General features: G+C 37.3%; 4 protein-coding genes across 4 annotated transcripts; all 4 read left to right on the top strand.

The window, feature by feature from the left end:
- Positions 1-18,154: 18,154 nt before the first annotated feature.
- LOC122033578 (probable polygalacturonase) lies at positions 18,155-20,213 on the top strand. Its single transcript, XM_042592637.1, has 6 exons — positions 18,155-18,315; positions 18,392-18,748; positions 18,818-18,938; positions 19,031-19,205; positions 19,285-19,355; positions 19,428-20,213. The coding sequence occupies exons 1-6, from the start codon at positions 18,250-18,252 to the stop codon at positions 20,123-20,125; spliced, it is 1,488 nt and encodes a 495-aa protein (XP_042448571.1). The 5' UTR covers positions 18,155-18,249; the 3' UTR covers positions 20,126-20,213.
- A 2,170-nt stretch (positions 20,214-22,383) lies between these two features.
- Positions 22,384-46,516, top strand: LOC122034071 (myosin-6-like). Its single transcript, XM_042593202.1, has 40 exons — positions 22,384-22,727; positions 22,843-22,911; positions 23,198-23,326; positions 23,580-23,723; positions 23,958-24,103; positions 24,176-24,332; positions 24,463-24,521; positions 24,628-24,787; positions 25,813-25,962; positions 26,053-26,189; positions 26,269-26,415; positions 26,542-26,643; positions 27,651-27,708; positions 27,811-27,912; positions 34,391-34,428; positions 34,522-34,648; positions 34,725-34,895; positions 34,996-35,127; positions 35,197-35,306; positions 35,391-35,451; positions 36,016-36,193; positions 36,291-36,496; positions 36,764-36,883; positions 37,164-37,262; positions 38,444-38,656; positions 38,839-38,978; positions 39,125-39,248; positions 39,336-39,374; positions 39,470-39,586; positions 39,655-39,768; positions 41,214-41,369; positions 41,497-41,685; positions 42,827-42,958; positions 43,035-43,105; positions 43,178-43,277; positions 43,344-43,400; positions 45,178-45,234; positions 45,341-45,421; positions 45,684-45,766; positions 45,854-46,516. Exons 2-40 carry the CDS (start codon positions 22,909-22,911, stop codon positions 45,963-45,965), a joined length of 4,521 nt encoding a protein of 1,506 aa, XP_042449136.1. The 5' UTR covers positions 22,384-22,727; positions 22,843-22,908; the 3' UTR covers positions 45,966-46,516.
- A 1,518-nt stretch (positions 46,517-48,034) lies between these two features.
- Positions 48,035-52,773, top strand: LOC122033597 (probable voltage-gated potassium channel subunit beta). The gene is made up of 4 exons (XM_042592658.1): positions 48,035-48,707; positions 51,023-51,166; positions 51,651-51,815; positions 52,406-52,773. The coding sequence occupies exons 1-4, from the start codon at positions 48,144-48,146 to the stop codon at positions 52,517-52,519; spliced, it is 987 nt and encodes a 328-aa protein (XP_042448592.1). The 5' UTR covers positions 48,035-48,143; the 3' UTR covers positions 52,520-52,773.
- Positions 52,774-66,242: 13,469 nt separating this feature from the next.
- LOC122033594 (serine/arginine-rich splicing factor SR45a-like) lies at positions 66,243-68,904 on the top strand. Its single transcript, XM_042592656.1, has 4 exons — positions 66,243-66,412; positions 67,006-67,069; positions 68,350-68,557; positions 68,649-68,904. Exons 1-3 carry the CDS (start codon positions 66,329-66,331, stop codon positions 68,499-68,501), a joined length of 300 nt encoding a protein of 99 aa, XP_042448590.1. The 5' UTR covers positions 66,243-66,328; the 3' UTR covers positions 68,502-68,557; positions 68,649-68,904.
- Positions 68,905-72,089: the final 3,185 nt, after the last annotated feature.

Below are 72,089 nucleotides of genomic sequence, written 5' to 3'. Positions count from 1 at the left end.
CCGTCGTGCTCGATCAAAAGAATCGTCTTTCTGAGACATGTCAGACCGGAGTCACAAAGCAAAGGACCGTTTCTGGCATCATTGGCGCTGAAGTTATCAGGAGGTTACAGATTCTCAGAACGAAAGGTGAAAGCCTAGGTGGCGTTACCCAAAAGAGCAGGCTGGTCGGGGTCCTAAGCGGCGCCGACCTAGCGCTAGGAATCCATCGGATGGCTTAACAATCGAAGCTAGGAATATAATTCTCCACTGGCGCCTTGGACCTTGTTGGAGGTGCCTTACCCTCGGGAATCGTTATGTTCTCCAAAGTGTAGTGCCTAGGTGTGCTTCCAGATTGCGTTTCGCCTAGAGAGCTTTCCTAGCACTCTAGTTCCTTGTAGGGGCTTCCTGTTCCTAGATGAGTTAAATTCCATTCCTTTAATTACTTCGCTATTTACTAATAATTGCAATCGCGAAAGGAGGAGAGGTATAGTTTATTTTATACAGCACTCCCGAGTAAGGACACCGAAGGAGCATCGTGATCATCCACAATCACACTATCACAAGACTAGATCGCCAGACAACATCGCCGGTCCGAATTCACCCAAGTAAACTCGCCACATAGGGAGGCGAACATATTTCGGCGGAAACGCATAAAATGTTGACATTCTTTTTAATGAATACGGCTCGATTCGGAGATAAGGAGAAACACACATACACAAGGCGAGCCGCGTCGCCGGACACCAGCGCGGGAGAGTTCCACCTACGTAGCCTGCTGAGGTAACTTCCAGAAAGCAAGCTGAAGCCGAAGATCGGAAAAATCCGAAGGTCACCTCCCCAGCGAAGAAAGCGGACGAGGCACATCCCACATCTAGTTTGACCGAACCTCCCACGAACGACGCGACGTTGTGGAGGCCTCCGGACTAGATAGGTAGACGAACTTGAGCGGGGCGATTGGCTGACTCCAGACGTGCGAGGATATAGAGGCGTGACCACGACATCGATCCTAACTTCGACACTTTGCTCGAACTCAGGACTTAAACTTGCAATCTTCACTCCTTAGTAGATGCGCATCAAAGGTAGATGCTTAACAAACTGAAATAAATACTGGAACAATTGTTTTTACTTTTTGAACTTAACGATCTGTTTAGGTTGACAACGAGCCAGTGAGGTGGAGAACGATCGATTCGAATCGATGAGAACACGCCCTTTGGGTCGATCAAGAGTAACTTTTATACGCCAACATTCGTCAACGAGGCAATGTGAGGCGCGAAGAGATCAATAAGTTTACGCAACTATTCGATTCGGTTAGCCACATGCTACCGAGCTAGGAGGGTGAGGAGCACGAGTAGCAAATTGTCGGAGTCCGTGAATCGACCCACACCAAACACAACCCCAAACACAACCTAACCTAGGAGCAAGGGAGGAACATGGAATGTGTATCCTGAATTGATACTCGTGGGCCTAAGCCGTGTTCGGTAACCATTGGCGTTAACCACGTAGCTTAAGGGGATTCTAGACGCCTAGCTCCAGACGAGCTTAAGGAAGCGAACATCGTTATTGAGGAGCGCTCGTAAGTAGATAGAGGTCGCAGTCATTGGCGATCGCCTCTGATTGCGAGTCTCACCGAACACCGGTCTTTTAGTTTCTGTCGAAGAGAAGTATCCGATTGATAGATAATGAGCAGAATTTATGAAAGCTTAATAGTTGATATGGAAGATTGTCATGATCATGAATAGTTGATTGCTGAATATTTCCCCTAAAAGATAAATCCTCCTATGGAATCATTGGTACATTAGATTCAACTTAGAACAGTGCCCAGAAAATGTACCCTACTTTTACCAGAATAGGGGAATTGGGCCCATCTCTATAGTTCCATTTCTACCAACCACGCACCCAGCTGACGAGGAGTTTCACGCTAGCTAATTTTTAAGCTTTAAAAGTGTTTATCTAAAAGTGGTTGTTGTTTCAATAACCAAGAAGGCGCATCAACCAAGTGCTCGAAGCACAAATTAATTAAATAAATGTTTTAAGGTCATGAACGAGACTAGAATTAAATAATGTTTTTAAAAATTATAAAATAAAAAAAATTACTTTTACTTAGAATTTAAAACTTTTAGAAATTTGAAATTTTCTGAAAATTCCAAAAACGAAATTTTTCTGAAAAAAATTAATTCTTTAGAAACTTCAATTCTTTTGCTCAGTGAAATTACTTAAATTCTTTCTTAGAATTTTTCTAAAAAGAATTGTGATCAAAGGCGGAGAGAAAAGTACAAGTTTATGGGGAGTTAGGAAAATTAAAATTTTAACTATTTTTTTTTAAAATGTGTTAATTTTACTAATTGCAAAAATTATTCTTAACTTATTAGTTTAGTAATTTTCTTAAAATTACTTTTGTATTTTTAACACTAACTTGAACTTGGGTTGATTGGCACACAAGCAAAGAGGGAGTTATTGTTGAGAACACGTGTGGTAGTTTGATGTAATCAACCCCAAGTCGGTGTATTGGTTCTCTATGTGGGGCTCTTGTCTATGTCTACAAAGAAATGCTAGAGCTAGAGCCGACGAGTGGAGCGCGTGGGAGCGGGAAAGAACAAGCGCTGGACTCGAATGAGCCAAAGAGGACTAGAGAGTTGCTTGCGATAAGAGTACTCTAAGAGTAGTGAGGTAAGAAGGCAAGTGGAGGATCTTGAGACGTTAAGACGTGACGGACCACTGGACATTTGCGCTAGATGGCGGTTGGTCGAATTTCCGGGGGTAGCCTATTTCAATCGCCGCAACACCCATAATAGCGAAGCGATGTGCAAGGAAGAAGGTGGTTGGTTGGAGTCACTATGGACAAGAAGGGATCATAGTACTTGAGACTGCGATGATATAGTGTCTGGCACTTCTCGCTCGAATGCCGCCGCGAGCGATTCGTCGACAGACTTCTATCCACTCGATGGCGCCTCGACCTTGTAGGCACCTCGGACCCGGATAGAATTTTACTCACCGAGGCTATTTAAAACCAGCTACCCTGAAGAATTAAACAAACACTCAGCTAGTCAATCATTGGTAGTATCATTCTATAGTTCTAGCAAGTTTTGAAGTATAGTAAAAACTTGATCAGAAAGTCTTGGATAAAGATTTTTTTGGGCATTGCGCCCTAGATTAACACCTCCCTGGCAGATCCAAAGTAGCTTGCTCTTCTTCCGCTTATCGCTTTACAATTTCTTCTTTAATGCTTCTTAATGTTTACTATCTGCATTGCACTAATTGCACTAATTGGAGTTGCACTATCGGGTTGAGCGCGAGGGTATAGTTTATTTTATTTTCGAGCCATTCAAGATTATTCTATTTTTATTGCGCTGGCGTCTCAGCAGGGAGCACCGATCTCTACAAAGATCCGGTATGCCTGCTAGCCGGGTCAGCTACCGTACAAGGCGTGACCTAAGCCCTCACCGGTTTCCTGCACACTTAGACACAAGGGTTAAAAACTAACATGACCTAACCTAATTTGGTTGATCACATCAATACTACCTTGGAGTACTAGCACAATCAACCTCTAGGATTTCAATGTTTGAAAATATATCAATGTCAGGTTAGGTTGACTAAGGGTTAATCTAAACAATACTTGATATATGGAAGAGAGAAGTCTAGTTAGGACTAGATAATTAGCAAGGGTAAGTTCTAACCGAAAGGTTAGGTAGGTGAGAAATCTAATAAGTGACTAGTCCTAACTAGGGGTTGTTAGGGTTGCAAACATAGTCCCATATTGAAAACACATGGAAAAGATCATGGATTTATAAGAGAAAGATATCTCTATTGGCATGAGGCCTTTTGGGGAGAGCCCAAGAGCAAAACCATGAGGGCTTAGGCCCAAAGTGGACAATATCATGTCATTGTAGAGATATCTAAATTCTTTTCGAACCAACAAATTAGCAGGGTCAGAGGCCTCGGACCGCTGTAAGGTTTAACCGATCACAGACAAGAGCTATGGTTCATCAACCACGTGAATACAATATCGACTGAACAAAGAAAGTGGGGTCCTGTTCTGATCGGGTGAGTGACTGTGACACCATGAAGTCCCAGCTTGTGGCTAGGCAAGGTCCTAGTATATCGGTAGACCGAAAGGTAGAAGTCCGTGGTACCTGTAGACCAGGGTGTGAAGACCGGTGGGTCAAGGATCTAATGGGAAGCCTCCATGCTATCTTTGTCTAGGGGATTGTTAGTCGCAAGGTTGCAAATAGAACCCATATCAAAACATGGAAAAGATCAGCGAGTTTATAAGAGAAAGATATCTCCATTGGAATGAGGCCTGGAGAGCCCATGCAAGAGCAAACCACGAAAGTATTTAGCCCAAAGTGACAATATCATGCGTCATCGCGGATATTCAAATTCTTTCGCGATCCAACAAAGTTAGCGGGCACAATCTCAATTGTAAAGGTTGATAAGGAGAATTAATATGACTAGTCCAACTGAGGAGCGTATACTGTGAGCTGTCACTGAGAGTGAAGTCAGGTGAAAGTCACTGTGAGCAAAATGCACCCGAAGCAGTGAAAGTGGTGGTGAAAGTCCCAGCGGAGTGAAGCTAGGCAGGGAAGTCCTCACTGAAAGACGCATGACAACCAAGTCCCTAAAGGAGTGAAGCCAAGAAACGGAAGTCCCAGATGGGTTAATAAACCTTTGGGAGGTACTGTTTGCAATTTATACTAATGGATCTAAGTTTTGATACACAAGTAGATTAAAGGAGTGTTTGTGGTTTAATTACTTACTAAGTGTGTAGAGCTATAGGGTCCCGAGGAATCATGACTTAGGACGCTGAAATCTAGCTAGATCCGGTGGACCTGAGTGTTGGTGTGGACATTCAGATAGGTCAACGGGACCCGGTTATTCAGCGGAAAGTCTAATTGATCCGCAGATTTATCAATCGTCAAGTCCGCTGTACGCGGACCTAACAATCGAGAGAGGCAGATCCTGCTGATCAAATGTTATGGATCAGAATGTAATTACAGTGCAAGCAAATCGAGGAGATCCAAAGGAGGACAAATTCTCTGGGCTGAGGAAGGAAAGGTGTCACTAGCTGTATTTATTTGAACGTGTTACAGACCTCGACCTTGGGCCTCGTAGATAGACCCACCACTTTGTTTATCTGACGTATCGCGGCTAACTTCGCTTTACGTGATAATTTTATGTTTGACCAACCATTTTAGGGAAGAGGTTACAGAGTGTCACGCCCGACCAACTTTCTGCCTGCCGGCTCAGCTGTGGGGCACTCCAAAGGCCCCAGCCACCAGAGGTTGGTTCAGCTCCGTGACTAGAAAACCACACCCAAAAGCTGAGTTAGAGCACAATGATTGGTTGAACCCATGCTAACGGTCCAAGCGTCGAGAGGGGTTCCACCCGAAGGTGGATAAACTTGACGGATCAAATTTCAACGAGAGGTCGCCACGCCAGCAACAGTCCAGGCACCCGGAGGGGTTTTAGGAGCTCAGAATGGGCACATATAAAGGCTTTCAACCAACAACTTTAGACAATCATCTGCTACAATTTTCATATTCACATGCTGCTCTTAAAAGGCTCTGACGATACCGAAAGGTTGCTCCGAAGTTCGAAGAATGAAGACTTCTTCAAATTTCCTTTCTGTTTATTAGTAACATTTTCATTTCAGTTCTTGTACTCAAAATTTTGTAACTCATTTTCGAATTGATAGTGATCACCCAATGAAAGCACTCAACGAGTGCAGGGCTTGGAGTAGAAGTCGTCGAAGGCTCCGAACCAAGTAAAAAATTACTTGTATTAGCATGTGAACTTTTGTGATTCTTTTCTATTGCATATTCTTGATTTTCTAAAAAGAGAAAATTGCTATTTACCCCCCGCCCCTCCTCCTCCTCCTAGTGTCTTTCTGATCCAACAAGTGGTATCAGAGCCAAGTTAGCTTTGAATTGGTGAAACCACCAATCAGGCAAGGAGGTGACTTTCAAAATCTTCTTTTAATTTTTTATTTCAGTTTTGAGCTTTTCAATACAATCCAAATTGGTGCAATTGCCTCTTTGGAAAAATCTTCTCTTCTCTTTCTGCAATAACTTAAATTGGTACAACACCAATAAGGTCTTTCTTTTCTCTCATACTATTTACCCCTAGACCAAGTCTTGGCAATATTTTTAAGTTTTTCGTTCAAAAACTAATGGTCCAAAACGAGGGATACAACACCATTCGCCCCTCCCCCCTTCAATGGGGACGACTTCCTATATTGGAAAGCGTATGGAGGTGTACCTAAAGATAGACTTCGACCAATTGTTTTCCATCCGCAAAGAATATAAGCCTTCAATCGACAACAACACTGGAATTCCTATGGACCCAGAAAACTGAAATTCAGAGATGAAAAAGAAGGCACAAACTGACTTTAAGGCATTGAACACAATCTAGTGTGGACTCATGAAGGAGGAATTGAACTGTGTTGACCCATACAAAATGTAAAGGAACTTTGGGATAAACTCATCGAGTTGCACGAAGGAACAAATGAGGCAAAGCTAATTGAAGAGGATTCATCTCTTAATAAATTACTTAACATCAAAATGCAGGAAGAAGAAAAGGTGACTTGGGATGAGGCGTCTTTCGAAGAATTGGATGTTAAAGATCAGGAGCATCATAACTACATCTCACTGATAGCATCCGGACCCGAATCAAAAAGTGAGACGGATCAAGATGACAAGTTTGAAGACGAATCAATCCATGAGTCCGCACTCGTTTCCGAAGGTTCGAATGAGATATCGTTTATCTTAACTACTAAATTTTTTAAAATAATTACATGTCTGAATAAAAAAATAATAATATTTGAAAAACAAACTGAAACACTTTTTGAGGAAAATCAATACCTTAAGGAACAAAGTGAAAATAAAAATCCAAATGAAACTGTAAATCTTGAGGAGGAAACTACAATTTTAAAAGGTGAAATTAATAAACTCAAAGAATTATTAGAAACTTTCATCACAAGATAAAAATTTTTTTGACCTAATTCTTAAAACACAAAAAGGTGTATACAACAAGTCTAGACTCAGATATAAGCTCTACAAATAAAACTTTTATATCACTTATAAACCAAAACCAGAAACAAACTAAAGCTTGGGTCCCAAAAGCTTGTTTAACCAAGCAAGTAGGACTTAATCAATTTTATGTACTCAAAAATGAAGTTCACTATCTAAAAACAAATCAAAATAAAGTAACTAATTCAAACCTAAACCTAAAATGTAAAATGAAAACAAACAAATCAAATTCAAATTAGAAAACTAAATTTAAATTAAATAACTACAAATTCAAACTAAACTCAAGTTATAATCAAGTTTATTATAACTATTAAAATAATCGACATAAATCTAAAACTTAAACTCAAATTCAATAGTTCAGGGGGAGGCACTAAATTAGTTGGCACCTCTAAAAATAATAGTTTATCCGGCTAGGTAATTAGGACTAGCTTAATTAGGGACAAAAGTTTAACCTGGCAAATAGCACTGGAGAAGTTTTGGATGATAATAGGTTAGAGAAACTCTATCTATGTATGTGTAGGATTGAAAGAGTGTGATAGAGGGGGGGGCTGAATATCGCGCTTTTAAAAATAATTCTTTTACTTGTTAAAATCAAATATGTGCAGCGGAAAATAGAAACACAATTCGATTACTTGGATCGAAGCCTAGGTAGACTCCTACTCCAAGGCCCGTGATCCTTGATCGCACTGATGGACAATCTACTAAAACTCTTCTTTTTTAAAATCTCGGAAAGAAGCAATGCGTACAAATGAGTAAGATAGCAATAGCCTACTATCTTACTAATAAATGAGTACAATTACAAGCTAGTAAAATTATACCAACTTAAGAATGAGTATGCAGCTTGTCGATACTTCTTGGAGTAGTAGCTTGTGTGTGAAGAGTAGCTGTAGCACGGACAATAGCTTGCGCAAAGATGAACTTCGAACCAATCAGATTTTGTTACCCAACCTCGGACCTCGAGCTCACTTTTATAAGAGTCCTTGATGTTCGGTCGACCGATCCTTAGGTTCAGTCGATCGAGCCAGCTCCCTTCTATCTTCACTGAGATCTGATGTTGATTCAATCTTCGACATTTAATGACAATTAAGTGTTCGATCGACCGATCCCCTTGTTGGGTCAACCAAACAGAGATCCTTCCCTGTTCACCGAGATCTGGAATTAATGCACCATTAAGTGATGATTGTTTGGTCTACCGATCACCTTGCTCAGTCGATCGATCACCTTGTTTAGTCGACTGATCAATCGCTCTTCTTTGCTTCTGCTCGATTTGAACAACGCTGAGTCATCAGGGTTCGGTCGACCGATCAAGCTTTGATCGAACCTTGCTCTATTTTGGTCTGAACTGATATCTGCTTTGAGTTGGCCTTGTTCGGTCGACCGATCATCAGGTTCAGTCGATACTAGCACAGTAATAAGATATCTAATGCATGAGTAATAATAATGGACAGTTCAACTGTCTTGATCTCAACTTGGAAATCTTCTCGGTTTCTTCAATTGGATCAACGGCCTTAAGTTGTTCCTTTCAGGAACACGACCTCACTATCGCTCCTCTAGTTGCTTACCTCAACCTACTTGCCAAACATTGATCCTCCAGATCTGTTAGGACTTTACCTGCTCAGTGTCTGATTGCCTGATTCAATAAGACTTTTCCTACAATACTACATTAGCCAATAGTAATAATAGTAATACAGAATACTATAGTAAACCCAAACTTAGATTTACCGAGATCCGCTAGTCTGGTCGACCGCGCGTGATCAACCTTGCTTGGAGTTCACTCCTCCAAGACTTCTCGCTACTTAAGGTTATCTCCCCCTAGGGTTTTCATCATCTAGCTTCACTCACCAGAACCTACGGTTATCACCCCTAGGCTTTTCTCCATCTTGCTTCACTCACCAAAACTCAGTATTCGGCTACCCAGAGATCAGATCCTCCAGGCCTATCAAATACACCTGGCTTCTATAATCTACCGAGATTTCCCTTACGTAAACATATTTGTCGGACATTAAAACCTTAGAGATCGATTGCACCAACAGTATATCTAGGAAGATATAGCTTCCACTTAATGCATTTAGTTTAGTGGAACTAACTGAAGCTATCCCTTACTAATCTTAGCTGGCTAAACTAAAATTTTGTACTAAGTTCAATGAGCAGGACTATTTAAAATTTTTTTGAAGACGTGGTTACTCTAATGATGTCCAGGTGACTCACCACAGCTTAGAAATTTATTCAAAAAATGTCTGTTTATTGAATCCAAAACTAAACTTAAATCTAACACATGTTAAACCAAAACCTACAATTTTAACTTAACTCATCTCATAAAATTATAGGATTCCCTGATTGAAAATATAGATCGGGTGAGATAAATAAGGATTAAATAAAAATAGATTAATTAAATTAATTAAATTAAATAAATTAAATTAAAATCAAAATAAATCAAGTTAAACTAACTTCACACTTGAGCTAAAATTTGTTTCTCCTACTTTTGCAGGAATTTAAATGGATATTAGACAGTGGTTGCTCCCGACATATGACCTGAGATCAAACAACGTTTACAAAATTAACCTTCAAAAGACTAGAAACAGTTTCCTTTGAAAACAACGACAAATTGAAGGTAATTAGAATATGCAACATTGAACTAGAATCTAATTTTATTATTAATAAAGTACTCGTTATTGAAAATTTTAAATTTAACTTACTCAATATTAGTCAATTGTGTGATTCAAAATATAAGGTTAGGTTTACATTTACTAAATGCTTAATTAAACATATGAAAGACTCAACGATAAAATTAAAAGGACATTGGAATAATAACATTTATACAATTACCGAACTTAGCTCCTCATAAGTGTCATCTTGGCCAAAAAGAGGAAAATCTGTTGTACAGAGAATGCCCCACACTAACTTTAGAAACCTCACCAAACTAAATGACTTACTTAGAGGACTACCAAAACTACTTAACTTAGACTTAACAATTTGTGATACTTGTCAATAAGAAAATTAGACCAAATTAACTCACAAACTAACTAATCAAATTCAAACCAATTCAACATTTAAATTGTTGCACTTAGATCTATTTGACTCACATGGAATTAAATATATTAATAGAAATTTATACTATTTAGTAATAATTGATGATTACTCGAGATTCACTTGGGTAAAATTCTTAACAAATAAAGATAAAATATTTAGTAATTTTTGTAAATAAACTGGAAATGATAAGGACTCAAAAATTAAAAGAATTAAGAGCGATAATGGTGGAGAATTTAAAAATCATAGTTTTACTAAATTCTGCTTAGAAAATAGGTACCATCAAGAATTTTTATGTCCTAATACATCTCAATAAAATGGAATAGTTGAAAGGAAAAATATAACTCTCTAAGAAGCCACTAGGACAATGCTTAATGAATACCAACTACTAAAATATCTCTCGGCAGAAGTTTGTTGAACCCCGTGGTTATTTTGATCGCGACGAAAGTCAGCCAACGGTGGTATAGGAGCCTTAGGGGGAAGGCGGAAAGTAGGCGAAGCATGTGCACGTGCAGTAGGTGCCACGTCTCTGCTTGCAGCGAAGGCCGAGAAGCGGAAGGATCCGTCAAGGGAGCCTCTCGTGGCTAAGGAAGTCCCCCGGACGGTGTAATGAGCGAAGAACAAAGTTGGACTGGGTTGAGCCCTACCCGGGAGGGCCGGTCGTTTTATTGATCGTGACTGCGATTGGATGTGAATTGGGCCCATGGTAGTCAGGAGGTAGGAATCAGCGATGCAATCACATTGCGCGCTCTGCAGTCCAGCCAGCCAGGAGGCCGAAGCTAGGCCCGTCTGCACGCCTGTGACCATGTTGGGCCTCGGATGCGTGACTATGCTGCGCCTTTTGGATATCTTTTGGACTTCCTATCGGAGATTTCAGCTGCTGACAGCATATCAACTGGGATAACCAGATTAACATGATATAGGCCATGGAAACTCAAGATGTTGTTCCAAGTCAAACGCTTGTAGAATCAACTGAAGTAGAATTTTTCTATTGGCGCTTTGCGGGGAATTTATATTATCGTGTGCCTGATTAACAATCTCTTGGTATGTGAGGTAGTTAACTCGAAGAGTCTCTAGATTTATTGTTTTAGTTAACTTATTATTGCTTATTTCGAGTTAAAATTAGGAGGAGAGGTAAGTTTTTAAATGTGTGTTAAGTAATTCGGCATGATTACACCACCTCCCTCTGTCAGGCTCCAAGCCGTGCCGCATAATGCAATAGACAATGTAATAGAACACATGAGATAGAACAACAATAAGAAAATAAAATAAAGCAGAATAACAAAATTTATGATAATAAATTACCTAATGTTAAATACTTTATGGTATTTGGATATCCTGTTTACATATTAAACACAAGAGAATACTTATGAAAATTTACCTCAAAAGTAGAAAATGAAATCTTTGTAGGATATTCCCTAAACATTTGAGGATATAGTTTACAATAAAACTACTCTAAGAATTGAGGAAACAACTAATGTAAAATTCGATGAAATAACTAACTCAAAAGAATCTAATTCAACTTAACCTCAATACCAACCAATTGATTTCATTAGAGCTAGCACTGATCTAGGGGGAGCAAGTGAAAACCTAATAGATGAATACGAAGATGAAAAAAATTAATCACAATAAAATGAACAAATATAAACTGAGCCTAAAATAATAAGAGTCAGCTCAGATAACCCAATTGAATAAATTTTAGGTGACTCAAACCTAAGAGTTCAAACTAGATCATCTTTCAAAAATTTATGTCAAATATTTTTAATTTCTAAAATCTAACTCAAAATAGTAGAAGAATCCCTACTTGACCTAGACTGGATTATAGCTATGCAGGAAGAACTAGTCTAATTTAAAAGAAATGAAGTCTGGGATTTAGTACCATTATCTAATAATAAAAAGGTAATAGAAACAAAATGGGTATTTAGAAATAAACTAAATGAAAATGGAGAAATTGTTAGAAACAAGGTTAGACTAGTAGCTAAAGAGTTTAGTCAAGTAGAGGGATTTGACTATGATGAAACATATGCTCCAGTAGTTAGACTTAAGTTATTAGAATATTACTAAGCTATGCTAGCTATAAAGGATTTAAGCTTTATCAAATAGATGTTAAATCTGCCTTCTTAAATGGGCTAATAAAAGAAAAAGTTTATGTAGGTCAACCACCTGAGTTTGAAAATATAGATCATCCTAACCATATGTTTAAACTAAAGAAAGTCTTGTATGGTCTTAAACAAACACATAGGGCCTAGTATGAAAGGTTGATCTCCTATCTAATTTCCAAAGGGTTCAACCAAGGTCAAATTAATCCAACTCTATTTGTAAAATCACTCAAACAAGATATTTTCATAGTCCAAGTATATGTAGATGACATAATTTTTTGTTTAACCAACTCAGAATTTTTACAAAAAGTTATAACCTTAATGAAACAAGAATTTGAAATGAGCCTAGTAGGTGAACCGACATATTTTTTAGGATTACAAATTAAACAAACAAATGAAGGAACATGTTTACCAACAAAAATACATAAAAGAATTACTTAAAAAATTTAGAATATAAAATATCAAACAAATAAAAACACCAATGGCGACTAACACAACCTTAGATAGTGATCCAAATAGAAAACCCGTAAATCTAAAATATTATAGGAGTGTCATAGGCAGCCTTTTATACTTAACTACAAGTCGACCTGATATTTTATTTGCAGTTAGTATGTATGCTAGATACCAAACCTGTGCTAAGAAATCCCACTTAACTAATGTAAAAAGAATTTTTAGATATTTAAAAGACACACCAAATATAGGAATTTGGTATCTTAGAACACCTAATTTTAAACTAATATGCTACTCAAACTCTGATTATGCCGGCTATAAACTAGATCATAAAAGTACAAGCGGTGATTGTCAATTACTTGGATCATCACTTGTCAGCTAGTTTAGTAGGAAACAATACTGTGTTGCTTTATCTACTACTGAAGCCGAATACATAGCTATGGGTGAGTGTGTAGCACAACTGTTATGGATGATGCACACATTAAAAAACTTTAACTTAGAATATAAAAATGTAAAAATCCATATTGATAATATCAGTTCAATTAACTTAACCAAAAATCCAGTGCATCATTCAAGAACCAAACATATTGAAATAAAACATCACTTTATTAGAGATCACATCGCTAAAGAAGACATTGAACTTAACTATGTTGAGTCTAAGTCAAATTTGGCTGACATTTTCATCAAACCACTACTAGAATCTTAATTCAATAATCTATGAAGATGACTGGGAATGTGCACTATAGACTAGGACTCTTGTTATCAAACAAAATTTTAAATGTTTTACAAATTCTACAAAAATTAGTTACTTATATTTTCAAAAATTTTCTATTTCTCCAGGATTGCAAAATTATTTTTGCCTTAGTCTAGATCTATCCCATAGAAAGCATGTGTAAAATACTGTAAAATTAAATAATAAATGTTATTGGACGAAAAATCTTATTGGATTTTTCGGAAATTTTTAGAAATTTTTCGGGATTTAAACAGAGTATGTATGACCCGTTTTGAGAGGATGGATTTAGGGTACATTGAAGGCCTATTTGGAATGCCCAAATCAAATGGGAGTTGATTAAAGAAGCAACTTGGGGTTTAATTTGTTTAAACCTAAGTATAAGAGGAAATTAATCTTATTCCTTTAAAATATAATCGATTTTCAGCTTCTTTTCTTCCCCTATCTCGAATGCCCTCTGCCTTTTCCTGATCCTCACCTTCTTCACCTCACCGTCGACTCTCGGGAACTCGATCTATTGTCAGGCAATGACATCGACGAGCGAGGAGCCGCGCTGAACGCTAGTTCCCTCCCCTTTCTCTCTCGCACACGGACGACCCGACGCCAACGGAGAGGCTTCTTCCACTGCGATCTCGGCTTCGTCGCATTATCGGAGGGAAAATGTCGCCGGAGCTCGATCGGTGCCAGCCCTAGCCGCGGACACCAAGAACTCGCCGGGAGTCGAGCGCGTGAGTCGGCGATAAGGGCCATCGAACTTCAATGGTACTAGCATTGTCCAGATCATCTCCGGCTGAGCGATCGACTCTTCGGCCATTTCTTACACAGGGGGATCAACTCTAGGGCACGGTGAGGGCAAACTCTTCAACTCGCTGGCAGATATGAACAGGGCAGTGACGATTCCATCAGGAAGGTTCATCGCCTCCCCTTCATCAGAATTGCAATACCCTTTTCATCTCCGGACAGATCCTATTACCTTCTGTTGTAGCTACCTTGTCTTCTTGGAGGTAAGAAGTTTGATCTAGCTGTGGAATTTGGGCGTTTAATTTATGTAGAATTGATTAGGGCAGTGACATTTCTTGTGCATAATAGGAGTTTGATGAAATGCCTTAAGTTTCTTGTCTCCTCTGTTTGTGCCGGACCAGCGGTGAATTGGTGGGGAAGCTCCATTTTTCTCCACAGCAACTTCGGATTTATTCATCAAAGGGGGTGGCTGCAGTTTTAGATTGAGGTAAGATCTATTCAGCTTCATATTGATACAGATTTGAATTCATTTTTATACTAGCATGATTAATTAGTTGGTGAAATAGATATGTGGCTGGAATAAGAATTTGAGTTGGTTAAGGCATACTCAGTTGATAGTCTTGGATTGTTTTGTTTATGTAGTAGATTTGGAGTTGTAAGTTGTTGCAGTATGGTTGATAAGTTGAGTGGTTTGTTGTAGATGACTACATAATCGTTAATCGAATTTGTTGGATTGATTATGTGGTGGTTGGGCTAGTTGTTGATGATGATGTTAGGTTGATGGGGATTTATGACGGAGATTTGATTTTATGATAGGTTATTGTGGGTTGATATCTTTATGTGGTGGATTAGTAATTAAGAGATGGATTTGTTATTAGATTAAATGATGTGTTGATTTGGAGGAGTTTTAGAGATGATTCATATATAAACTTATTCTAATAAGTTGTATGGTTAAGGATTATTTGGGGGATTAGTCAGAGATTAGATTTGATTTGAGTGATCCTAATTGGGTTAGGGATTTTATTTAGCTATTTAATTCATATGAATTTAGCTAAATAATATATATATATATTGATTGATGCAGGACTTGGATATAGGATGAGCGTCTCGACGCGAAATTACTTGACACAATCTACAAATAAAGGCGGGTATTTCTTCCTTGGCTCTATGTAGATTTTTTTATTGAGCTTAGTGCATGGTTTTATGTGATGGATTAGACTGTTTTACCTTATATCGTGTTCGTTTGTTGCTTTCCTACTTGATACTTATGCTTGATCTTTGAGGTTTTCTAGTTATATTATATCGATTTCTACCTTGATATCTACACTCTGTGTTCCATGTTCTTGTGAATCAATCATCGATCATTTCTCAAGTGTGTTATTATCTTGAGCTGGACAGAGATGATCAGTATTGGTATGTGTTATAAGAGTCATCGTATGATTCATTACTTGACCACGCGTATTTATTAATATGCTTGACTTGAGGTGCCAGGTGTTGCATCAGATCAGATATTTTATTGTATATAAATCCATGTGCGGTTTTGGAGGATACATGTGGAGACATTGGTGGAGACATTGATCTATCATGTGTATGTGTTGGGCAGTGGGATTTGAGATGTTTGGTGATTATGTGGATGCATGTATATGTTGCTCGGTGGATACGTGGAGATATCATGATGATGTTGTGGTGATATCAATGAGAATCAGACTATGGGTTTGTAGAGAGTTTCATGTGTCCGGCTCATGTGTCCAAATCATGATATTATTATTATGATTATGTATATTATCATGTTTATCATGTTTATCATTTACATGCCCTACGGCCGCCCTTGTGTAGGGTTGTTAGTCTTTTATACCTGTTCACATCCACGAGAAGGCTAGCTAGTAGTGCGGAGTCTAGAGTGCAAGGATCACCTTATATTCACCAAGAGTTCCCTCGATCACCAGAGGAGTCGTCTTGGCTATATAGGTGGGGACCCTTGTGAGTAACTACTTGATAGAGATGGCTTGAAAGGCGGTGGTGGACCCCAGCTATGAGGAACTACCCCAGATATTTACCCACGCGCGAGGCCATAGTATGTTGCCAGAGGTGGCATACTGAGGGTTCAGGAAAGCATTCCGGAAAGACACATCATGACGCACTTTCGTCGGTATATTGACATCTTTGACAGGCGGCGGGGCACCACGGGCCTATAACATAGATAGCACGCGCTGCAGATCTCGCGTGCATCTTTGAGATATCAGACATGTTATGCTTGTTGGTCAATAGGTACTAGATGGTTGCACATTGTCTGAGATTTCAACGATATGCGTCAGTCATGTAGTGGGTTTGTTGCGGCATCAGATCAGATGTCACATGTTGCGCCGAGCTACATCATGCACATCCAGGTAAGGTTTCTTGCTAGTCTACCACCGGTTATGACTAGATTCTATTTATTGTAGGTCACGCAGCGATTGTCTTTAGTTCGAGTAGTGCATGAGATCGTGGCTTAGTATGATCTCAGATTCGCGTGCCGAGGTTCGACGGCTGCTATGATGTATCGTTGTATCAGCGTGGTAGGATTTACCCGTGTCTGATGTCTCAGGCCTTCATCGCCTTTATATGTGGCTCGCATTGTTGTACTGATCTCAGTTCTAGATTCTTTAGGTTACATTACTTATCATCAGGGTTTTGTACTGCGGGTGGTGGGTTTTGTAGCTCTGCTAGAGCACGGGTCTCCAATATTCTCATGTATCGATGTTGATAATCCAGAGTAGTGTCCACCGAATCTGGGATCGTTACGATCGATCGATCATTGATCATTTCTTAAACCGTCGTTGGGTGATGCCAGACCAGGGCTGTTCAAAATATAGAAAAAACGCTATTTTAGAGCGTTTCAAGTCGATACGTCACAATTAGTTGTTACATGTAAGTACCATGTCGAGTATATGCGATGATCTGCTGTAGATAAATGGAATTCTTGACGTGTGATGCACGGTGATAGTTAGCCGTGCAGCAATATAGATCTAGCTCAGCACAGATACGATAGATCTAGTAGCAGCTCACACGATCAGTAGAAGCCTACGCGTTGGTATGTGCCTTTTGGAGGAGCATATTTGAGCGAGAGTCTATAGACTTGTAGGTAGACGAGTGTGATGGCGTGATTTCGTCTAGATGCGAGTCGTCTATTTTCCTAGGTCTCTCTTCGTGATGTTGGTCGACTTTTTCTTCGACTCAAACACGGTGAGGGTGGGTTGTTCAAATAATGTTTATGTCCTTGTATATTATTTATTGTGAGCCGAGACTTTGTTTTAAATTAAAAATATAATATTTAAATTTAGTACTATATCGTAAAATAGTTTGATTAGTTCGGAGATAAAGTTATTACGCGTTCATCTAAGGCTCGCTTCCATACTGCTGATTCGACAATAATAACATATTAAAGAATCTATTTTTTAAATTGCTTACTAATAAAATTAAATGTCTTTGGGACATGGTTGATTATTAATATGAGATAGATGTTTATTCAGTGGATTGCAGATATTGAGAATCTGATAAAAGATCAAAAGCTATTCTCATAGCGATGGCAGTATGACAGTGCGTGGGTCGATAGATGTTGAGGTAGGGCCAAATTTCATCTTTTACTATAAATAATAAAATTAAATATTTATAATAATATTTATTTAAAAAATATTATTATTTTTTTCATTTAGGGCTTCAAAAATGGTTGAGATGACATGGGTGGGATTTTTTTAATTTTTTTTTACTAAAAATACTTGTACTCTTAAGCTGTCGGAGCAATATCAATACATCATCTATGATCTATATAAAATAACGTACGGTCATCCAGATTTGAATTACTTAATCATTTTTTAATATAAAATAATGAACTGAAGAGTCAACTGCGGATCGAGTACTGATTGCTTGTGGTGACTGGTAATGAACGAGTCTCTGCTGCTGCGTCTCGGTTATTCCGCCTGCAGTTGTGTTGCTTGTTTCATTCCCGTGACGCCCTTGTCTCCCAGGCCAATTACCGACAGCCCGTGAGCGGCGACGAGGGACACGGGCGCGAATGCAGACGAGACAAGTCTTCACGGGACGATATCATTTTTTTTTTCTTCATTTTATTCCTCATCCATCGTTCTCTGAACAGAGGCCTCTGTAAATGCACTCGCGCTCTGTCTGGGTGCAATCTCAGAACATAGGCTGCGTTTAGTCGCCAATGGCGTCCCCTCAGCAAAAGCAAATGGAGTTGCAGAGAAGAAGCAGAAGCATCTCACTCCCACTGGTACAGTTCTCGAATATCACCCATTTAGAACATAAATCATGGTAACAATTAATGTTTGATTGCTTCTCGCTGCCAGCTGATTCTGTCGATATGGTTGCTTCCGACGGCCACGTTCATCGGACCGGCGGAGTGCACAAGAAGAAAGAGCCAGTTTGCAGGCGCGAGCGCCGGAGATGCACAGACGACGTTCCAGTACTCCGCCACCGCCTGCCGGGCGCACACGGCGTCACTGGCGGACTTCGGCGGGGTGGGCGACGGCGCCACCTCGAACACCGCGGCGTTCCGGGCCGCGGTGTCGCACCTTGGCCAGTTCGCCTCCGACGGCGGAGGGATGCTCTTCGTCCCTGCCGGACGGTGGCTCACCGGGCCATTTAACCTCACCAGCTCCTTCACGCTCTTCCTCCACCGCGACGCCGTGATCCTCGCCACTCAGGTATCAATTCCATCATTCCTGCAAACGATTCCACTGCCTCAGACTGTTTCCTCAATACGCACTCAACAGGAGATGAACGAATGGCCAATCGTCGATCCATTGCCGTCTTACGGTAGAGGCAGGGATGGTCCCGGTGGAAGATACAGCAGTCTCATCGGCGGATCAAATCTCACTGATGTGATCATCACAGGCATGCAATTTTCGCCAACAAATTAAATTAAATTGATTTGCTGGTGTTCATCGATCACACTCAAATATTAATTGTTTGCACATTAATTTCAGGAAACAATGGAACGATCGATGGGCAAGGCGACTTCTGGTGGTCAAAATTTCACAGCAACAGGTTGAAGTACACGAGAGGCTATCTCATCGAACTAATGCACTCCGACCAGATCCTCATATCCAACCTTACGTTGCTCAATTCTCCCGCTTGGAACATCCACCCTGTTTATAGCAGGTTGTTTATTTACTTATTGACGTAATTCATTTGCATTGATTAGTTTTATTTTTGAGTTTTTTTTTATTGATTTTCACAGCAATATTGTGGTTTCGGGGATCACAATCCTTGCACCAGTTCATTCTCCGAACACGGATGGAATCAACCCTGGTATTTAGCAATGTGGATTTGACCTTGAATTAATCCAAATTATAGAATGATGAGCTGCTGATGTTGCTGTAGATTCCTGTTCCAACGTGCGCATCGAGGACTGCTACATCGTCTCCGGCGACGACTGCGTTGCCATCAAAAGCGGGTGGGACGAGTACGGGATTGCCTACGGGATGCCGAGCCAGCACATCGTCGTTCGGCGGCTCACCTGCATCTCGCCCACCAGCGCCGTCATCGCCCTCGGCAGCGAGATGTCGGGAGGGATCCAAGACGTGAGGGCGGAGGACATCACCGCCTTCGGCTCCGAGTCCGGCGTCCGGATCAAGACGGCGGTGGGAAGAGGAGCCTACGTCCGGGACGTGTACGTGCGGAGGATGAACCTGGACGGCATGAAGTGGGTCTTCTGGATGACCGGCAGCTACAAGTCCCACCCGGACGACAAGTACGACCCGAACGCGATCCCGGTCGTCGAGGGCATCAGCTACAGTGAGGTGGTGGCGCGCAACGTGACGACGGCGGCGAGGCTGGAGGGGATCCCGAACGCGCCGTTTAGAGGGATTTGCATCTCCAACGTGACGGTGGCGCTGGCGAAGCCGAGCAAGATGCCGTGGTACTGCGCCGACGTGGAAGGGATTTCCAGCGGCGTGACTCCACCGGCTTGTGCTCCGCTTACGGACGAGGGTGCCGTGGCGGAGCCGTGCCCGTTCCCGGCTGATCCACTCCCCATGGACCAACTCGCATTCCATCAGTGTATATACACAGCCTCGTAACGTTCCATAAGGCTACCGCTTGGTAAACGATGATATCTACAACTACATTCCTGTTGACGTGGAAAGTCAATAATGTTTTTAAGTCAAATAGTGCTGTCAACGCGCATTCTCCACTGGATTCCAGTAGCGGTGGTGCGTCCTGACCGTACGATCCAATCACTCACAGCAATCCCTCCCTCAGCGGTGTTTTTAGTTTAGGACATCCACAATAACCTCTCCATCAGTTTCTTAAAAAGTCCCATATTTTTTCATAAATTATTATTTTTAATATTTTATTGTTTAAAAAAGATAAACTTAAAAAAAGTTAAAAATTAACGTTAAAAAATTAATTTTTTTTTAAAAAAATGAGGAGTCATTTCTTGTAAAAACGGAGCCACATAGATAAGAGTTTCCATTGTAAATACTCTTAGGTTTAGGTTGATAGGAATGATAGGATTAAAATTGGGTTGATTAAAATAAGATTGAGGGTAGAATTAATAATCACTCCTTATGTTTAGGGATTATGAATCCTACTCTTAATCAACATCAACGCTAATTCCATCCCTAATCAATCTTATCAAATGACATATTAATATTTTTTTAAAAATATAATTCTAATCCTATCACCCTTAGTTAAGACTCAAAACGAGAAGAATTGGGTCCCACAAAACTTGGGTTTTTTGAGGATGATTGACTTAGTCCCTGCGATGAATTGAAATCTTCATTTTCAAATAGATTCAGATTGGTTAGTCCTAGGAAAACGTATCGATTTCACTGTACAAATTTTTTTATAAGTGTCGAACCTTTCCTTAAATAATCTATTGTGTTCTTTAGAAGTTAAATTAGGAATCGCAGATGGAGCTTAACATCATTGATTCCAAATTTAACTTATCTATTTTTAATGGTTTAGATTTGCATCGCAAGCGGAACTTAACACTATTGATTCAAATCTACCTAAGTTATTAATTCCATGACGAGGCACATGGTCTTCTTAGATATGGGAACAACCACCACCGCCTAGGCAAAGCCTTTAAGAAAATCTAATATTTATTTTCTTAAATAACTTTAGGTTAACCAAAATGAACAATCAAATCACAAATTCAAAAAAAAAGAAAACACAAATTCGAAAAATAAATTCGATAAACTAGATCTCGAAGTCATTAGCTTACAAAGAGAAGATATAATTAGTAATTTTTTTTCGTATCATATTAATTATTTTCTTAGTAAGAATTCTAAATACAAGACGATCAGCTATAAATTAATTATATAATTTATCTGTATTTATATAGACCATCTTTTTATAGACCATGCATCCCTTTTGATTTTGGTTGGATTTCATCTTTGATCTTCGTTCCTATTTATTACATCTATTCATTGAAAAATTAATTATCTACATTCTCATACTCATCTAAGGATGAATATCCTTATACTAATAATTTAATAAAAATATATTAAGATTAACATCATATAAAAAATATAATTCAACAAAAAAATTAAATATCTATAGGCTACCTCTAATCTATGAGAAGAAAAAATAAAAAACAAGTGGATGAGGGAAAAATAAAAAAAATGAGATTTTTTTAATATATATTATTTAATTAAATATTTAGATATGATATAGATAGAATTCTATCAAATATATCTTCATAATTGAATCTAAAATGTTCATATCGGATTATTCAATTATTTAATTAAAAAAATCTGTTCATATCATTTTCAATTCGGATAGAATACTTTTTTTTTTTTAAGAATTGGGAGGAATTTATCTTCCTTCCCTCGAACTCTCTACGGTTTGGAGTAAAAAAAAAATTCATCGTTTACTCATTTGGTGCCACCTTGCCATCAACCAAATATTAATTATTGCATTCCATGTTTACTTGCAATTGGATTCATATTTGCAGGCAGATAGGTTAGTAAGCATTGACTGTTTACTTGGAAGGCGGGAGTTTCCTTACACGATAGTTAAAATGTCACAATGAGTTTGTCGCCGGCGGTCCATTTCAGAAACGACTTAGATTACGACTCGTTGTCAGTATCTTCTTTTGAGAATAACATAACGTTAAACTAAACCATCTTCGCCACTAATTACACCGACACGGTTTCGGGCACAACGCAATTTTGCATGTTATTTTGGCGGTTTGTTTTTACCAGAAAAAGGCAGGAGTCGGTGCACGATAGTGGGTGGCAAGTTAGTAATTAGCGGGGAGGGACGAGGGCGATTTGGCTCGGCGCAGTAAAGTTTTGTTAATTGAATTACAGTACGGAACGCGTTCGCTGTATCGCTAGTTCATGTGAACGAAGGCAGCCGGAGGGAGTTGAATATAAAAAAGGAAAATAGAAGAAAAGAAAATGGGGGCGGAGGTACGCAGCTAGTCGGCGAGACGCGAAGGTTCTTGGGCGGCGATTAAAGCCAGCGGCAGGAAGAGATTCTATCCTCGTTGCTGCCTCGCCTTCGATCTTCCCCTGCGGAGCGATCTCGGTACATCGACATTACTTCGGGGAAGAGTAAGAGGTGGAGGAGGGCATCGGGAGAAGGCCAGATCTTTCTAGCTCTTAGTGTGTCGTTGGTGGGAGCCGATCTTGGCCGTGAGGGCAAGTTGGAGGTGGATCCTGGTGTCGGTAGGTAAGGGGTGAGAAGGAAATCATTTTTTTTAAAACTAGAGGGGAAGTGGAGCCCGAGGGAACATTGGATTTTGATCCAGAAACTTGGGACCTTTTTCTAATTTGATGTTTGATAGAGTTTGACAGGAACTCTGAGGGAGCATCGGGGAGCAACGCTTGGCTTTCGGTCATAGTAGGGGATAATGGTAACGATCTTTTTGTTTTGTGACTTTGTAATGGTTAGCTCTAGCCCGACTGTTTATGATTTTTCGCATATAGATGGTTTTCGGACAGTAAAAGTGCCTCTAATCTTGTTTTTTTGGTGCACCATATTTTGCTAATAATATGTGTGCAACATATTCATTGGTTCCAAAGCAGCGCTGTAAAAAAAAATTGATCTTTTACTCAATGGTTATCTTTGCTGCTTTCTCTCCACGCATGATTGAAATAAGCTCATTTGCACTACTGTTAACACGGTAATAACCCTGTCAGGCAAGTAAGTTCAGCATAGTAGTAGGATCACAAGTCTGGGTCGAGGATCCTGATGAGGCTTGGATAGATGGAGAAGTTTTGGAGGCCAAGGGAGATGAGATTAAGATCTGTTGTACTTCTGGAAAAATGGTGCGTGCTTTACTCTCTTTGAACTTGCATTGCAGAAGTCTTGCTATATATAATATTTTGGCGTATGTTTTTTTTTATCATATGGAATATGCTTCTGAAACTTTAATAGTTCAGTAGCATATTTTCTTTGTGTTGCTTAATATTTTAAACTTTTTTTTTTCTTTCCTGTATCTGTTTTGGTACAGACCGCTCAAGAGTATTGAATTCTATGATTTAAATTGTGACCTTAATACGATCACATGTTACAATGCAGGTGACAGCCAATATTTCTAGTGTTCACCCTAAGGATCCTGAAGCTTCACCTTGTGGAGTAGACGACATGACAAAACTTGCCTATTTGCACGAACCCGGAGTTTTGCAAAACTTGAGATCTAGATATGACATGAATGAAATTTATGTGAGTGAATATTATAGAAGTTGAAATGGTAGTTATTTACATGTGACTGGTTAAGTGACATTCTCTGTTGAGCAAACTGATGACTTCCTCATAGTGCACAATTTGTACATAATCATCGTCTCCTCATTGTGAAAATTCTCATTTTCATTTCAAAGTTGTTGCACATTGTCGGGTTGTTTTTCCTATTGATCTTGAATTGCTTAGAACAGCTCATTAATAAAATTATGTAAACAGACTTATACTGGCAATATATTGATCGCTGTCAATCCCTTCCGGCGTTTGAATCACCTGTACGACAGCCACATGATGGAACAATATAAAGGAGCAGCTTTCGGTGAATTAAGTCCCCATCCTTTTGCTGTTGCAGATGTTGCTTTTCGGTAATTCCTGTTCTTTATGCTTAGTCGTGAGTGCATGGATTGTGCTTTCATCACGAGTGTCTTCTGATGCAGATTGATGAGAAATGAAGGAGTAAGCCAATCAATTTTAGTAAGCGGGGAAAGTGGTGCTGGTAAAACTGAAAGCACAAAGATGATTATGCGTTACCTTGCTTACATGGGCGGTCGAGCTGCATCAGAAGGGAGGACTGTCGAGCAACAAGTGCTCCAGGTTTATTTTCGTCCCGTTGCTACTTTGGATTAGGAACCTTATGCCATTTGGTGTTACATAGTTTGTTTTTATCAAACTTCTCCTTTTTCATTCTAATTCCTCTAACATTGTTTTTTATCATTTCCTACAGTCAAATCCTGTTCTTGAAGCCTTTGGAAATGCAAAAACAGTAAGAAACAACAACTCAAGGTACAGAAAAGTGAAATTTTTGACAATCATAATATCCTTTTTTTTTCAGCCAAACTTTTCTCATTGATGCTCAAATGTCATTTTTTTATTATTGTTGTATCTGCAGTCGTTTTGGCAAATTTGTTGAGATTCAGTTTGATGAGAGGGGAAGGATTTCTGGGGCTGCCATTAGGACTTACCTTCTTGAAAGATCCCGAGTTTGCCAAATATCTGATCCTGAAAGGAACTATCATTGCTTTTACATGCTTTGTGCAGCACCACCAGAAGTATGCATTTTGGCATTGATTGATTGCTAATATTTTGTACATTCTCAAACCCAAGATGCTAGGATTCCATTTTCTTCTATTCCCTAATAATAGGAACGTTTTTGGAGGACCATGTGATAAACGGGATTAATTTTGTTTGGCATAATCATAGACAATTGTCCAAAGTGCATGAAAAATGGTTCTGCCACCTTTCTTAGGTATCGTTAATCAGAGCACCCGCATGTGTGTATATGATTTTTTGTTCGATAATTTTGGCAGACTGTTTCTAGCTTTATCCTTTTACCATATTTGTAAAAAGGAACAGGATAGTTTGAAACATCTGAGTGATGAATAGAGGGGGATGATCATTTTAGCATGGATAATAATTGACCTCTAATTGGTAACTAATAGGGTAATCATTGATCTCCAATTAGTCTACCTGATACAAAGAGATGCAATAATGATAGATACCCTGCATCTTGAGATTAGTCGTGTTTTTAATCTTTCTAAGTACATGAATGCATAATTATTACATGACCTGGTAACGAGCAGCATTTTACTGAGTTTGGCCACGTGTGATTTCATCATGCAGTTGTTTACCTGCACTCTTTGTTTTGATTGTACCAGTATATAACTTTTACACTTGTTCAACAGAGTGATGCCTTACTCTGGTGGAGATCTTTGATCTGTTACTATGTACTAAACAGTGCAAGGTTTCAATCTCTAGAATAATTCTTTTGATGACCATATTTTTTAAGTCATGGTGGCTCTTGGTTGGGGTTGATTTTTTAAAGATAATGATTGTTTAGCTAGTCTTGTGTGTGTATGTTTTTTTTCTTAAGTTTGCATCTTGAATTATATTTCATTTGATGGGTTAATAAATGCAAAGTGTGTTTTACTGTTCACATAAACATCCTTGACAATGGCTCTCTTGGATACTCATCTATGTTCTTGGTTATCATCTTAACTAAAAACCACAAAACTATTATGCTCGCACAAGCAGTTTGCTTTACTTGCTCTTAAATTTTAAAAATTCTGTTATCAAGGACATTCAAAGATACAAGCTGGAAAATCCAAGGGCGTTTCATTATCTTAACCAATCTAACTGCTTTGAGCTTGATGGGGTGAATGATTCCAAGGAGTATCTAGAAACAAAAAAGGCTATGGATATCATTGGGATCAATTCTGACGAACAGGTTTGTTTTGGCTCACATGAGAGGCAAAAGAAATTCCATATTTCATTTTTTCTGGACTTTATTGTTTACTATGTATACTGATTTATTCAGGATGCTATTTTCCGTGTGGTTGCTGCTATTCTTCATCTAGGAAATATTGAGTTTGTAGATGGAGGGGAAACAGATTCTTCTCAACCTAAAGATGAGAAGTCACTGTTCCATTTGAGAACTGCTGCAGAGCTATTTATGTAAAAATTGTTAAGCATTATGTTTTTTAGCACGAGTTCATATTGGATCTGATTTTTTTAAGGAAATAAAATTTTTTAGGTGTGATGCAACGGCACTTGAAGATTCTTTGTGTAAGCGTATTATTGTTACTCGGGATGAGAATATAATAAAAACCCTGGACCCAGAAGCTGCAGCTTTAAGTAGAGATGCCCTTGCAAAAATTGTTTACTCAAGACTGTTTGATTGGTATATTGCAATGTCACTCTGTGATTAGCTTTGCATGGTTTTTTTTTTTTTTCATTTATTTGATCTGACTTAACAAATATCTAAAACTTGCAGTTAAGTTATTTGAATTGAATATGTTGTATGCAGGCTTGTAAACAAGATCAACAACTCAATTGGTCAAGACCCTAATTCAAAGTCCTTAATTGGGGTGCTGGACATATATGGCTTTGAGAGTTTTAAAACTAACAGGTGCTTGACTTATTTTTTGTTTTGTTTTGTATTTGCAATTAATATTTGAGAAAATTTGCTCTTATTTTATAGTAGGGTAGGCTAAGGTTTGAAATATCATTCCTTGTTGGGGCTTTGGTCACACCTGTAATGGGTGGCTTCTTGTTGTGTTGACTTCCGACATGCTTCAACACATTTAATTGTGCCTAGATGAATTTAGATGTGCTTACATCTTTGACATTCTTTTACTTAGTTTATTTTTATAAATAAGGCTATATCAATTGCATACCAAATAGCATTATTATTATTATTTTTTTGCTATACTGTGTTGCTACATGGCATGCTTTCACATATTGTAAAGGATAACAAAATAAATTCAAATGACTTTTACTCATTTGATGCTCTTCCACTTTGATATTTTCCTTTTAGTAAGAGTATTAGGTATGTGAATTAAAATTGATTTTACACTTTTTTTTTTAACTTTAACATGTGTCAAGAAGAATTTGCATAATTTTTATTCCTACAATCTTCTTGGTGTTTACTTTCTAGAGTAAGATGAGTCATTTCATAATCAATCCAAAATGTAGCAAAGTGTTCTGAGCATTGGCGAGGTACAACATACGGTGGCACAATTGTTGATTGGCATAAGCGCACACGGGATATTACGCTGGCCAGTGTTGGGTTTTGATAATTTTCCAGCGTATGCTTCAATTGCTCTGCCCGATGCAAGACAAGATTTCAGACACTGGGATAAACAATGTGAAACTCCTGGTTCGTTGGATATATTTCCATCAGACCAATTTGTTAGCCAGATCCTTCAGCATTGAACCTTACTAGATCCAGCATTGACATAGTCTTGTGCGTTGGGCCTCCATCTTAAGATTACCCTAGAACTGTGTTCCTTTTTCAGGATTCCTCTTCAAACAAGAACTGTGTTTTTATATGACCTATTTGACTATTTTTTCAGTAGATTTTTTATTAGTTAACATGGATAAATTGCCAGATAGACACTAATATATGTTTCACAGTTTTGAGCAGTTCTGTATCAATCTTACAAATGAAAAATTGCAGCAGCACTTCAATCAGGTATACGTTGTGTTTTGTACTCCAGCATGATTAAAATTTAAACCTAGTTGTCATAGGTTTTGTAGCCATCACGTGTTTTTTTTTTTGTTTCTTTGGTTACAGCATGTCTTTAAGATGGAGCAAGAAGAATATACCAAAGAAGAAATTAGCTGGAGTTATATTGAGTTTGTTGATAACCAGGACATACTCGACCTTATTGAAAAGGTATGCCTTGATCGCTTGTCCATACTAATTTCTATCTACAAATTATAAGTATTTATTTTGGATTTTGTTTTTTCTAACCATGGGTCTCAATTTTATGTTATGGTGATTCTATTAGTACCTTATTTCATGTTTGGGAAACAAAATGACAGGAAAGACACAAATGGATAAGAAACATTAAAAGAGCTACCTGAGTCAATTTGTAATGCGTTAACTAATGTGCCTAGATTTACCTTTATTGTGCACTCCATTTTTTGTTTTATTAGGCTCTTTCTGTTTTTCTCTCAAGTTCCAAAATCATGTTGAGATTTAACAAGTCTCACAAAAATTGGTTATGCAATTAGGGGTTATAATAAAGTCTGAGCTACAGACAGTAAACTAGAGGTGACCAAAACCTTTAAACACTTTAATCATGCCACTTGGACATTCGATACTTGGTCTGATGCTTAACCTCCTCAATAGAAGAAGGCTTCATTTTTAATAGATTCAGAGAGCGTAGTTTAAATTTTTCGTATGGGATTTTCAATTTATGATCGGAATAATATGGTTTTAGAAGCGTATTGTGGCGTGCCGATGTGATTTTGATATTTGTTAAATATAAAAATGTTAATTTATTTTTTTAAAATTAAATATTAAAATAATTAAAAATACAAATAATAAATATATTTTTTCAAAAAAAGGAAAAAAATGCAAGATCGTGATGCCATCCCCCCTTTGTGACTCACGGAGGTCAGGGATTGCGGCGCCTTGGCGACCCTACGACGGCTCGCGATGTCGGACGGGAATAACAAATTTCGTCCGTTTGCCTACTGTATGAAATTTTAAACAATGCCAAATAGTTTATTGATGAAGTTGAGGTCACTCTTTCACCACTTATTGTAATCAATATTATCAAAAGATCATGTGTGATCAACAACACCAGTAAGGTAGATGCCTGAATTTATTGTCTCAAATATCTCTATATAGATTGAGACTAGCCCACCAAATTTTGGTACTGAAAATGAACTGAACGTTCATGAACAAGTTTGATGTTTAGCTTGGTAAGAGCTTGTTTATGTTCATTCAATACACACAAGATCGATTAAATAATAAGTTTGAATAATTCGTTAAACTAGACAAACAAGCTTGAATACATATGTGTTCAACTCATGATTTAAAATTTCGACCCGTGCCAAGGTTTCGGTCTCAGACCGGAACGATACGGTTTCGGTATCATATCGTGCCGTGCCGATACAGTTTCGGTATTTTTTTATTTATCTATATTAATTATAAGATAAATATGTTTATAGTGTATATAAAAATAAGTTGTATATTGATTTATTATAAGTTCTCAATTATTGATTAATTTAATATTGTTAGAAAAAATAATTAAAAATAGTTTTATTTAAATAGAATTGATATATCAATAATTCAAATTAAAATGGTAGTATCTATGATGATGATGATAATAATAATAATAATAATAATTAATACAAGATATTACTTTATATTAATAATAATTATATAAATTAACTATTTATTCATTTAATTAATTATTAATTAAATAATATATATTTTAAATAGTAAATAATATCAAGTTAAAAATTTTAAAAAATAAAAAAATATATCAGAATATAAATATTATTTATTAGAATTTTTTTTAAAAAATTTAAATTAAATTTAAAATAATAAAAAAATATATTAGAATATAAATAAGAATTATTATATTTTTTTAATTTTTAAATGAAATTTAAAACATTATTTTTTTCAGAATATTAATTAATAAAATTTATTAAATTTATTTTAATTTTAAATATATTTTTTATATATTTTATTAGGATAATTAAATTAGGGTTTATAAAAGTCTCTTGAAATATCACACATCTCCTTAGGAATTGTTTAAATTAATTAAATAAAATAAATAATTATTAAAAAAGAAAAAAAAAATTGGGTTCGCGAGATCGCTCGCGATCTCATCGCGGGCGATCTCGCGGGCGGCGTTCGGCTGGGTTGCCGAATGCTTTCGGCGACGCCTTCGGCGCCACAGAACGCGTCGCGCACGACGCCTTCGGTGCCAAAGGCGTCGCGGGACGCCGCCGGAGGCGTCCCGCGTCTCCTCCGGCGCCGCTGAGACGGGGACGCCTCCCGTGCCGGTTTCGGCCGCCCGGCGGAATGGTAAAAACCGTTCGTGCCGGGTGGCGCGGAACGACACTTCATACCATGGTTCAACTCATTAATATTCGTGAACAATATTCGTGAACCATGTTCATTAATAAAACTCTTATCAACATGGTAATGAACAAAAAAAAACTTTTAAAATAAACAAACAAGTTTAAATTATCAAGCTCAATAACCAATCAAACAAACAAAACTTTCAAACAATTAAACAAGTTTGAATTGAGAGTTCGATAATATCAAAACGAACCAAGCTCAAGCCAAGCTCAAGCTCATCAAAAATAAACCAAGTCAAGCTTGAACAATCATTTCAAAGGCTTATTTCATGTTAGGCTCGGCTGAGCTCAGCTGGGCTTGACTTGATTACCTTATCAAACAAGTTTGAATACCCCAAAGCTTGGCTCGACTTGGCTTGTTTATAGCCCTCGACCTAATTTTGGAATCACTTCCAACACAAACATTTATTGATTTTTTTTCAGTTTTTGCGGCAATCAACAGATCAATCATATTGTATGCAATCGAAACAACCTCCTCACAAACGGAAAAACACGATAAAATAGACAAGAACAAGGTAGTACAACTCCACATATAGAACCTTAGTATAGTTTATATGAGAGCAAAAGTATATAAAAAGCACTGACACAATTTGTTGCCCAAACATCATCCATAAAATCTTTCTCATTCTTCCCTAGATGCATCCATCAATACTGAGAGTTAAACTAAGTAAAACCTCACCTCAAGCAGTCATTGGATCATAGCTTCAACATGTTTCTCTAGGTGAATTTCTACAGCCTCTTTCCAATAGCCACCAAAAATCGAGATTAGTTTTGTTTCTTTGTTTTTTAAGCAGTTACACCTTGGCCACAAGACAACATGCACAAACATGTGGTTCAATTTGGCATGCCTTCATTGTGCCATGCCTATAGAGTTCTCTTTCTCCTCTTTCCAACCATGTAATCGCCACAAAAGCATCAAACAAATCAACCAATTAGTAATCAAAGTCCAAACCAAGTCATCATCAAATTTACTTAACCATTATCAGTGGCTAGCTCCTGAACAGGCTCCTAGAGAGGCACCTCAAATCTCCATCTTTCATATGTGCACTTGTACGACCTCCAACATAATTGTGTTAAATGTATCTCTATCATTTTTCTGTGTGGTTTGTTGTCTACCATATTGGCAGTATTATCTTTTAGGCACAACGCTGTTATTGGTGACTCGTCACTAAAATTTTCCATTTGCTCTTGCTCTTTTTCTGATGTGTTATTTTTGTCATATAGAGTAACTGTTGACTCTCTCTTGTTGACAGATCTAATATTCTGAATCATCACAAAGAAACTTAAAACTCTGAATAGAGAATTTTTTGTTGTTTTCTGTAGTATCTCTGATAACAAGTGAATTTTGCACTCACTGTTATACCCACTATTTACATCCTAGATGAACAACATCTTTAATATGGATTATGCAATCTATGCTTTAATCATTTAATGTCACTAGTTGGTATTGAGATTGCTCTAGCCACTTTTTGAAATGCACTTTCTATAAGGCCGCTGGTAGGATCTGGATAGGGTAGATTCTCAAACCTGCCTTCTCAAACCATCCTCTTTATTTCAAAATTAGCATGCCTATATAAGGCTCACAAGCGAGTCAAGTCGAGTGGGTCGGATTCAAGTTGATTTTTTTTAAAACCCAAGTCGAATCTGAATTCAACCTGAAGTCTTTAAACCCGAACCTGACCAACCCAAACCCCACTCGGATAACCCAAAAACTTGATTGAACGACTTTTTTTTTTGGGGCTATTTTCCTTATAATTCTTGAGCTTTTATCGATGCTTATCACTAAAATTTTCAATTTGCTCTTGGTCTCGTTTAGATGTGTTATCAAGCTCTCATATAGCTGTTGATTATCTCTTGTTGACAGATCTAATATTCTGAATCATCACAAAGAAACTTAAAACTCTGAATAGAGAGTTTTTTTTTATTTTATTTAGCATATCTGATAAGAAATGAATTTTGCACTCATTGTTATGAGCGTTATTTACATCCTTGATGAACCACATCGTTAATATGAATTATGCAATCTATGCTTAACATTTCAAGCTTGTTTGTTTAGCTTAACGAGCTGTTCAAGCTTATTTGTTTAATTAATCTTATGTATATTGAACGAACATAAACAAGCTCTTACCAAGCCGAATACCAAGCTTGTTCACAAACGCTTGGTTCATTTACAGCCCTATGCCTATATTGATGACTCATAAGCGTGTCAATTCGGGTGGGTCGGGTTCGGGTCGGGTTGATTTTTTTTAAAACCCAACTTGAACTCGACCCTAATCTGAATTCAACCTGAAATCTTTAAACCTGAACCTGACCAACCCGAACCTGACCCGGATAACCGGAAAACCTGATTCAACGAATTTTTTTTTTTTGACTATTCCTATAATTCTTCACTTTTATCTCAATACTCTATCATTTTCATACTAACATTGATATTAATATACATAAAAATATATTAATTTTTAAAATAAAATTCTATTTAATCCCAAAAGATTCGCTAAACCATGTATTTGGGTCAACCTGAACCCGACCCAACCCAACCCGAAAATGCTCCAACCCGAATCCGACCCGAATCCGAAAATGGTCAACCCGAACTTGATTTTTTTTTCGGGTTGACTCGGGTTGGGTCGTTGGGTCAAGTTCATTTGTGACACCCCTAATGACTCATATCTATACTGAAGTTGCATGATAGTGGAATCCTTGTCTCCTTGGGTAGGTGTAATAAACTAAATACCTTGTGGACAGTTGAGAGCCACCTCCAATACTTATACAATAGCAAACACAAGTTACCACAAAAAAAGAGAGAGCAAAGAACACAGAGAGCTCAAGTCTATATAGTATGAGAGCAAAAGTATAAAGAAGTACAGATAGGTTGTTGCCAATACGAAGTATGAAGAAACACAAACAAGATGCTGCCCACTCATTGTGTACTGAAGCTCTCACTCTCATCCCTAGACTTTTCTCTCAACAATGGTGGAGAAATAAACAAATCTCATCTCAATCTCCACTTCCTATGGCCATCAAAAGCTGTTTCTGAGAAAAAAAAAATCCTCCTCTTCAAGATCTCTGGTCACACACATCCTATATAATTGCCATCTCTTCAACAGACTTACCAAGGTACTCATTGGGCTAGGTGCCCATGTGTGCTGGTAATGGAACTATGCACAATGATGTGGTCTGTGCCAGGAACTGTGATCCCTGTCATCGGACCACACTTACCGCCCAATCTCACTGAATCCAACATTTATTAGGTCACAATCCTAACCCATGGACTTAGCAGAGTTTTCAATTCCATGTATTAAACAATCAAAATGACTTTAATAACTGTGGTGAGTTCCAAATAAAGGTGCTTCAGTCTACAAGCCGTAAGCTTATAGTTCATTTACAAACCAGTTTTATGTTCCCAACTTCTAAAAGCGGACTTCAGTCTGGCCTTGCATACATTTTATTATTCAAACTCAGTATTTTGTATCATTTTAAAAAGCAGAGAACAGGCAAAAAAAAGTTGTTCGAAGAAGAAATGTGAAGCACGGATTAGTCTTCCTTTCTTCCACTTCATAGGTCTATTTACTGGGAGGAGAGGGGGGTGGGGACGAGGAGGGAAAACTGACATTTGGTTGTTAATTTGGGTAGAAGAGGAAATAAAAAAGAAGGACGAGTGCAATTTGGAGCTCTTGTCCCCACTTTTCTTTTAATTCAAAACCTGATGGAAAACAGGAAGAAGCATAAAGGAGTGGAAAGTTCTGAAAAGACTAGTGGAATGTTTAATTATATCATTTTCCCTTATTTCGTCTCGTTTCAAGTAGACAAAATAAAGAAAATCTCTCTCCTTTCCTTCCTGAAAATCTTCCTTGCTTTCTCCTCTTCCCTCTAGTAGACATGTCATGCCCTATGCGTAAAAGGGAGGCTTCAAAATGGCGAAAGAGTATGCTTATTATGCACATAAAATTTACTAAAAAAGGTCACAGAGATTGGTTGTATTTTTTTGGTGTTTATGTATTTATCTCACAAGTAATTTGCAAATATAACAGATGACATTGTACGTTAACACCAATTTATTTGGCCGACTGTACTGTGTCAGAATGTTGGGTAGGTTGTGGACACTACATCTAATGTTACAATATGTGTTAGCAAATATGAATATATAAATTGGTCATTTTCCTAACAACTCGAGCTTTTGGGATAAGTGGTTAGGTAATCAATATCGATGCACATCATCCACGTAATATTTTGTTTAGGTTCTTAATTTTCTTTTTTGGTTTTTTGTCTGTCAGAAACCTGGTGGAATCATTGCTCTCCTAGATGAGGCTTGGTAAATTGCTGGCATCTAACACTAAATGTTTTGGTCTTTTATGAATTGGTTGAAAGGATGTTTAAGTTATTTCTTTTGTTGTTTTTTGTGCAGCATGTTGCCTAGATCAACACATGAAACTTTTGCTCAGAAACTATACCAGGCTTTTAAAAATCACAACCGCTTTAGCAAGCCCAAATTATCTCGGTCTGACTTTACCATTTGTCACTATGCTGGTGAAGTGAGTACCTTTATTCATGTCCAATATTGATTACCTGTAAATCATATTATGATCTAAGTAGGTATCCCTCATATAGGTTACATATCAGACGGAGTTGTTTTTAGACAAGAACAAGGACTATGTGGTTGCTGAGCATCAGGCTCTTTTAAGTGCCTCTAAATGTTCTTTTGCTTCAAGTTTATTTCCACCTCTTTCTGATGATGCATCAAAATCTTCAAAATTTTCATCAATAGGCTCGAGATTTAAGGTAAACTGGTATATATATATATATATATATGGTTCAACAACTGCAATGACTATGCTATCAATTTGTCATTTTATAAATGTGATCGTCAATGACTATGCAGCAACAACTGCAATCTCTCCTAGAAACTCTAAGTTCCACTGAGCCACATTACATTCGCTGCGTTAAACCCAACAATCTCTTGAAACCGGGAATATTTGAGAATCAAAATGTTCTTCAGCAGCTCCGCTGTGGGGTAAGATTTTCAATTAGCTGTTCAAGTAGGAGTCAGTTGTGCTTGATGTTACATCATTTCTTTGTTTAGGGAGTGATGGAGGCTATTAGAATAAGTTGTGCTGGATATCCGACTAGACGGGCATTTTGTGAATTTATTGACCGTTTTGGCATTCTTTCACCAGAGGTTTTGGATGGAAGGTACTGTATTTCTGAGTGCTATTTTATGAGAAGATATTTATATTTGTTTAATGTCACACTCTTCCGTTATTTTTTGCCTAGCAGTTGTGATGAGTTGACTGCCGCAAAGAGGTTGCTAGAGAAGACAGGTCTCAAAGCTTACCAGGTGATATTTACTAAAGAAAATTATCTGCTATACTCAAGTACTTTTCTTTTTTATGTTTGCTGAAGTATCTTATCTAAGTTCCTTTTTGACTGAAAAGTGTTTGTTTATTTTCTTTTATTTTGAACCCATCTGGAGTGGGCTCCTGTGTTGCAAGAACTTTGGATCTTTCCTCCTTATCTGTTGCTTCCTTTTTCATTCTATTGGCCCTGAGTACTTGCATGTCTTATAACAGCTGGATATTCCTCTAAACAACTTTGATTAGAGCTTAATAAGACTGGGGAAAATGTTGTGGTATGCGTAAATTTTTGCCAGTCCTCCAATTACACTAAATTGATCTGATGAGTTATTATGCATATTCTCTTGTTTTTCGATCAGCCTCCATAACTTGAGATTTTATATGGCATTCAGAATAGTTGATCATCAAAATTTGCAAATAAATTCCTCATTTGGGGGATTAAAATTATGATTATGATGAAAAGCTTGGTCCAATCGGGAGTTGATATGTTTAAGCAAGCTAGTTCCATTGCTGATGATTCATCTAACTTCTAAATTTGAACTGTTTAGATTGGAAAATCGAAGGTGTTTCTTCGAGCTGGTCAAATGGCTGAACTGGATGCTCGTAGGAATGAAGTACTGGGAAGATCTGCTGGCACAATCCAAAGAAAAGTCCGGTCATACCTGGCCCGTAAAAATTTCATTGTGCTTAAGAATTCAGTCATACAGATTCAGGCCATATGCAGAGGTATCTACTAAAAATTGGGTCTCACCAATGATCTCTGCTACATAAACTGTCAATCTTTTAGCTGATGTAAGACACTTTGTTCTCATGTTCTTTGAAGGTGAACTTGCAAGACAGATTTATGAAAACATGCGTAGACAAGCTGCTGCACTTAATATTCAGACATTTTTCCGTATGCATCTTGCAAGGATTGCTTACAAAATGTTACTGTCTTCGGTTGTTACCATACAAACTGGCTTAAGGGGAATGGTTGCTCGTGAGGAACTTCATTTCAGGCGGCAGACAAAAGCTGCTATTATCATTCAGGTATGTTAAGGATTGCTTCTTAGGCATGTACATATCACACATCTAGTTTTTGTGCACTGACTATAAAAAAACTTTAAAGAGTTCAAATATATCTTGAAGCTCTCTTGCAATAAATTTGACTTTTGCTGGTTAACTCTCAATACCTAGCTGAATAGTAATGGTCAGGTTAATCTATCTTTTTTCCCTAGCATTTTTGTTAGCTTGACATGCATTGTTAGCTTGAGAATAATAAACTGGTTAATCCTCAAGGCCATCAAATTTTTTCAGTCCCATTGCCGTAAATACTTGGCTTGCTTGGATTACTCAAGGATGAAGAAAGCTGTTATCACTAGTCAATGTGCTTGGAGAGGGAAGGTTGCAAGAAGAGAGTTGCGGAAGCTTAAAATGGTAACTAATTTTATTCCTTTAAACTTTTTTTGCAGATTATTACTGTGAGTTACATGGGTATAAATTGTTGTCAAGGACATGGGCAACACTAAGCTACTTTGCTTTGGAGTTTCAATTATTATGATAGATGACAGTTTATAATTTTTTAATTGATACCCTTTTTGAGTCATTATATTTTAAAAAATTAAATTTTAAACTGCTGAACAATCTTATGGATCTGTTGTTTATGCCATATGTCTTAGTATCAAATGCAACACTATATCCGTTCTCTCCTTTCCAGGCAGCTAGAGAAACTGGTGCCCTTCAAGCTGCCAAGAATAAATTGGAAAAGCAAGTTGAAGAACTTACATGGCGCCTGCAATTGGAAAAGCGCATGAGAGTAAAGATCATCACTGCTCCCTGTTACTTAACTTTATTAGAAACAATATTTTCTATATGGTTGTCCAAACAAAAATGATCCTTTTTTTGATATTTCTTTGCTATTTAAAATGGCCTAATTGGCCTTTTGGTGTTTTGGGTAAAAACTACCCAAAAAGTATCTCAATTTCCACCAGAAATAAAAGAAAGTATGCTTGATAATGTTTTATAGCATTCAAACAGTTTGGGGGTAAATATATTTCTTAAATGCATGTTTGAAGCCCCTTTTCTCAAAGCAGTGACGTATATTGAAAATCATTTCGTGTGCAACTAGAAGTCTTCACATAAATAGTCCATTATGACCAACTTTTTGGGTACTGGTTAGCTGTTCCAATATGATTTTTGGGGGTCAAAAAAGAGAAACCCAAGCAATTTCTTGGAAAAATTGACCCAATGAGGTTAAACTTGTTGTTTGGTGCAATTGAAACTAAATAGTTTTAAAATCACATATCGCATTTCTAAGCTTGTTGCTCAGTGCAATTGAAGCTAAATTGATCTTATTGGTACATTTAGAGGACTAAATTTCTCCCTGAAAATTAAATAAGAACTTCTGAGCATTGTTTTACATGGAAAATTAATTACTATTTTCTTAGAAAAATTCAAGCATAGCATGGATCAGGTGGAGTTTTGTATTCTACCTGAATAAATCATCTTTTGTCTAATAAAATTTTGGTATCGTTTTGTTTAAATGTAAAATTTATTTTTATTTTAGATTTTTAAATTAGAGGTTTTAATTGGCAGATATAATTAAACTCATGTAAATTTCTAAATTAGACTTGAGTCTGTTTTGTTGGGTGGTCATGTCAAACTCATGTGCAACCATAGTATTGTGTGATCCTATGATCTAAATTGACTTGTACAAGTCAACTTGTGTTTTGACTCAGTTTTGGGTAAGACTCATATGTCACAGAAGATATGGTCCTGTCTGTCTCAAGCTGATTTTACTGAATCTCTGAACAAGGGGAAAGGAAAACCACAAAAATTCCCCCATATCTAAGTTCGTTCAGTCTCTTACTATTTGCACATTTCTTTTAGTGCTGTGGGTTATCAATTTTTAATATGGATAGTTGTTGAATCCCTGTACTTCTCTTGCATTAGCTTTATCTCACACGTGTGAAATAGTTAACAATTTATTTTTTGTAGGCCGATCTTGAGGAAGCTAAGACCCAGGAGAATGCAAAATTGCAAGCTGCTTTGCAAGATATGCAACAACAATGCAAGGAGACTAAGTCTATGTTGATTAAGGAACGTGAGGCTGCCAAAAAAGCTGCTGAAGTAGCTCCTATTATTAAAGAGGTTCCTGTTGTCGACACAGTTCAAATGGATAAGCTTAGAGATGAGAATAAGAAGCTTAAGGTGAGATTGACACTAATGGTATTTTGCTTCTCTACTATCCCTATTAACTACCTAGATCTGTTTCTTCAATGCAATTGTCTTCTCAATTTTATTTTTTTTCAAATTCACTTCCCTTTCTTCTTTCATATTTAGTCACTATCAATACATCATACAAGGCATTCTTCATATTCATATTTTTGTAGGCTTTGCTGAGCTCTCTGGAGACAAAGATTGATGAAACTGAGAAGAAGTTTGAAGAGACAAGTAGAATCAGTGAGGAAAGGCTAAAGAAGGCCATGGATGCTGAAACTAAGATAATTCAACTGAACAATTCGGTGCAGAGGTTTTTATAATTTACCTCTACTTTCTAATATACCTTTACCCTTTTGCATTTTTTTTGCAAACAATATTGTCTCACTGATATATGTTATGTCTCATTTTCTGGTTTTGTTTCTCAAATTCATTTGGTGCCCGTCAATTTGATTACAGGTTTAAAGAGAAACTTTCTAACATGGAATCTGAGAACCAAATTCTGCGACAGCAGACATTATTGCATTCTCCTGTGAAACGCATGTCTGAGCATTTATCAATTCCATCAACTCCTACCAATCATGTAGTAATTTTGATGTAATTATGGTCTGTTTCGTACATTTTTTTCATTTTGTCTGTTCCTTATACTCTTATTTGTGTTTGATGACAGAGTTTGGAGAATGGGAATCATCATGTTGCAGATCCTAAGGTAAAGTATGCTTCTTATATATATTTTTTAATGATCTCATCTGTGTTCAGACTGAGATGTAACTAATGACTAGCATCCCTTAATCTATCCCTTAGAGTGCCCCACCAGCTATCAAGGACTGTGCAAATGCTGATGCTAAGCCGAACAAATTTCATGCTGAGAGACAGCTTGTGAGTGTCATATGTTCCTTAAATCTAAAGCTTTTACCTCACGTGAACTCCCCACTCTTGATCTCTTCCAGGAAGTGTGATGATCGCCGGCGCTAGCAGAAATATGTTAGTCGAAAGTAGCTGCATTAACTATGTATAAATGTCTTCTTCACTGGAAATCCTTTGAAGCTGAAAGGACAAGTGTTTTTGATCGTCTCATCCAGATGATTGGGTCTGCGATTGAGGTAATCTACCATTGCTGTTAAAATAATGATAATAATTTTAAAAAATCAAATAACTATTAATATTGCAGGTTTCCCATATAAAAAAAAAAATTATGCTGTAAAGACTTGATTGATCTATAGTATGCATTACCATTATCCATAAGAAAATAATGTAAATTCACCATCCTACTTACCATGTTTGGAAAAATAGATCAATTAGTTCAGTTTTTTGGTGTGCTCTAGTTAGATGCGTCTAACTTTACCATTATCCTCTTGTTCTGGTTTGGTTACACCTGAATTTTGAATTTTTTTTAATGAACCAAGTTTTTCAGCTGAATATTACAAATCTGAAACACTATTGGAAATACCCTTAGACCAACGTCGGTCCAGCTTGGCATGCAGGTCAAGTCACTGCTACCCAACTCGACCTGTTTTCCAATCTAGGCTCTGCACGACATGATCCAACTTTTGGCAAGCCATGCTGGGTTATGGGTGACATCACCCATGTGCACCTCTACAAGAAGTCATTAACCTCTGATGTCCTAACTATGTGATTTGTGAAGTCGAAGACTCGAAGTTGCTTGCAGTGCCATAGAGGAAGGAATTAAGAGGAAAGAATTGGGGAGGAAGGAAGTCATTGCTTGCAGAGGGAGGAACTCTTTATATGCCACTTTTGTTGCTCTGTGGAATGACATTCTGTGCTACTGAGGAATGAGAACGCTCTGTTGGTCAACTTTGTCACATGTGGAGGAAGGAATCACATTCTGGAGTTGCTGAGGAATGAGAACTCTCTGTCCCTGGTCTTAGGAAGGAATCTCCATCGGGAATCAATTGGGAGACATTGTGTCTTCAGAAGTTTTCTCCTGTCGGTTAGCCAGCGAAATAAAATTTTTTGATTGTGCTACCTGGCGCTGAACGGTTGTTTAATCCTTGTATATAAGTACTAGTTACCTTGCCCAGCTGAAACCCAAATCCTTTAGTGGATCATGTACCGCATCTGACTTCTATTTCTTTCCTTGAAATGTGCCTGAAGACTAATCTTACACTCTTATAATTAGTCACCAATATGAATCATAGAGAGTCAAACTACTTCACAACCTGACGTTGGTGGGCAAGTTAGCTCTTTGATATTCTGCCTTTTTATTTGATACCAATTATATTACCATCTCATATATGTTATCACTTGTTCTTGGTATTTTTGTGCCATTTGCTCTTTAGACCAATGCATTGTTTTCTTAATTTTCTAGATTTGAACACTTTTCTCACTCTTAAAACATGCAGAATATGTTTAGATATTAGGGAATTTGGTCATTTTCATGAAAAAGTGAACTTTATTTGGCTTAAATATGTGATTTTTATCTAATGACTTTCTATTTGCATGAAATCTTGATATGTTTGTTTTAACTGTTGGTTTTTGTTCATTAGTCTGTATGTGTTATGCCAATTTAGTAGCATCTGTCGTGCAGAATGAAGAGTCTAATGATCATCTTGCTTATTGGCTATCAAATGCTTCGAGTTTATTGTTCTTGTTGCAAAAAAGCATTAAGCCTCCCGGTGCAGCTGGAGCTAATCCACATCGAAAACCTCCTGCTCCCACATCATTATTTGGGAGAATGACTCAAGTATGTCATAACAGCTGTGTTTACTGATGCTCTGTTTTATTATGTGACTGTTTTGGACGTCTAGATTGTTCTTTATCTTTGGAGTAGTTTGTTGGATAAGAACTAATTGTAAATTATTCATCATCAGTCATTTCGTTCTTCGGCATCTTTTACCAACATTGCTGTGGATGGCCTGGATGTTGTGCGCCAAGTTGAAGCAAAATACCCTGCCTTGCTTTTCAAGCAACAGCTAACAGCTTTTGTGGAGAAGATGTATGGAATGATTCGAGACAACGTGAAAAAGGACTTATCTTCTTTGCTTTCATTGTGTATACAGGTATTATGCATCTGTTATCTATAGTGTATATTCTAATTGCACGGAAGTTAAGTTCCTAATGTAGCAACTGCTTGGTTAGTTTTGCAGGAATAGCTATTGCCTCCCTGACTTTTAACAGAATGGCTATTCCTATGCTTGGTTGCACAATGAACCTAGAATACCACTTCTTTTAGATTTGTTATCCCACTTAACCCTTCTTAGCTTTCTTATATCAAACGTAGGAATTTTAATTCTAATATGTTAAAATTGTTGTTTTCCATAAACTAAATTAATGAATAATTACTTCTATTTTTGCTTATTTCATTTGACCTGGAGGATAACTATTCTATTTCTTGTTTATTCTAGGAACAAATGTAATGCATATAGATGAGTGGCTATAGTTATAGCCTCTAACATTTGCTACAGTAAATAATCCGCACTATAAGTCATCTAGAAATGTTGTGCGTCCCCACGGGGTGCCCAAGTGGTTAGAGGGTGGTAAATTTGCTACAATGGGGCGTGGATCAATTTCCACGTGTGTCGTCAGGGGAAAAAACTTCTCCTGCCCCCTAGCCACTTGGCGGTCAGCTTATAACCGACCCCATGATTTATCTCCCTTCACATAATTTGGGGGCGGGCCGTGAGGGGCGCCTGGGGTGAGCGTAATCACCTTTTGCTACAATCTAGAAATGTTGTGGCTGTTGATGTCAGAATAGTTATTGATGGTCAGCAAAATTTTCAATTGCTTAAATACTACAAAAGTGGTGAAATCAATTTATGAACCATCTAATCCATTCTATGAAACAAACTAAACCAAACTAATAAATACATATTCCTATTCTATTTTAGGTCTTTTGCATTCCGTGGGTATAATTATTTTTTCCCTATAAATTCCATTCCATGAAACAAATACACCATACATGTTTTGACATTTCATAAGGTTCATTATCACTAGAATTTAAATGTTTTTGTCAATTTCATTGTTGATATTATTATGTTTCTGGTAAATTATAACTAAGTTCTGCCTGTCATTTGTGTTGGATCTCAAGGTGCCCTAGGTTTTGCTAATAAGCTGTTCCCTAGTGAAGGGTTTCTGTTTTTTTTATTAATCCTCTGCATCTATTGTTGAATCATTGATGATATTTTTTGATTTTGCAATTAGGCTCCAAGAACAACAAGGGTAATTATGCTGCGTGGCTCTGGGCGTTCATTTGGAAACCAAGGACAAAGTAATCACTGGAAGACCATTGTTGAGAGTTTGGATGACCTTCTTAAGATGTTGCAAGAGAACTGTGTAAACTATCTTATCTGATGTGGAACTAACTGTTAAATCCTCTTTGAAACTTAAGGATGACCCTAGTTCTTTTCAGGTGCCTTCTATTCTCATTCAGAAGATGAATACACAAATTTTCTCATACATAAATGTACAATTATTTAACAGGTAACTAATTGTAGTTATATCAATTATTTACTACAAAGTACAAACGCACCAGTAACTGCTTTCTTGTTCCAGTTTACTTCTTCGGCGTGAATGTTGTTCCTTCAACAGCGGAGAGTATGTTAAATCTGGTTTAGCTGAGTTGGAATTGTGGTGTGCAAAAGCAAAATCTGAGGTAATAATATAATATGAGTTATCTACTGTATTCTGATAATCCAGTCTGAACTTTTGCTTATTGCAGTATGCTGGATCATCCTGGGATGAGCTTAAGCACATAAGACAGGCTGTTGGTTTCTTGGTATGTAGTTACTTGTATCATCTAGTGCACCATTACGTATGATGTTGTTATGACTACTTCCAAGGGCCTATCACTAGAGAGTTTATGTTTTGGTTCTGAATTCAAATGTTGACTATGTAATCTTGGTTTCAAACTGAGCATAGTTTCTATTAAAGACAAAATATAACCTCTTATATCAACATAAGTACCAATGATTGCTAGGTAAATTATCTTTTAGTTAATCCACTTTTTGGGTAAGAAACATGTGCTGCTGTGAAGCAAAAGACTGCCACTGTAATAGATTGAGGCAAATGATGTAATGGATGTCATGATTTTCTTCTTCTAGTTTTGAATCTACAATTTGACCTCTTTTTTTATCATTTTATAATTCCATGTCTAGCATATAAATTTTCCACTCTATTTAATTATATGTTCTTGTCCTTAGTAACTATGGTTTTCCCTATATACATCGTGATCCTTAAATGTGATTTTTAGTGCTTTGTGAGTGTTGGCCGGTCTAGGCCTTCGAAGTTTTGTGTTCTTGAAATCATGAAAACATATCAACTATGTAGCTGTATATAATGGAATAATCTGCATCTAAACTGCAAAGTTGAGCTAAAGTAGGAAGACTCAATTCAGTCTGAGAAAAGCTTCTGAATTTTTACTAGTGACATAGAGATGCCTTCATATCTAATCTCAGAAGTTTCTCACTATGAAATGTTCCATCCAAAAGGCTACTGACTATTGCATGATTATACTGCATCTTTCTGAAGTTGTAATTCATTTTCCATTATCATAATAATGCTGTAAGTTTGCTAGCAAATTTGTTAAGGTAAAGGTAGCTTATTGTAGAGTTTCTCAGGAAACATTGATTGAACTCTGCATGATCCAAATTCCATTTTGATAAATAATACGCCCCAAGAATGACTCTTGATTAATTATTGGTAGAAGCCCAGTTGATGATATTGCATGCATGTTCACTGATAAAATCCATATATCAACTCTACTTTAAGTCCAATTAGCTAAAATTAACAAGTCAGATCATAATTGAATAGATGAGAAGTTAGTGTATGCAAATGCAATAATAATAATAATAATAATAAATTGGGTGCTGCAATTGCAACAACATAAATTTATGTTGTGTACACTAATTAATCCTTTCTGGAATCATGAACTGTTTGCAAACATTATCTGGCAGGAGATGCAGAAGATTACTGCATCTAAACTACAAAGTTAAGCTAAACTTGGTTCTTCAATATGATTGAAGTTTCTGTTATATATCTACTAGTCATGATTTCATCATTGCTTCCACTATTGCTATGCTGCATTTGCCTTCTCCAGGACGTTACTTCTGATTTTACTATCATAAGTGCCCTATAAACTTGTTGGGATCACAAGTGCCTTTAAACACCCTTGGATACGGTTAGAGACCATTCTTATGCATGGTCAGAATATTAAATCCAAGTTTGGTGTCTCTAGAATGCAGAATGACCTCCACTTGTGAGAAATTTGCAGCCCTTTGTTGTCCCAGCTGTTATCATACTAAAAATAATCCAAAAACTCTAAAATACAGTTTCATTTGATATTTCGGCCATAGATGGCCCTGCTAGGCCCAATATAATGCAAAAGCAAACAATTGCATCTTTCTTGTTGAGATGAAATCATTCTGAAGCATGACTGGTAGAATTGAAATTCCAATTTAAAAGCAGCAAGGTCCAAGAGACTAAGATTGGCTCTTCAATATTGTTGAAGAGCAAAACCATTATGCTTCTCATGTTGTGTTTTATATCATATTCAGGTCATATTCCAGAAGTCTAGGATTTCCTACGATGAGATAGTTCACGATCTGTGTCCGGTAAGAGCAAAGGAATATCTTTCAATGTGGAAATGTTCTTTTAGTTGTTGCAGTGGGAATGATTTTGTATCATGGTATGTCTAATGTAATTTCTTTCCTTATACAGGTACTTAGTGCGCATCAACTTTATAGAATCTGTAAACAGTACTGGGATGACAAGTACGACACAAAGAGTGTCTCTTCAGAGGTATTCAGTTATTAGTAATGCTTTCCTTTATAGTGCCTCTTCAGAGATTATGTTCTCAATCTAGTGTAATTTAGACAAAACTGTTTTTTTTTTTTTTTTTTTTCCAAAAATGAAAAAAAACTATTGAATGAAACAAATCTCTGCTGTCAGAGACTTAGTTTTGATTTTTGATTTTTTGAGTTTTTATTTTTTTATTGAAGGTTAGATCTTTAGTTACTGTAAATAGTGGCTCTTGAATGTTTAGTCTGATGCAATTTTGAAGGTTCTTTCAAACATGCGGGTACTCATGACAGAAGATTCTAACAGTGCAGAAAGCAGTTCGTACTTGTTAGAAGACAACTCTAGGTAAAAGAAGTCTTCTTTAAATAAGTTCCTGAACCTAATACTTATATTTCATAGTAACTCAATATCCTTTGTGTATATTGGATGCAGCATTCCCTTCTCAATCGATGACTTGTCTACTTCTTTACATGCAAAAGATTTCTCGGAGGTCAGACTAGCTGAGGAGCTCCTCCAAAACCCAGCCTTCCATTTTTTAGAGTGAGGCTTTAGGGTTTTTACTGTGCCTTTCCAGTGGTTGATATTTATTGATCTCGAATACTGTAAATCCATTCTTTGTCATTCTTTGTTTCCATTCACCCATCAGATTGTAAAAAAGAAGCTTCAGTTTTATAGATGTTTAGGGTCGTCATAGTGAAGTCGATAGGGATGGGATGTGCATCAGCATTCTTGTCATTAGGTTGCCACTGCTGTTCGTTGGTTTATAGTTAACATTCTTTAGTTCTAGTTGATATTGGTCCAGTTGACAGAATGGAAGAGCTGGCAGAGGGAATGACATAATAATCCTTTCTCTTATACTATATTGTTGTATAGCTACATGCTTTGGCAAAAAATGTCGATCTTTGTTGTAGTAACATGAATTGTCTTGTAAGCTGAATTGCGATGATGAAGGTTCCAATGGTCTTCAATAGGAAGAAGAGAGTTTTCAAGTTTTGAGAAGAATATATGCGTGCGATAAATGTTCAGCAGAAACAAAAGAAATGTTTTGTATATTTAATCAAATTAGTTTGAGGATGTGTTAACATTGTCTAAAAATGTTTCAAATTTATGTTTAAAATAGACAATTCGCTGCTTGCTTATTTTTAATTTTGCAATACTACCATTTTAAAATTTTGAATTTATGGTGTACTAATTAGACTCATTGCATTTCATATATATATATATATATATATATATATATTAGATTTTAATTAGAACTTTTGGTGTGGAGTAATAAGTAATATTTTAATGGGGACGATTGTAGAATAAAAAAAAAGAAAATGAAGATAAAATAAAATGATATATTTTATTTTTTTACTTGATTATTTAAAAAAAGGTAAATTTGGTCCGAATATGACAAGTTAGAAAATGAATTTAAAGGGTTTAATCTATGCCTTTTTAGAAATATAATTAATTATTAATATATAGAGAGATGATTTTTAAAAATTAAATATGAAAATATATAAAAAAGATATAATTAATTTATAAAGTATGATATTATATGGACATCTTTAATGATTCTAAAAATTAGAATATATTTTAAAAATTTAAAAATATCTATTTTGATAGGTTATATTTTAGTCGTTTAGTACTGTATTAAAAATAAAATTATAATAAATATATTAATTTATTTTTAAAGTTTGGACAACTCATGCAACTTGTCTAATATATTTAATATTCATATATTAATTTATTTTTAAAGTTTGGACTACTCATGCAACTTGTCTGATATATTTAATATTCATTCATTTAACGTTCTCATATAATGCCTAATTGGATTGGGGATGGTAGACTTATTAGGAAAAAAAATACGAGGTCAATTTTGTATGGATACATATCATCTAGACAAAAATTCCTTCCATCTTCTTGCTAATTTAGTTTGATTATGCTCCTGAGAGTGGAGTAGCATATCATCTAAATTATCATTTAAATATTTATGATTTAATTTCTAATTATAATATATTTATAGTAATTCTTTTTTTCAAATGATATACGTAATTAAGAGATATTAGACTTCTGACTGTTCTAATTTATCCTTCGATCTAAAAATTTCATAGAACTGAATCAGTCTTCAGGTTAGTCGGATTTTTTTTTTTTCTATTTTAGTTTGATTATAAATTGATTTATCTCTCTATGTAATAATGGTAATTGACATTTCATCCTTTTCTAATCATCCTTTTCTATAATTATAATATTAATTTAACTCGCCATCCACATAAAATCATTATTAAAATTCCATAAAATAAATTTTAAATTAATTTATAAACAAAATCATTGTTTCCAGCACCAACACGACCACGCCACTACACCAGCCTTGTGACAGCGATATGCCGACGCCTCGCGGGTTCCTTTTCGTACGGTCACCGGTCTTTTCTACCTTCCTTTCATTGGAATGGTTTGCGGACCCACACTACTTCAACCAATCAAACAAAAACTTTCTGACACGGGTAGACCGTTCCATGTGCGTCTGCAGTCTCCAGCGGTTTGATTCCCTAAATGGAACGGTAAGCCCTAATCGCGTCAGATTAAGACATCAATAAAATTTTCGCTTTTTGCCTTTTTTTTTTTTTTAAATTTTTTTAATTGTGTGTGTGTGGGTGTGTGTTTGTGTTTCCCCTGTGAGAAGTAAGCGAGAAGCAGATCGGATATCTCTTCGGAGGAGGAGGAAGACGATTAGGGCAAGATGCAGTACAAGAACTTGGGGCGATCGGGTCTCAAGGTGAGCCAGCTCTCGTATGGAGCGTGGGTCACCTTCGGCAACCAGCTCGACGTAAAGGAGGCCAAGGCCCTGCTCCAGTGCTGCCGCGACCACGGCGTCAATTTCTTCGACAACGCCGAGGTGTACGCCAACGGCCGCGCCGAGGAGATCATGGGCCAGGCCATCCGCGAGCTCGGCTGGCGCCGCTCCGATCTCGTCATCTCCACCAAGCTCTTCTGGGGTGGCTCCGGTCCCAATGACAAGGGCCTCTCGAGCAAGCACCTCGTCGAGGGCACCCACGCCTCCCTTCGCCGCCTCGACATGGACTACGTCGACGTCCTCCTCTGCCACCGCCCTGACGCCGCCACACCCATCGAGGAGACTGTCCGCGCCATGAACCGCATCATCGACAAGGGGTGGGCATTCTACTGGGGAACGTCCGAGTGGACCGCTCAGCAGATCACCGAGGCATGGGCCGCCGCGCAACGACTCGACCTCATCGGCCCCATCGTCGAGCAGCCAGAGTACAACCTTCTCACCCGCCACAAGGTTACTCATTCCGTCATATGATCTAATCTCGGGCGTTTTGAGTAGATACAGTACTCTGCTTGATTTGCCACTTTTGATTTTTTATTGCCTGAAAAGATTCTGCTTTTAATACACTAGTAGTCAGATCTCGAGGTTTCTGTTGCCCTATCTGAAGTCTCGCGCCATTTCATCATCTTATTGTGGTAAAATCTCTGGTTTTACTTCGACATTTGCTGAAACTGCTAGCTGATTCATTCATCCCCTCATTTGATTTAATTATCAGTGGTCAAATGAAAAAGAGAGAGTTGGTTTTCTCATGAATTGCTGAGATATTTACCGCTCTGTTGGAAAGGAGTTCCATATACATCAGTTCTCTTTTTACAAGCATGCATCACCGGAGAAACTATTTGATTTTTGTACTTTGTCGTGTTATAGTTTATCTCAAGTGAGAATTCTACAGTGTGATAATTTTCAAGACTATTATTTGATCAATGAATTTGCCCTAGAGAATGATACTGCAGGGATACAATAGACATAGTCTGGATCCTCAATATATTTCCTTTAATGTTGATGAATAATATTTAATTCAGTGTTGGGTGGAAATAAATGAGGCTTCAGGTGATGTTGACATTTAATGCTGATAAGCTTTGTAATGAATTTGAGTTGAAATGCTAAGCTTATCTATTTTAAAGTTTTGCTGATGCTGAATTTATTTTTAGTAGTTATGATGATAACAATCCACCATAAAATATATGAATGCTAATTGTGATACTCTTCAAGAGATTATACTGCTTATTTTCCTTTTTCTGTTTTATTTGAATTTATGAAATGAGAGTAATCTTTATGATCAAAAGTAGACTTTGTTTGTGTATGATTTGTTTTCTTGGTATTGGTTCTTTCTTGACTTTGTATGGATTTGATGTAGGACATGATTATATTTAGTGGCAGAGTAACAATTTAAGTTGCCTATGTTGGTGCAGCGGGGCCGGCAAGAAGGGAGGGGTGAATTGCCTGCAAAACAAAATATACCCTCCTCGTGCTTTCAAATCTTAAAATAGTAATAGTAAAATAAAATCAAATAACAGAAAAGAAAGAAAGAAGACTTAGGGATTTGACTTGGTTACAACCTAGGTGGTAGTTAATCCAAGGCGGTTGAACATCTTAGACAGAATCTCCTTCTTTGAAGGTGGAGAAGCCTTTTACACACTGAAAGCTCTTAAGCGTTGTTAGGAATTGAATACAGAGTTGAATATTTAATTTCCTAGCTCCAGGGGTCTTTATATAGCTATTGGAAATCCTATCTCGAGTCTTGAGAGCGCCTCCCAAGAGGTTGAGGGCGCCTCCAGCCGAGGCATTGGATAAAACTTTATCCAACTACGAAACAGTCAAGTAGACTGGGTCGAGGGCGCCTTGGACAATGTGGAGGGCGCCCTCAAGGCATGAGGGCGCCCTCATGCCTGTAGGCAGCCGAGGTGCCTCCAACACTTCGTTGAGGGCGCCTTTAGCTTGCTTTTCCAGCTCCTTTTGACTTCTTTTGTTCTTCCGAAGTCCCGATAGCTTGGGTGATTGCAGCCAACCGAAATAGGGCTCACCCGAACCCAATTTTCGACCTTTTCCTCGAGCAGGCTTTCGCCTCGGCTTCTCGTCTCTCGAACGTCGCGCACGTTCTTCTCGTCCACCGGTGTACTCTTCCGCAGCTCTTTCGTCTGCGCTCCTAAGCTCCTGCACACTTAGACACAGGGATCAAAACCAAACAGGACCTAACCCAACTTGGTTAATCACATCAAAACAACCATGGGGACCAACAGCCTAGCCTCATGCTTAAGCTAAAAATGAGAAAAGAAATCTATATTCTCATCAATAATAAAGGCAGTAAAAAGTTACCATTCCAAATGATTTTTTAATTCACTCTTCATGGTCTGAGATTTTAGCATTGAGATTTTTCTAAGAAAATTAACTAGATGTGATGAAATTCTCTCGTAGTAGAATGTGGTATTTTCCAAAGACGAAACAAGCTTTGTGTACTCATATATCAAGAAGAATAATCTATATGAATAAGATAAAGATGGAAGAAAATATAACATTATTTTCAGTTCAAGAGGAATGACATTTACAAGCTTGAATACAAATGAGAAAATTAGCCTTAGGGTTTTTGTTCACAAGCTTAATGATTCAAATGAGAAAATTGGAAACTGACTACATCGGTGAAGTCCTTAAGTACAACCTGACTACAATCTTTCTAAGATGTTTTAGATCTAAATATTGTTACTATTTCGGTATTTCCTATTTTTTAATTAGTGAAATTTAAGTTTAACATGTTTTGAATATTCATACAGGTTGAATCAGAATACCTCCCTCTGTACGACACATATGGCCTGGGTCTCACCACATGGAGTCCATTAGCATCAGGAGTGCTGACTGGAAAATATAGTAAAGGAAACATACCTTCTGATAGCCGGTTTGCTCTTGACAATTATAAGGTGAAATGGAATGTGTACATTTACTCATAAACACAACTATGCATTTTTTTTTATTGGTTAACTTGATCAGTGTTGGTGAGTTTTATTCTCCTGAAGGTATGTATTACACATGACAGGATCAGGAAGTAACTTGAGTTCAACATCTATCAGCAATTTTCTCGTTCATATTATATTGATATTCATATAGTTCTACGAAAAGGCTATCATTGACCTCCTTGCAGATGCCTTTTTATTTTGTTTTAATATTAATTCTAACAAGTTTTGTAGGGCATGGGATTGTACAAAGCAACAGCTAACTTTTAATGACAATGTTTTCCCCCGCCTACATTGTAAAACTCAATCATGCTCATTTGGATTTTCTCCTACCACTTTTAAATAAACTGCTTAACTGATATTGCTTTTTGTACCCTTTCATCTTTTTCTATCAGTAATTTCCAACAGCTTTGATCATTCGGAATCTCATACTTAATTTTGTGCCCTGTAGAATCTTGCTAGCAGATCACTGATTGATGACGTGCTAGCAAAGGTTAAAGGGTTGAAACTAATTGCTGATGAACTGGAGGTTCCTTTATCTCAACTTGCAATTGCTTGGTGTGCATCAAATCCAAATGTTTCCACAGTAATCACAGGGGCCACCAAAGAGAGTCAGGTATTGGGCATGCCCTGCTTAGCATATGAAATTAATTTATAATTTATGAGAAATAAAGTCCTGTTAGTTGATATTTAGTCTTGAACCTTTCCCGCAGATCAACTGTATGAAAAAAATAAATAAATAAAAGGATTTGTTGAAAAAAATATGATATAGAGATGAAAGAAGTTTGAAACTAGATATAGAGCCTAGTGTAAAGGAAGAAACTTAAACATTATATTTGTGTTAGATTCATCTTCAGATAGCACTGAATGTCCAACAGGACGTTCTCAACCAAATTCTTGACATGATTGAGATCAAAGAATAGATCATGTAGTTTTCTTCTATTGCTTGTACTTTATATCTCCTCGAAGCTGGGATTAATGAGAACCAATTTTACTCTATTTCTCCTCAGAGAAGTCATATTTCCAATACTTGCATTGCTTTAAGATAGCCAGTAGTAGCCTCTCTGATTCATTCATTGTTTGTTCATCCATTAGCAAAATCATCTCCGCACTTGAGTTTTTTTTGATGTCCAGTTCAGTAACCAATGACTGTTTATATATTTTCGCCCCTGGTTTTAATTGCAACATTATGATGTCTTGATTCAGATATTAGAGAACTTAAAGGCTCTTGAGGTTCTTCCGCTGCTGACACCTGACGTCCTCGAGAAAATAGAAGCAGTTGTTCAAAGCAAACCCAAGCGTCAAGAATCATATCGTTGATTTCTTCTCCCACTTCTAGTTTGTACACTGGACTGGGAATACACATGATTTCTGGACTCGTGTTTTTCATCATAATTCCTGGTGGTGGTGCGCTTTAAACGCTTATTGGTTTGTGTCCGGTTCATTGGGCATTTTTCGATTGATTGAAGTTGGTTACAGATATGAGTTTAATATAAAATCTTTCAAGATCTTGTACTTTTGATACAGATGATAATTATGGTATGCTGTTATAGAAGATATAATTGTTTGATAAACAGATGCTTATGAATAAGCTTCGCTATTTGATTGACAAGATCTTAGTTACCCTGATTTTAAAAACCAGTAAATTCGGCTCATTAATGTTCATGAGCCAAGTTTGATTATAGCTTAAGGCCCATAAATTTAACAAAGTTTGAATAAATCTGATAAGTAAATTTAAATTCAGTCAAACTGATTCTTTTCATTTCATTAAAAAGAATTGATTAATATTTTTTAATAGTTTCGAAGTGATTAGAGTTGCCATGATGTGTTTGTTGCATTTATCTGACATGTTTTTGTGATATTATCAAAATATATTTATTTTGTTTATACTAATGTGATTAACCTTTTCTTACTCTTTTCTTCACTATATTAAGTCTTTTAATCACTTAATACATTTGCAGAAGCAATGAATAAGCCAACAATTTAAATGCACGGATAAACATAGTCACAGCTTCAGAAATGGTATGAAATCGTTGAGCTACGGGAAAGGCCTGTGTGTAATTACCCACCAAAGTGCCTGAGGTTTTGTTGCCTATGATGAGGGCTTTTGAAGAATTAATCTCATGCTCCAGATTCGGACATATCTCCCACATCGCTCACTCGTAACAACAAAAATAAAAAGAAAAATCACACAGATAGTTAGGGCAAAATATAAATTGAACAATATATTTAGGTTAATAATTACCTTGTTATATTTTATCTCCTGCCGGTGCGAATGATGAATCAATGCCTGAATCCCTGGCTTTACCAGCACGGCTAAACTCCACCGGTTCATCAACAGTCATTTCCGCTTCTGACTTTGTTATGTCCAAATATAAAATGGTTCAAAATTAATCGTAAAATGGACTAACCTTATTCCTAAGAGAAAATAAAAGAGAAAGAATAAAATAAGAAAAGAGTAAAAAAGTTAAATTATCGGGAGGATAAAATAGAATGTATTTAAAAAAGATGTGTTTTAGTAAATATCAAAGTGTAGACTCGATAAATTTGCATTGATATTTTCATGTTCGGCATAAATTTCCGGATGAGCTTCTGGTTATTAGTCTTCAAAAAGAGTTTTAGGAGACGATGAATGTAAGAAACAATTTGAAAGTGAATATTTAATATTTCCGTGAAAGTGAATATTGAATGCCTCTACTCTTAAATACTATTTTTACATAGCACGCAGCATTTTTTTTTTTTTAAATTGCATTAAACATAAATGATCACGTTTAAGGATGATTAAGCACGTGGTGTCCCCGTATCTAATCTACGTCGGTCAGCGAATCGTAAAAGGGTAGGTGGCGACGCCACAGAGAGGCCATCGAAACTAACCCGAAATTCAACGACGGCAACGACCAATTTGTTACACGTTCAAACCTTATTATTGCAAAGTTCTAGCTAACAAAGTTTTTCTTTTTAATCTTGGTGTTGATTGATTTTAAAATAGACGGCTTCCTTTTTTCATTTGAAAATTCTAATCGTAGTCTACTTCACCACCTATACAGAGACGCTAACGAACTTTTGATTGTGATACGGTTTTTGTTATTTTCCCTTACTTAGAAGCCTGAACAAGCTTCTCTGAACTTTGATAAAGGGCTTCACGAACTTCTTCTTCAATTGTGGCAGGTGTCACGTGGTAGGTTTAGGACTCGGTCATCCTGATTAGTCCGATTTAAGATGGAGCTCTGGTCAAGTCAGTGTAGCTCACGACGAGCTTAAATTAAGTTGGGCCAACTCTTTTAAATTTAATTCAAGTCAATTATTGATCTGATGGATCGATTAGACCAGAGTGAATAGTCTGCCATCTAAATTAGAACATTTTTTCTCTTACAACTGTGACATATAAATTAATTAATTAAAAAAATTGATAAAAATATAAAGTAAGAGGTAAAGTTTTACTTGATTGTAATTTGGTTGGTTGTTAATATAAGATAGTAAAAAAGCTCACTAAAAAAGAATTTCAATTAAGATCGAAGATCAAGTAGCCTCTTATAACGGTTGAGTACAAATTTTGAAGAACAAGATGGACATGCAAATATATGTGTTGTTTGAACTCCTAGTTGTAGGACACTATTTATAGTGCACTAGTAGAAATGACTGTTTTGTTGACGTGGTAATTCAGGGTGTCTCCATTGATAAGGGTGCCTCCGGCAGGAAGAAATTTACTAATGTTCAGCTGATTTGGTTGAATGGTGGCACCTCAATTAATCGGAGGTGCCTCAATTCCGATAGAGGTGCCTTAATGCGGCTAATGTGGACTCCGTTACTTATCTCCGCGACAATGACTCCAATCTCATTTAAGGTGCCTTGGGTTGACACGAGGGGTCTCGGCTACTGTTCATCCGGGGCGTCTCTAGTTCCATCTGAGGTGTCTCGAGCACTCTTCATCCGAATTATCAATCTCAGCATTGATACACAAGATCTAACTTAACTCGGTTGATCACATCAAAACTATCATGGATACTTACAATCTCCCTTTTTTTGATGTGCATTAACCCGAGTTATAGTTAAGATAAATAATCAATGAATGATTTAAAATAATTTTAAAACAACAAATTTTACAATTAAGTACAAACAAAATGTTGCAATTTCTCCTTAATTTAACCCTCATAATTTCTCCTGCTTTGATCACATAAAAAATATGGTAAATAAAATAAGACAACATATAAAAAAAGTAAAATTTTTTCTAGGGGTTGTATAGATAGCATACAAGTTTGTATATTTTTCAAATAATTATTTTTCATAGAAAGTAATTGTTGGAACAATCCCAATGGTCCGCGCGACCATGTATTTTGGTGTTTGGGCAAAGAGTTTAAGTTATGATTACCCTCATTATTTGATATGTGTATGTGAGTGTGCAGGTCTGCAGGATACACATATTACTCAGCTTGATGGCTTCAGATCCAGTGAAGGATGAAGCATCCAAGGGACCATGGACAAGACATCAATGACATGGGCCGAGGGAAGCGACTTTGAGACATACGCGAAGGATGACATTGGGGATGAGTCGCGAGCTTGCGGGACATCCGAGGACAAAGAGAAGTTTGAAGGCAAGAGGTCAAAGGCAAAGAAGAGTCAAGTGAGTCATGATGAAGCGAGAAAATATATTCGAGAACCTAGACTTAGGACCAAGATTATGCACTAGATCAGATGTAGGTACTGTAGGAGTTCGCGGCATCTAATCGAATCCACCGATTGCCATGCAGTTGACTCGGTAGAGAGTCGGTGAGTAAGATAATCAGTAAATCGCTTAAGGACTACGCAATGGTAAAAGCTGGAATGGATCGGCCAAGGTGGCAAAATTAGACTTACTTAAAGCCTAATTAGTAGTCACTAAGTACTCAAGGTCCTCTTGTGTCCAAGTGTTCTTGGTGAGTGTTGTGGTGAGATTTCTCCACCCGACCCACAAAGAGGTTTGAGATAGCCAGAGTTTCTAGGGACTAATCCACCGACAGATTGAGGGATCGTCCACCTTACAGACAGCCGTAGAGTAGAAGCAAGTTATCTCCGAACCACGTAAACAAACGTATTAGTAGTTTGCATTTCTTTCTTGTTTATATTTGTATTCGTATTTATATTTGTTATTATATTTCCTCTTGTGCACTAACGAATACCTAGGAAGTGAACGATTTGGGGTCACACCTATTCAACCCCCGTTCTAACCGGCCGCAAGATCCGCTACAAGTGGTATCAAAGTGAGGCCGCTCTTCGTCGGACTAGCCGTCGAGGAGGCTAAGAAGATAACTGACTTGATTGATCCGCCGAAGTATGAAGGAGGAAGCTTATGGGACATTACCTTGTGGATGGTGAAAATGAAGAACTTCTTCGAGATGGATTGGGACACAATGATGGTCGTCGAGGAATCATTTGAAGTCCTAAAAGACAAGAAAGGGAAGAAACTCCGACTGCGATATTGGACGGAGGAGCAAACATCACAGTCAAAGGCAAACGATAAGGTAATATCAATGTTAATTGAAATTTTGCCTTCTAACATGATAAGTCGTGTAGGTGAATACAAGAATGCCTATGAGTTGTGGAGCAAGGTAAAGATGATTCTAGGAGAACTTATGCCTACAAAGAAGAAGAGCCCATGGAAATGGGTTCAATTGGGTTCAAGAGGAGGTGGAGCAACGGATAGTTGAGCCATGCTCAATACCCGAGGAGAAGGAAGATGAGGCATCATCATCCTCAAGAATTGAAGAATATTCCAAGATGGATGAAGAAGAGGTCTTGGAAGTAGTCAACCTAGTGAGCATCTCCATCAAGTAAGTCAAAGATCACATTGTGTGCTTCGTTGAATTAAAAGGATACTACAAGAGTAGGTGTCCATTGGGTAAGAAAATAAATCCCACATTGTTAAGTCAAAGTGTATGTTTTTAAACATTTAATTGCAGTGTTTTGGTTTTCTGACATTGGCAAAGTTGAATCCTGTTACTTGCATGGTGATCGAGCGTACTTAAATTGGGTCATAGTGGTTCAGGTAAAGTCTATGCTTATGAAATGGTAACTACGGTAACTTAGTGCTTAGCGACTTGGTTTCATTAAAGAGAGGCCCTAAGTGTTGCTGGTGTCGCGCAGCAGTGTGAACGCTGGACGAAGACTGGGACGAATGGGCGGACGCTTGGCGTGGTGCAAAGGAGTCAGGAGTCGCCTTGAAAGTCAGTAGGACGTCGTGACCCTCGCACATAACAGACTGGATCGCACAACGTGTAAATGGAATAGTAATGCCTCTCTCTCGGAAGCGAGAAGGCCTACCTAGCCGCGTTTCCATGTTAAGGACGAATGGAAATCGGTGCACGGATCGAGTTGGCCAGTTCGGCGATCATACTATATAAATCATTGTTTCGTAACTTTGGTGTGATCGTTCCCGTGCGGACCATAAGAATGCGCATATGCATTCCCATGGGGCGCCCATCCATGTCCCAGGCGCTGGCGCCTGCAGTGTGATGGGGCTTAGCTTTCTTGGCGAGAGGCTCAGAGGTGTTGGGCGGAACCTGGTGGCGTGTGTTGCTTATAAGCTTGAGTTTGAGCTTGCTATGGGACCACTCGGCCAAAGCGGCGTGCTGGCGAGGCGAAGCTGCAGACGACGGAGCTTGGAGGCACCTCAGATCTTTATTAAGATCCTCGGGCAGGCTCAAGACATCATTCCAAGCGATCAAGCCTGCCTCACACGTGTGCAGTGTACCAGCTAGTCATAAGTTTTAACGACGAACGAACTCACGATCTTAAGATCTATGAAGTAAGTTGCTTTCAATATTGCACTTATTGTAATTCTTAGTTGTGACTTTGCGATATAGTTGTTCAACAAGGGCGATCACGATCGATGGGCGGCATGTAGGAGTAAGTGTCGTACCCCACAAATAAATCTTGAGTCTTCTATGTTGGATTGTTTTATTTCTTCCGCACCGTCCCAATGTAAGATTTTCGAAACGAAAAGTGAAAGCCACGAGCGCTATTCACCCCCCTCTAGCGCTTTCGATCCAACAATTTAAACACTAACAAGTGTTGTAGGAATGAAGAAGCCCAAAGGAGGGCAATGTGCATTAGATGCTTCACGTGTGGGGAGAAGGACCACTACCACATCAAATGCCCCAAGAAGGGAAAGCTCAAGAAGCTAGCACATTTGAAGATGTGGGAAAAGAAGTGGAGGAAGAATGGAGGCTCATGTCAAGAGGGAACTCCAAAGGTAAAGGGTAAGGTAAACCCTAATTTAAATTTGAAGTCAAATTTAAATTCCTCCATGCATGCTAGGAAAAATAATGATTATCATTATGTAGAAATGAAAAATTTTGGATTTAGATATCATGATAGGAATAGGGTAATTGTAGATCATAACCCTAGGAGAACCATTCATGATAAATCTAGAAATGGTAGACCTAAGGAGAACCAAGACATTAATCCCAAGAAGGGGAGACACATGCCTAGAAAGGGTAGGTCTAGGAATGTCCAAGGTGGACAAATCAACTCTAGGGTTAGGGGCCTAGATCAATTGGAGAAAACCCTAGATAAATTCAATGTTGGATCTAGAGGGTTAAGTATGGTGTTGGGTTGTCAAAGACCCAACAATAATAGATCGGATTTGGGATACCGATTTAGTATTTCCAAGACTAAGGGAAAGTCTTATGCTAGGGTTGCATATGCCTATAGTAAGGAGAAGCCAATAAATGACAAGGAAAAGTCATTTAATGGTAAGAAGAAATTAACCAAGGACAAGGTGTCCAAGGTTAAAAATGTTAGGTTTGTAGGCTAAGTGTCACCGAAGGTGCACCGATATGACCTAGCAATTGTGGATGAGTCACCTAGGGAGGTGACTAAAATTAAGAGCTCTAGGGGGAGCTCAAAGAGTCAATTTGAGACTCATGGTAAATAAATCTCAAGTGAGTTTTACTTGGGAGTCTAGAGGAGCCATGGAATGTGCCAAGTGATTTGGAGACGGACTTGAGTCTCAAACTTAGGGATTTGACACAATTAGTTTGTGTTTCATACAAGAAATATGACATTAGGGTCATATAGCATGATAATTAGTTTTGGATGTATAGATGCCATATAAATCAATGATAGAGATGTATTATGCGTAAGTATGGGCAAATACATCAAGAGGAAGTCAAAACTATGACTTTAGGTCAATGTTCAATTGAATCATTTAGCTAGTTTTAGATTTTGTGTCAATCTTGGGATTGGTGATAGATACATTTTGTAGTATACAATGTAGTGTAAAATAGATCAAATTCTGAGAATTTTTGGAGGAAATGAAATGGTATCAAAATTGTCGGAAAGGGTAATTTAAATGAGGGTACCATCGCCGACGAAACATGGTGGTATACGTATCGAATCACTAGAATGTAAGCTCATTTTGAGAGCGCGCTATACGGTCGATACCAATCGGTCCCGTTCGGTGGTAATATTTAGAGTAGCTGCTTCAGAAGTTGCTGATCGCTTTTGGGTGAGTCGCGACGATACCTTGGGGCAAGCCAAGATTTGTTAGTTTTGGGTTTGTCGCACATATGATATTTTCGATTTTGGAGTTGGGTTATAATTGGAAAAGTCATTTTAGGTTTAGAGCTTTGATGTGGGAGAGGAAGTAAGTTTAAGTTTGGGACTTGTTGATATAAGCCTTGTCTGAATGCATTCTAATAATGCAGCTTTTGATCGACACCCAAGTGTATAGCCTTGGCAACGTGTCCAATGTCAGCGTAGTTTCGGCGATGTAAGTCCGTTCGAAGTTCTGTAGCCTGATGCCCATATTCGTACACGTAAGAATGAAGTCCAAGTGTGTAGCCTTGGCAAGTAGTCCATCGTTCTTTTTAGCATCTATATATAGTGATGTTTTCCTAACTCATTAACTTAAACATATTACAACAGGGGATTTTGAGCAATACCAATAGTCATGACCATGTGTTTTGGGGTTTGGGTAAAGGGTTTAAATTAGGATTATCCTCGTTATTTGATATGTGGAGTGTGAAGTGAAGGTCACAGATAGATACATCATGATGATGGACGCCAACCCAAGGGACGCCAAACGCTGGCCTTGATGTTAGTAGAGCCAACATGGCTGAGACATCATGAATCGGGTTGGAAATTTCCACCATTCTATTCGGGTATATGGAGCGGCCACCAGACTGACCCCCAAAATTAAAAAAATTAAAAAATATTTTATATCTTCAACGAAAGTTTTCTACAATTAAATGTATACATAAACATGTATTTTAAATATAAATGAATACAAAGAGTACTTATGTTGGATGAAAAGTACTATTTTATTTCAAAATTATAAAGATAATAAATTGGCTTAAAACTTAGTTTACATGTGTGTTTCAATAGACTTGAGGAGCGATTCTTGAGCCTTGTTTGAGCCCAGGCGGCGGGCCTAAGGATGGATAAAATTCCAACTCAACCTTAAATTGCGCGCCAACCCGCCAACCAACCCAGCCAGGCGCCCAGTGTGGCAGGTCTTAGGGTGGGGTGGTGAAGGATGGAGCATCCGAGCCAGACAGTAGCGGAGGGCAACAAGACAAGACAGACGCCGTAGAGGAAGCGAGGAAGGCAGCCTGTGCTAGGATGACATTAGGAGGCATGCGACCACTGGCTTAAAGAAGAGTCAAGTGAGTCGTGAGGGTCCGAGTGCTGAGAGAAATGTACTCGGGATGGGAACCCTAGGCTTAGGGTTGTACCAGTCGACTGGTACTGGGATCAGTTGACTGGTGGTGAGCACAGAGAGGTTCTATGGACCAGTCGACTGGTAGAGAGCCGTTGAGAGAGCTGTTGAGCTGACACTAGTTGATTGGTGTAAGGACCAGCCGACTGGTAATGATAAAATAGCAGGGTTGTTTTCTTCCAAGTTCTATAAGAAGGAGTTTGGGATGACCAATTAAGGTGACAAAATTAGACTTAATTAAAGCCTAATTAGTAGTCACTAAGTACTTAAGGTCCTCTTGTGTCCAAGTGTTCTTGGTGAGTGTTGTGGTGAGGTTTCCACAAGGAGGTTTGAGATAGCCGGAGTTTCTGAGGACTAATCCACCGATGGATTGAGGGATCGTTCACCTTACAGACAGCCGTGGAGTAGGAGCAAGTTATCTTCGAACCACGTAAATAAACATGTTAGCGGTTTGCATTTCTTTATTGTTTATATTTGTATTCGTATTTATATTTGTTATTATATTTCCACTTGCGCACTAACGAATACCTACGAAGCGAACAATTTAAGAGTACACCTATTCAACTCCCCTTCTAGCCGACCGCAAGATCCTCTACAGTAATTTCTAAGAATTATACTTGTACTTCTTAAAAAAAAAATTACTTATAATTTTTTAAAATTCTAATTTTTTGTCGATATTAAAAATTATTAATATGACAATAAAAAAATACCATGAGAAAATAGATTTTCTAATAGTTAGAAAATATTTTTTTTACATAAATAATTATTTTTAAAATGAAGTACTTAAAAATATAATTTGATGTAAAAAGTCATGCTAATTTTTCTAAACATTTAAAATATAATGGTTATCTACATAAAAATTAAGTTTCTCAAAAATTAATCTCCCGAAATTTTTAATTTTTAAAAACTCATTTTCATTAAACAATTCATAAAAATTTATATTACTATTGAAAAATTTCAAAATATTTTTTACTAATAGATAACATATTTTTCTACCATAGAAAAATTTAATCTAGAAAAATAGAACAGATAAAGTTAACGAAAAATAATTTTTACAATACATTTAATAATTCAACCAAATTAATTTCTAGCAATTAAATTTCTTAGCAAAAAAAAAAATCTAATAGTAATAATGATTATGGAACTCAATATAATATTTTACCTACTAGATTAATTAAGTATTTTCTCAAAATATTATTTTTTAATAATTTTTATAATTTAGCTCTTGTGAATTTTTAATTACAATTTAGTTCTTCATAATTTATAAAATTTAGAATTCATAAAAATTTTAAATTTAAACATGTAGAATTCTTTTTCATCTTTCAATTTTTTATTTTCATTTTCAACATTTTCTAGTTCTAAATATGTTTTCTCTAATTTTGTTTTTACAATTAATTTTTTTTTCTTATTTCAAGAAACTTGCTTCTAGATTTGCATAAGGATCTACTTAGTATTTTAATAGCTTTGTAAAGTTGATCGGAGGGAAGGTTACATATCTCACTCACTATGTTGGACTCGTAGGTAGATGCTCCCTCTTCATTGATGCTCTATTCCAAAGTGGCTTTGTCGTCTTGTTTTTGATAACTTACCATTAGTTCTAGTCAGACGTACTCTTTGATCTCATACTCTTCTGATGATGACTCACTCAATGTTGCTTTGGGCTTCTTGTTCTTGGGTCTTCTTGTCCTCTTGTTTTTTTCTTTTGCCTTGTCTTTTAGTTTGGGGCAGTTGCCCTTGATATGTCCTTCATTACAGTTGTAGCACTTCACCTTCCTTTTCCCTCGAAGACGCTGCTTTACTTATTTCTTATCAAAGTTATTAGTTTTAAAAAACTTATTGAACTTTCTTACCTTATATGCTTATTCATCTTCATTAGGAGATGACTTTGACTTTGATTTGTTCTTCTTAGCTTTTAAAGTGATGCTGTTATTTAACTTTTTTGTAAATCCTATACATCGAGATTCGTGAAGTTCGAAAATCAATTTTTTTCTAAACTACTTACCTTGAGATTTTTGGAGATGTAGTAGGAGTCTGCTAATACTAAGCATCATAAACCCAACATACATAATTCATCCTCATGATCAATTACAAACCATCAAATCTGATAATTAATCTATTTAGGTTTAACTAAATCATCAACCCTAATTAATGATTCATCTCAATTAATTCGACAACCAATCACCATTAATCATCACACTAATCAAATTCAATGCAGAAATGAGATCAACTCTAAAAACTCATCCAAATCCGAATGCTCCTCAGTTGACCCACACCCGAAGAACTTGCTGCCAAAAATCGGGGTTGGAGTTAGATGGAGCTGACCTTCAAATCAAAAACCCCTAATCAACTTCAAGTATAAATCCTACACTCAATTATCTGCTAGAGGTAATCGATTACCTTAAGGGCACGTTTGGTTTAAGTTATCATGTATAACCTTGGTTATGTGATTACCTAGTAATGACATAACTAAGGTTATGGGGAATAAAACATAACCAAATGTAGTTTGGTTCAATTTAGGTAATGTAACAAAAACTTGTTTGTTTGAAGGTTTTGATAAATAACTTAGTTTAATATTTTATTATATTATCCTTAGTTACAAAATCAAGTATACATAATAATAATATTATTATTATTATTATTATTATTATTATTATTTAAACTCTACATTTATTTTTTACTTTTCCTTTTTTACTTTTTCATGTTTTTCTTTATTTTTATATATTTTTTTATTTGTTTGTTTTTTGATTTTTTAAAGTTTTTTTTACTTTTAAAATTTTTAAATTTTTATTTTTTAAAGTTTTTTTAATTGTTTACTTTTTAAATTTTTTATTTTTTTATTTTAATTATTTTTTTATTTTTTTATTTTAATTATTTTTTTATTTTTTTATGTTTTTAATGTTTTTATTATTTTTTACTTTTTAAATTTTTTAAAAAAATTTCTATTTTTTTACTTTTTTCTCATTTTTTATGTTTTTTATACTTTTTAACCTTTTTTTATTTTTTTAAAGTTTTTTTATTTTTTTAAAGTTTTTTACAATTTTTTAGTTTTAAAAAAAAAATTATGTTTTTTTTTTATTTTTTTCTTTACGTTTTTCTTTTTTGTCACATTTTTCTCTTATCCGAGAGTATTTTGGGTAAAAAAAATTTGTTAACCCCGGAATCAAGAAAAATCTCAGTTTTTCGAGGTTTTCCGATTCCTAGTTGCATGTTTCTTTTGCTGACGTGTCGGGCATGGAACATTACTCAGGAATCATCGATTACCTAAATCAAACAAGGTTTTTGTTGATATCCTTGGATGGATAACCAAGGTTATTAAGAATAACCCCCAACCAAACGCACCTTAAGGGTGGCAACAAGCAGGGCACCCCCGACGATCAATGAAGAGAGGTTTCCGACGAATGAAACAGTGCAGCGATTAGCAGGGGTACAAGGAGCGTCGATGCCTTTCTGGATGGTAGCAACTGTGCCCAGATCCATAGGCGAGAGGGTAGCGTAACCCTAGTCCCATTGTATTGTTCCTTTATTCTAGCACTGGCGGTGTCTACTGTGGTGCTGAGCTGAGGAAATGGATTGAGAGCTTCGGCCTATGTGTCGGTTTCAAGGCCTCAAACGCAGTAGCGGCATCTGGCCAGTGCCACGGCGGCGAGCAAGAGGGGTGTCGACATCTTGTGATCGGGGCAGTGATCGAGTGGAGCAGCACCAGTGTCGGCGAGATCCGGCGAGAGCCCGACTGTCGGCGTCGCATGGAAGAAAGGAGGCGGCACTGCGGCTTCAGGGTATGAGGGCATCACCGGCCGAAGAAAAGAGGGTTCAATAGAGGGGGTGTGCTGCGGATGAGGAATGGGAAGAGGGATCGGGAGAGGGATTTTGGAAAAATAAAACCTTAGGTTTCTTTAAATACTTAGAGTTATTTTAATTAAACCTTATGCTAATTAAATCAATCAATCTCACTTAAGGGATATTCCAAACAGGCTTCTCCAAGCTCAATCAGTAGATCCATCCCCTTAAAACATATCATACAATCTTCGTTTAAATCCCAAAAAAATTCTAAAAATTCTCGAAAAATCCAATAAGATTATTTCTCCAATAACACTTATTGTTTAATTGCAGTATCTTACAAATATTGACATTAATAATGTTACGCAATTAATTTTGGAATGTGTTTATTGAACATTTAATATTATTTTGTTGTAATGGTTGTAATATTATAGGTATATAATCTAAAAGTACACTCAACAGTTTATAACAATGTATTATAGTTACAAAATATTAGTAATTTTTTATTTATACAATGTTCATTACTATGCTTTTATCAGAATTGTATATTGTGATTATGTACAAATGAATTATCCAATACTGAACATTGCAGAATTTGTATATTTTTAATGTCTTTCTTTTTACAGGTAAGCGTCTTTTAGTCTTCTAATTGGCATATTGGACACTATTTTTTACTAAATAATACACTAATTTTAAATTGTAAGAAAACATATATCAGAGGGCTTGGTTTCCTGTGCCCTTTTTCTTTTAAATAAAAAAACAGAGAAGAAACCATGGGGCTCTGTAACAAAAAAAAAATAATATATATAAACAGATTTTAAAATGGTTTTCCAATTGTCTCAAAAACATAGATAATTACTAACCAAAGTTATATAAAGTTGCATTAATTTTCAGTGTCTATTTAAAATAATTCAAAATAATTAGCATTTCTATTTATGGTTAAAAAAATTCAGTTGGAATTTATTAAATTATAAAATTGTTAATTAAGCTTAAAAGTAACTTTCAAAATATGAATTGTTTTTAAACTTTTCTTAGTAAAAAGTATTGATTATATCCAACATACTATTTGTGCATAAAGTGTATAATGGGCATTAGGGCGCTCAAGCTCAATTTGCCAACTATCAGGGCACATACTTCTCTTTCTATTAAAAAATGTGGGTGGCTGCACCATTAATTAGAAACAATCTCATCTGCCTTGACACCAATTACCTTATATGACAACTTGAATCCTTATCTGCCTCACAAATCTTAACACCTGACCACTTCAATAGATTATCTGTTTTAGAGTGAGCCCAAGAAAGTTCTCATAAAATGCTTTGGTGGTATTGAAGACTGTGCAAGGTGATGAGAGAGCCTTGGAAGAGATGGATCTTTGCGTGAGGAGATTCACTCACCAGTAGAGCTCCTTTAATCATTAGAGTTTTTGTAATGAATTTACTGCAGTTATGCATTATAATGAGATCATTGGGTTAAAATAAGATTGTTAAATAGAGTTAAAAGAATGCTAGATGATTCTATATTTGTCCTTTTAAAAAATACTTTTTTAATGCTAACATTTAATATTTCTGATATTATGTTCCTTTGAATAGGTTCTGGAATGCAATGTCATTGTGGACCCTCGCACCAGGGAATCTCGTGGTTTTGCCTTTGTCACGATGGAGACTTTGGAAGATGCTAATCGCTGTGTTAAGTACCTACATCATTCTGTTCTTGAAGGCCGCTTAATCACAGTGGAGAAGGTAGCTTAGTTTCATATCTCTATCGAATCATCTCTGTGAAATAACCTAAACTTTAATGTTATCTGCATATTGGTTCTTTTCAACTTAGTTGTCTCGCCTGATAAATTTTGGCATCAGGTTGGTGTTGTGTAGCTTCATCGAAATATCATTATGTGATCCTAACCTCCTCATGCCAACCTGAGCACTACATCGACATATTGAAGTCATGAAAATCCGACTATATTATAGAGGATAGCATGCCGTGTATTCCTTTTTTTCGCTGATTATTAACATCTTCTGGTATGCGCAATAATATTATGCCTTGTAATAGTATTTAATTTAGCTTTGGTTGCATCCGTTCCTTGGTTAGCACTTGTACTTTCATCATACAAGAAATGCAAAACAGGTGTTGGTTTTTCTCAAGTTGATTATCATCATCATCCTTGCTGATTGCCAAGCATATCCAGAATGCCATCAACTCAAACCATGAAGTGAAAATGAGAATACTGCTGGCTGTTTCGCTAGTTTATTTTATACTTTCAATTCAAGTGGCATAATACATATGATTTATCCAATAATTTGTTGGTTGTTTTATCTTTGTTGTTTAATAACAGGCAAAAAGAAAGCGTGGAAGGACACCAACACCTGGAAAGTATCGTGGTGCTAGAGATAGAAGAGGTACACTATCTGTAGTTTGTCAATGAACAGTATTAAAGAAGAGGTAAACTATTTGTAGCTTCTTTGATCTTATTAATCCCAAATGAAAAGTAAGTAGTCTGCAAATACATTTGCCATTATATTTCTATTTCTTGTTTCTCAGTATGTGCATTAAAAAATGAGAGTAAGCTCGTTGTTTCTTGGCTAGTTAGGATTTAGCTTTTCTTTGGAAGGCTATCCACGTTCAGTTAATGAACCTTCAACGGCTGTTCCTGATGCACTGTGACCCCTTTCTCTTATCTACTTTCCAAATTTCCTTTTTTGATCTTTTAAGGGTTTCTGGTATTTAGGCCAGTTCCACTTCTTTGACTTCTATTGTTTCTTTGGAATCAATGCCTCCATCTATTGCTTAATAAAACATCAAAAGTTGAAAATTTCTGGCTACTCTGGGTTTGCTACACCTACACGGAGTCTCACCATGATATATGTATGTTAATTATACTAGCAAATGCAATACCTCAGTGTTATCATCAGTAATGTATTCCAAATTGCTCTGAACATGCATTTTCAATCAACTAGCATAGGTATGCATCAGTAAGAGATATTATGCGTGTTCAAAATTATATAACTTTAGCACATATCATGACACATGATGTAATAAGTATGTTAGGTGTAGCAAAGCTGCCATAATTAGGAAGCTACTCAAGTAACGAATAACTAAAGGTAAAAGCGGTTTCCCTTGAGTCAAAATTTCGACCAATTGTCCTACATGATACCTTTGTCATCGTTAGCACAACACAATCACCTCATGCATTATACACATAACACCTCCACCAATCTAGGCAACAATTATAATCCAAGTCCCTGAACAAATTGCTCAATTCTGTTAATCTATGTGGGCACAAGTTCATGCACATCAAATAGAACTGGCAGAGTATGCATGAATATGTAGTCGAGTTTATCCTATTAAAAGAGAGGATGGCCATGGAGGATCGCTATCAGTTGGCCATGTGCTATGATTGTTATAATGCTAAAAGGTTGGTACACAATGGAGTTTATTAAAAATTAAAATAGCAGTCTCCAACCCAAGTTAAACTTTTGTTGTATATTTACAACTCCATGTATGTATTTAAATTCCACATAATTATGCATTTTCATAAGTATGCACCAATATGTGGACACAATTCAACAATACGTATTCATCTTGCTGAAAACATAACGTCAACAGTTAACTTATGGTAGTGTTTTGTGCTCAGATAGTGCTTAGCTATTTTGATTGTGGCAATTTGTTGCATCTGTAGGTCATGATAGGAGGCGCTCCCGCAGCCGTTCTCCATACTTGTCACGTCACAGGGATCGCTCTCGTTCTCGCTCCCGTTCTCGTTCAAGGCGTGGGCGTGATCGATCCTCCTCACCATATGCGCGGGACTCTCAAAAAAGGCACAGGGACTAAGGTGCAGTCTTTGTCCCATATCAGTGACAACAACAACAAATCTGATTAGGAACACTGTGAGCCCTTTCCACCACCTTGTTATTTTGCATCAGATGCTTTCATTTAAATTTGTTGGATGGTCATCGGTCTTCTTTTCTTGTTGAATAGGTATGCAGAAGTTACTATTTGGACTTTGAGAATGCTCAGAATTCACGTGTCACTGTGATAACTTAATGTGAACTAGTTAAACCATCTGCTATGCTATGTTCTACTAATTTAAGTGTGTTTTTTAGTGGATGGCATGCATAATGTGTCTGATAAATGTGTGAATTCGCAAATGCAAAATTTAGCTTTCATGTTTCGAATGTCAATTGCATATGCAATCGACTTCTAAGACTTCAAAGAGGATTGCCTTTTTCATTTCCATTTTCTTTTTGTTTTGTTTTGTTTTGAATAATTCTGTGTAATACGATAAGAGAAGTTCAAACGATATCATAAGTTCGAACAATATCTTTTAGGGTGTTTAATTTAAATTATCATGTCTAATATTTTATATATTAGTTATGTGATTATCAGATAATCATATTATTAAGATTATGAAAAATAAAATATAATTTAATATTGTTTGATTCAATTTAAATAATTTAATGAAAATTTATTTATTTAAAGATTTTAATATATAATTTATTTTAATATTTTATTATATTATCTTTAGTTTTAAAGCTAATTATTTTTTTAATCTGAACTTTACACTATATAATATATATAGATATATAATATTTTTAAAAATATAACTTTAATTTTTTTTTAATAACAATCACATATTATCATTTTTATTTAATTTTTATAATTTAAAATAAAATTGTTGTTATAAAAAATTTTAGGGGTATTTTTGGTTAAAATTTTTTATTAATTTGTGGATCATTATTCGAGAATTGTCAATTACCTAAACTAAATAGGATTTTTGTTAATAACCTTAGATGGATAATTCGATTAAGTTTTGTCCAAGTTTAGTCTAGCTAGTCGGAGCGATTTGGTTGCACAAGAAATTGTCGTCGATCTCCCTCGATTAGACTGAGAAGATGTGATACCTTGTGAGTGAGATGGTGGTAGTATTAGTTGCCATGAATGTAAGACGGCGAACGGTTTAATGTTGTCAAGGTTCCCAAAGTTAAGGTTCGAAATTGTTATCTTGGTACAGTTGATCTAACAGGAGACTAGCCGAAGAAATCGTGGAAGCTGGGTGAGGAAGCATGTGGATCAAGGATCGGGGCAGGAAGCTCGAGGTGTCCGAGGATCAAGGATCAGGTGGAACCCGGCCGCTTGCAGAGCGAGACACGGAGGACCGGACCGAGAACTAATGTTTAGAAGGTAGTCGAAAGGTAAGAGGAAGGCAGTGTGACACGAAGTAAGAAGTCTAGATGAACAATCCTAGATCGCTTGATCCAACCAAGAAATCGAAAACAAGATCACAATCGATCACCATAGTAATGATCATACCATCTGCTCCTTTATTTTAGAGATATATATATTATATTATATATATTTTGTGAAGAGAGGCGAGAATTCCAACGGATCATTTACCAAAGGTCGAGTGATCCCGACGGAGACGTCGTCCACCGCTGAATAGACGAACTTGGTGTGAACCTCCCACCTTGATGACGCGAGCGGAGTTAGTTGTACGGCTTGGTCTCCATCGGAGGATCGATCCCATGTGTAATGGCGAAGACCACCGAAGATCTCGATACATTACGACCAACGTATCCGCCGAAAGTCGAAATTAGGGAATTCGACCGATCGGGAATCAGAGGGATCCAATTCAGCAATCCGTGTTGATCATCAATGTCACGCGATCAAAAAATCTCGCCGTGAGTAGGATAGTGCTTGGCTGGATAAGGTCCAAACCAGTTGATCACCAATGATCGATCGAGGTCTCGAGCTCGGTTGCAAGTGAGAGGTTCAAGCCATTGACTCGTAGTTTTGATGTGATCAACCAATGGTCCCCGATCCCGCGGTGAATGGTGTTCGAGGAGCTGTTCGAGGTTGGTGCGAGGTCGCGTGCTTAAAGAGCAGAAGGAGGCTAGGCAGCGGCTGGCAGAGTAGGAAGGAGGGGTCGTCAGGACCGGAGGACCGCTACGCAAGGGCTCGCGGCAGTAAAGGAGTGGCATGTGCGTCAGAGCGTACCCGAGCGAGCGAGTGTACGTGCCCGAGCGCGCCGAGAGGCAGTTGAAGTGGGTTGGGTGAGCGTCTATCCGGTCACACATTGGGCACCCAGAGGTCCTGGAAATCGTGTGCTTCAGAAATCGACGGGAGCGGCGACTATTTGCCGGGTGCGGTGAGTTTGGCCTAGGCCTTCGTAAGTCGCCTCTCATTCCGTCGTTGCCTCTAGGCCAAGGTGGGCCCCAACCAGGCCCAGGCGCGCGCACTCAGCCGTTTGGTCACCGCTTGGCCTTGAGCTGACTCCGCTCAACCCGCTGAGATTGTTGCGTTGGGCCACTTGGAGGCGAACGCCTGATGGATTTGGGACCTATATAAGGCCTCGCTAGGAAATATCAAACTCATCAATCAGCTCGCGTCGAGATACTTTTTCTAACAATTCTAGTTCAAGCTTCAAAGTGTAAAAGGGCGAAGGAAGGAGAATTTTTCTTTCATATACGCTCGATTAACAACCATCTTGGAACGTGTGAGTTACCACCCGCCTTAAATTTCGGGCGTGTAGGTCTCGTTTATTTTATACTTATTTTATTTGCATATTTTATCAATCGGTTGAGTACGGGGACGAGTTAATAATTTTTGTTGTTTCAATTCCACCCTCCCTCTGGCCTAACGTTGAGTAATGGTATCGAGGGCCGGACAACCAACGGAACTAAATGTGAGCACTACAAGGATCCGAACAAATCCCCTCGAGTTCGACCGAGACTTCATACCTGGGCGAGGCAGATTTTTTGAATTTGATTAAATACGAATGACGCGTCCGCGTCGATCGAGACAAAGAAAACACATGGAGCAAGAAGAAGCACCGTTTGACGACGCGGACGGAGAGCAGTGGGCCAGAGGTCTGTAGAGAGTGCTAACTGAAAGGCTTCATGCTGACAACGCGCTCCCGTACGAACCTCCCATCCACGCTCCTCTTAAGCTACAAGGTAATGCATGGCGAGAGAGGAAGGTGATAGCGCGCGAGGAGTAGCCTTGACTCAGGCCGCGGCTATCCGGCGACTCACGAACCTACCTTGGAAAGGGTGCAAACTTCTGGCAATGGACAACCTGCGAACTCCGGAACTCGAGTGCCTCCTAGAGCACCACTACATCTAGACCCGAGGCAGGGCAGAACAATTCACGAATCTCGAGTCGAACCCCGAGAATTCGAGGTTTGAGCGGAATCTCGAAAGGTGAACGCGGTATTGCCTTGGCAAGGAGAGATTGGTAAGGCGAAGATCGCTTCGAAGACTCATAGTCGGTTAAACTCCTTCGGATCTCGACTACACTAGCGAGCTGATATATTTTTAGACTAACCAAGTGGCACTATCGTAAAGAGAGGACGGTTCGCCACGACGATCGCCCAGGCAATGAGGCACCGCCCATGATAAAGCTAATGGCTAGGCTAAAGTA

The sequence above is a fragment of the Zingiber officinale genome, chromosome 11B (assembly GCF_018446385.1).
Source record: "Zingiber officinale cultivar Zhangliang chromosome 11B, Zo_v1.1, whole genome shotgun sequence".
NCBI lineage: Eukaryota > Viridiplantae > Streptophyta > Magnoliopsida > Zingiberales > Zingiberaceae > Zingiber > Zingiber officinale.
This window is presented reverse-complemented; position numbering and strand designations above follow the sequence as displayed.

Coding starts and splice junctions, on each gene's coding strand:
- LOC122033578 (XM_042592637.1), top strand. CDS start 18,250: ATGGCGTCCCCTCAGCAAAAGCAAATGGAGTTGCAGAGAAGAAGCAGA. Junction 18,316..18,391: donor GAAGCATCTCACTCCCACTG/GTACAGTTCTCG, acceptor TCTCGCTGCCAG/CTGATTCTGTCGATATGGTT. Junction 19,356..19,427: donor CACGGATGGAATCAACCCTG/GTATTTAGCAAT, acceptor ATGTTGCTGTAG/ATTCCTGTTCCAACGTGCGC.
- LOC122034071 (XM_042593202.1), top strand. Junction 24,522..24,627: donor GTAAGAAACAACAACTCAAG/GTACAGAAAAGT, acceptor TTGTATCTGCAG/TCGTTTTGGCAAATTTGTTG. Junction 36,497..36,763: donor AAGCTGCTATTATCATTCAG/GTATGTTAAGGA, acceptor AAATTTTTTCAG/TCCCATTGCCGTAAATACTT.
- LOC122033597 (XM_042592658.1), top strand. CDS start 48,144: ATGCAGTACAAGAACTTGGGGCGATCGGGTCTCAAGGTGAGCCAGCTC. Junction 48,708..51,022: donor ACCTTCTCACCCGCCACAAG/GTTACTCATTCC, acceptor ATATTCATACAG/GTTGAATCAGAATACCTCCC. Junction 51,816..52,405: donor GGGCCACCAAAGAGAGTCAG/GTATTGGGCATG, acceptor GTCTTGATTCAG/ATATTAGAGAACTTAAAGGC.
- LOC122033594 (XM_042592656.1), top strand. CDS start 66,329: ATGGAGACTTTGGAAGATGCTAATCGCTGTGTTAAGTACCTACATCAT. Junction 66,413..67,005: donor GCTTAATCACAGTGGAGAAG/GTAGCTTAGTTT, acceptor GTTTAATAACAG/GCAAAAAGAAAGCGTGGAAG. Junction 67,070..68,349: donor TGGTGCTAGAGATAGAAGAG/GTACACTATCTG, acceptor TTGCATCTGTAG/GTCATGATAGGAGGCGCTCC.